This window comes from Acomys russatus, chromosome 15 (genome assembly GCF_903995435.1).
Source record: "Acomys russatus chromosome 15, mAcoRus1.1, whole genome shotgun sequence".
Taxonomy (NCBI): Eukaryota; Metazoa; Chordata; class Mammalia; order Rodentia; family Muridae; genus Acomys; species Acomys russatus.
In genome coordinates this window covers 15,627,331-15,682,901 of record NC_067151.1, presented here as the reverse complement: position 1 = coordinate 15,682,901, position 55,571 = coordinate 15,627,331, and the positions used below count along the sequence as shown (strand labels likewise).

The 55,571-nt window shown below is 45.4% G+C and overlaps 1 protein-coding gene across 1 annotated transcript; it reads left to right on the top strand.

Moving 5' to 3' along the window:
• Positions 1-13,429: 13,429 nt before the first annotated feature.
• Anxa5 (annexin A5) lies at positions 13,430-43,481 on the top strand. The gene is made up of 13 exons (XM_051157067.1): positions 13,430-13,670; positions 13,775-13,811; positions 27,074-27,159; positions 28,250-28,343; positions 30,433-30,546; positions 32,033-32,123; positions 34,950-35,029; positions 35,409-35,465; positions 38,992-39,085; positions 40,294-40,389; positions 42,053-42,111; positions 42,300-42,422; positions 43,351-43,481. Exons 1-13 carry the CDS (start codon positions 13,438-13,440, stop codon positions 43,411-43,413), a joined length of 1,227 nt encoding a protein of 408 aa, XP_051013024.1. The 5' UTR covers positions 13,430-13,437; the 3' UTR covers positions 43,414-43,481.
• Positions 43,482-55,571: the final 12,090 nt, after the last annotated feature.

The window sequence follows — 55,571 nt, the reverse complement described above, 5'->3', positions numbered from 1 at the left end:
GACAGACACTGGGTTATGATGTCAGCAAAGGATGCCAGTGGTGGTGGCGGCAGCAGTGATGGTGGTAGTGGTGGCAGGAGCAACAACAGTAACATTGGTGGCATCAGCAGCCAGGTAGGTAAACTTAAAAGGGAGATTCAAGGAAAGATCCCACTTAAGGTATGGCTTCCTGTTTCAAATGACCTAGGAAAATACCTCATGGATATGCGCAGGGGCTCCTCATGGATGACTCCACATCTTGTCAAGGTGACAGAATTAACTGTTGTAAGAAGAAACCAAACTGAAGCCATTTGATTTGAAACTTCCATTTCGAGTTAGGAGTCAAATAAAGTTTAAGTTCTCAAGACCTCGCTGGGTAACTGACAGCCTACTTAGCAGAGAGAGACACGGATGTGGGTAACTAAGATCCTGGTTGGCAGAAAGAGGCATGACTGCTAGGCAAGTCGTCCTGCCACAGTTGAATGATCCAACCAATGGGAACAGGATAAATGAACCACAAAGACATGTTCCTAAGGAAGTCTCTTTTTTGGTGGTCGGAATCTCCAGAGTGTGTGGAGTATATGAAACTAAGGCTAGAGATGATAGCACACAGAGACACTCTGTCTTGAAAAACCAAAAACCAACAAACAAGCAAAAAGAATCACCATGAATTTGAGAGTTTGTCTGAGGCTAGCCTGGTCTACATAGTAAATTCCAGGCTAGCCAGAGCTGCATACTAGGACCCTGTCTCAAAACAAAAGAATAAAGTAAAATAAAAGAACTGCTCAAAAGATTGGGGAGACATGATGTTTCTAACTAAATGCTTTAATTCTAAATTTTATTTTAATTTGGGGGGCAAAACTTAACTTCAGAAAGCGTGAGCATTTCTTCGGGTTGTGGTCTAGCAACAAGAAGCTTATGAAGCACCAAACCATCAAGGCTGGGGCCAGGGGTCATCTGCACCCCACTGTGGGTGCTCCCTCCTCTCCTCATAACCTGTGCTCCCTTCAGAGTCCCACCTTCCTCTGAACACTCATCCTTCATGAAGGCAAAGGAAGTTTGGTGCTCCTGATCCAGTGTAAAGAGAGGAAACTGCATGTGGCCTAGCAGGAATGTTATCACTGTGCACACACGGCGGCCCTGGGCCTATCTCCAGTTCATAAAATGTTTCCAACTGTCTAAACACATTAGCTATTGATGTGTTTCCCCCATGGGGCTTTGCTGTCTCTTGAGACACAAGCGTAGCCTGTCTTTCAGGCCCATCTTCTGCTTTTAGAGGAATGGAGTAACAGCGCTGTCACAATGCTGGACCCAGTATTTTCTCTGCTATGAGTGCTTTTAGTTTTACTAAACCTGTGAGCTTTTGAAACTAAACTAGGAATAGCCCTGTGTGTTCCCCAAAGGAATTAGAGAGCAGATGAAACGGGGAGATGTGAAATGCTTCAGAGACACCCAAGGCCCGGCCAGGGTTCAACAAACACCACTGAACTGGATACAGGTCCTCATACGCTTGGTGAGCTCCTCATCTGTGTTAGAGTTCACAGCCGACTGAAGTGGCGGAAGTGGCCTTACCTCAGCCTACCCCAGATTTAACCAGAAATGCAGATGAAAAAAAAAAAAAGGTGACTTTCAGGATTAAAAACGGCGTCGTGACCACGTGTTCGTTACTATCCCTCCCAAGATCACACAAAGTGGCAGTAAAGTGATTTTATATAACTAACAAGGCAGGCAGCCATAGACAGGCATGAAATGAAAGCATGAGTCAGTTTCAAAACGAACGCTATGAGGCAGACAAAGCTGAAGCGACAGTTGGAACTGGGAAGGCTGGTGGTCTGCAACAAGGAAAGGCAGGCAGACATATTCTAGAGTAAGGGTTGAACACGATAATTTTTTTGCATGTGTGTGCGGGAAATGACTTGGCAACTGAACTTGTACATTGCAGGTGGGAGTGCAGCGGAGCCCTGCAGGGGAAGGTGGCTGGGAGCAAAGCCAGAAGAATGTGACAGAGTTGAACTTCCCAGCTCTCTCTCTCTCAGGGCTGTGTCCCGACCTCTGTTTCTGTTGTTTGTCTGTTTGTTTGTTTCCTCCGAGGCAGGGCCTTCTTGCCATGAGAACTTCAGCTGTCTCTGGAGGGCTGATGTCGCAGGCAGGTATCGCCAGCACAGCTTTGGCTTTTAAATGTGAGAGACGCCAGGCATGAGCCATAAGACATTCCATCTGAATGCATATGTCGATGGGTATTAACAAGTAAGATAAACACACAAAGGCAGCAGCTGAACCCTGAGCAGAAGAAATCTTGTAAAGAAACACACAAACATGCTGTTCTTAGAAAACTGGGAACAGGGCTTCCTCAAGACCCAGCTATTCCACTCCTTGGAATATACCCAGAAGATGCTCCAGCACACAACAAGAAAATTTGCTCAACCATGTTCATAGCAGCCTAATTCATAATAGCCAGAACATGGAAACAGCCTAAGTGCCCCTCAGGAGAAGAATGGATTAAAAAAACTGTGGTACATTTACACTATGGAATACTACTCAGCTATTAAAAACAAGGAATTCCCAAAATTTGTGGACAAATGGATTGAGCTAGAAATGATCATAATGAGTGAGTTAACCCAGAAGCAGAAAGAGTCAAATGGTATATACTCACTTATATCCGCATACTAGCCCAAGGGGCATGTCCCATGAAAGTCTTCACTTACCAGGAAACTGTGACAGAGAGGAGGACATCCTATTGGGACTCTAGATGAGAGAAGCATGGGAGAATGGCAAAGTAGAAAGATCCATAGGGTCCTAGAAGCCTACAAGAAGAACATTATGATAGGCAGATTTGGGCCCAGGGGTCCCTCTCAAACTATGGCACCAGCCCAGGTCAATACAGGCCGTAAACGTCAAACCCCTACCCAGATCTAGCCAATGGTCAGAACATTCTCCACAGTTGAGTGGAGAGTCAGGTCTGACTTTCACAAGTACTCTGGTGCCTCATATTTGACCATGTCCCCTGAATAGGGAGACCTGGTGGCACTCAGAGGAAGGATAGCAGGCTACCAAGAAGAGACTTGATACCCTATGAGCATATACGGGGGAAGAGGTCCCCCTCAGTCACAGTCATAGGGGAGGGGAATAAGGGGAAAATGGGAGGGAGGGAGGAATGGGAGGATACAAGGGATGGGATAACAATTGAGATGTAATTTGAATAAATTAATTAAAAAATTTCTTAAAAAAAAAAAAAAGAAACACAGAAACAGCTAGAGTTGATATCTCCATGCAGATGAGAGGAGACATGTCAGGGAGGTGTGGTGTAAATGTTCGGAGACTCACATATTACTCTCTACAGTAAACGTAATAGGAAACGTCACAACAGTTCGGAGGAGGAAATTGAGATAATTGTCCAGAAAGTCAAGGGAAAAAAAAGGAAGAAAGAAAGGAAAAGAAAAGAAAAGAAAAGAAAGAAAGAAGAAATAGGAAAGGAAAATATTAGAATTCAAGAAGCCCAACATCACTAAGGACAGGTGTTCCCAAAGTGAATATTAAAAAGGTGGGATAAGATATTTTCAGAGGAGCCGGGCGTGGTGGCGCACGCCTTTAATCCCAGCACTCGGGAGGCAGAGGCAGACGGATCGCTGTGTAGATCGAGCCTGGTCTACAAAGCAGGAGTCCAGGACAGCCAAGGGCCAAGGCTAACACAGAGAAACCCTGTCTCGAAAAACCAAAAAAAAAAAAAAAAAAAAGATATTTTCAGAGAAATATTTAAAAAGTTGTTCCTGGATGCTGTGTGAGTATCTTGGCACTAAAGGATAGATCCTACAAAGTCCTGGAGATTAAAAAAACAAAAAACAAAAAAACAAACAAAAAAAGAAGAACCCGAGTAGCCCAGAATTCCCATCCAACTCCCGACTCCGACTCCGACTCCTACTCTGAGCCTTCTTGACTCAACTCCATGCCACGTTTCCTAGTCAGCAAGAAGGCAGGCTGCAGACATTTCAGATAGACAAGTCTTTAAAGTTTACCACCCTTCTCAAACTGGAGAATGGGCTTCCATAGAGTCAGCAAATGCGCCAGGAAAAAAGATGAAAAAGGAAGTAAGGGTTGAGGATCTCCTGGGTAGGCATCACTCCTCCTTCCAGGCTGCAGGACCCAAGGGGGCCGCTGGCCTTGGAGCGTTCGGCTGGCCAGGGAGGAGGTGGCAGGAATAGACCTCACAGGTACCTCTGGAAAGATGTCTCCAGGGCCAGGGTCCTGCTCAGATTTGTGTATGTGCACGTATGATTGATTTCCCAGGGAGTTTGAACAACCTGTAGGCACCAAGGAAGGTAGTGAGGGCGATGGGAAAACAGTGGGCAAGTAGACTGAGCATGCTCACTGGTCCCTTACGAGTTACGTTTATTTAGCCAAGGTCATGTAGGCACTGGCTGTTGTGCCAGCCGGGATTTGTAACAATTGAAATGGGTGGAAGGAACACCGGATCATTAACTTTGGTGTGTGGAGTCAGTAGCTATTATTTTTTTCTTTAAACGAAAATCTGTGTAATTATGATCTCTAATGTAGAGGTTAATGGCAGAAGAAAAAAAATATGGGAGAGTTGAAAAATATACTTCCAGAGAACAGAAGTTAGCAGGACCTAGTAAGGCAAAGGGCTCTTTAACTATAAAGACAGCAAACAATTTTGACTTTTAAAATTGAGGGCCTGGTAAGAAGGTTCAGTGGGTAAGGCGCGTGCAGTGGAAGCTGAACAGCTTGAGTTCCATCCCCAGACCCACATAAAAGAGGGGGGGAACTAGCTCCACAGAGTTCTCCCCCAACCTCTACATGACAGCCATAGTGTGTAACCCCCATCATCCATACAAACACACTTAAATAAATGAGTTAAGTATAATTGTAATTATGTGGCAAATTTATTTGGAAAGAAAATGATTTTTGCAGCTTGTATGTTATTTAATTTGAGTTATATAATATTTTGACGCTCACATTCAGACCTTATAATCTTTATGTAGTCAGGTGTATTCATTTTTTTGCCTTTATTATTTTTTATTATGTGCTTGTGTGTCCACAGTGTCTTCATTTGTATGTTGAAACACAACATAGAATGCAAAGATAGTTAAAAAGCATGTACAATAATAACTCTACCAAACTTAAATATGCCAAACAATGCCATATATTGCTTTTTATTAGATCCATAATAATGAACATATACTATATACAAATAAGCAGCTGGGCGGGAGGCAGAGGCAGGCAGATCTCTGTGAGTTGGAGGCCAGCCTTGTCTATGAAGTGAGTCCATGACAGCGAAGGGTATACAGAGAAGCCCGGTCTCAAAAACAAACAAACAAACAAACAAACACAGCAATGGATTCTGTATTTTTATTTTCTGAATATAAAATACAATGTTAAGGCATGCCGTGAAGGGTGGTTCTCAGACCTCAGGGACCATCACAAGGCCTTTAACGTGATTAGGAATGCCTCAAGGCAGGCTCGTGACTGGTGAACCAGGGGCTTGCAGCCTCCTTGAACACTTGCCTTTCCTGTTCTCACAGTAGGATGTCCCAGTAGGATGACTTTCCTCGCTCCCGGCTCCCCAGGCCTTCTTTCTTGCTAATCCTGTTGAGCTCCCTCTGTTACAGTTGCACACTTGTGTCCCTTGCAATGCTCAGACTAACACTTGGAGGGCTTTGTTAGTGTGTTTTCTCTCTTCAGTTTCCCTTCGGTGGTGCCAAAGTCCTCCTCCGGGGCCTCTTGAGATTCCTGGACGATGAGTCACTTGTGGAATGGGCTGGCTCCTGCAGCCCACTGTGCCTCTTAGCCTTGCGCTCTGCAATGCTGGGCCTTTCCTAACCTGGAGGGCCCCTTCTCACGCAGCCTGAGTTTTCTTTGCCTGGAGAAAGGTGAGGAGAAGAATGTAGGCCAGGGTTGGCCCCAGGGGCTTGTGCTTCTCAAAGTGCAAGGAAACACTGGCTGTCCTTTACTTCCGTGTTCTGAATCCTACGTTTTTCAAACGCATCTTGGTTTATGGAATTGTACACTATTGTCTACTCATCTGCACATGTTTCTTAATTAGTCAATCCTAAAAACCATTCTCTTCTGTGACTACACTAAAGTCCATAAGCCTGAGCCAGGCGTGGTGGCGCACGCCTTTAATCCCAGCACTCTGGAGGCAGAGGCAGGCGGATTGCTGTGATTTCGAGGCCAGCCTGGTCTACAAAGTGAGTCCAGGGTGGCCAAGGCTACACAGAGAAACCCTGTCTCGAAAAACAAAAACAAAAACAAAAACAAACAAACAAAAAATGTCCATAAACCTTCCATCACCTCCAAAAATGTTCTCTCTCATGCTCTAAGTCAACTAAAAAAATATCTTCCCTAAAGACACACCAAGAAGCAGCCCTCCTGACCGGCCAGGAGAACGTAGGTTTACGGTCCCTAAACTTCATCTAGATGGAAAGAATAGATCCGTCCTTCCTTTCATTTCTTTTGTTTAACTGTTTTTTTGGTCTGTCTGTTTAGCTACTGGATAAAAATCAACCACATATTATTCGCCCACTCACGCTGCCTTCCTCCCGTGCAGAGGATCAAAACCGGGGCATGACCAATTATAAAAATAGAACTTAGGGCTGGTCGTGGTGGTCCATACCTTTAATCCCAGCACTCGGGAGGCAGAGGCAGGCCGATAGCTTTGAGTTCGAGGCCAGCCTGACCTACACAGTGAGTCTAGGACAACTAAGGCTACAAAGAGAAACTCTGTCTCAGAACAAACAAACAAAATAAAAGGAGTGTGTGTGGGGACTTAGATATCTTGATTTGTTTCCAAGAGACTGGTAGGTTGCCCGGGGATAGACTAGAAATATGGGAGCTGGCATGAAGAGACTGTATATCACTTTCCATCCCAGAGTCTTGTTTGTTTGTTTGCTTTTTTTTTTTTTTTTTTTGAGACAGGATCTCTGTGTAGCCGTTGCTGTCCTGAACTCATTTGTATACCAGGCTGGCCTCAAACTCAGAGATCTGCCTGACTCCCTGACTCTGCCTCCTGAGTGCTGGGATTAAAAGTGTGTGCCGCCATGCCTGGCTCCATCCCAGAGTCTCCAAAGCCATGTAAGTGGTGATAGAAATTTGAAACTGTTTTTTGCATATCATTCTGTAAACATTGATCTGACAACTTTCTCAAGCTATCCCCAGATAACTCACTTAAGCTACCCTCAGATAGCCCCCTGAAGCTGTTCCCTAGATAACCCACTCAAGCTATGCCAAGAGAGCCCACTCAAGCTATCCCCACATAGCCCACTCAAGCTGTCCCCACATAGCCCACTCAAGCTGTCCCCACATAGCCCACTCAAGCTGTCCCCACATAGCTCACTCAAGCTATCCCCACATAGTCCACTCAAGCTGTCCCCACATAGCCCACTCAAGCTGTCCCCACATAGTCCACTCAAGCTGTCCCCACATAGTCCACTCAAGCTGTCCCCACATAGCCCACTCAAGCTGTCCCCACATAGCCTACTCAAGCTGTCCCCACATAGCCCACTCAAGCTGTCCCCACATAGTCCACTCAAGCTATCCCCACATAGCCCACTCAAGCTGTCCCCACATAGCCCACTCAAGCTGTTCCCTAGATAGCTCACTGAAGCTGTTTCCCAGATAGCCCACTCAAGCTACTCCCAGATAACCTGCTGTTCCCCAAATAACCCATTGAGGCTGTTCCCCAGATCACCCATTCAAACTGTTCTTTAGCATACTATTTTAAGCCATATTTGAAAGTGGAGAAGTGGGAGAAATAAAAGACAGGGCACAGACATTCATAATGCATGAAGACTGAGTACCATGACTTTGGAAGGTGGCCCTGGAATTTGAGTCATGTTGACCTCTTACATGTTTCAAAGGTAGTTATGACTTCATAACAGGCCACCTCCAAGGCCAGAGAAGCTCACTGTGGAGGTCAGGAATCCAGGGCAGGCTTGCTGGGCTGTGGGACATAGGGCTTCCATGACGTGCAGCTAAAGTGCTGAGATGGGCTTGCTCAGCCAGGGCGGGGGGTGGGGTGGTGCGGGGGAGGCGCGGGCAGGAGGAGTACTTCTCCCTGGGAGCCAGGTGTCCTGCTTGAGGTACCAGGAAGAGCAGCTGCAGGGCCAAGTTTAGGCTTTGACTGCCTATCCATTAGTACATTAAAGCTTACACAGTATCCAAAGAGCTGAGGAGCTGCTCATTGTGGATGGAAAGCCCCACGAAAAAAGGACCAAAGAAATGCATATGTGTGCAATACCACTGATAAGAAATTGCTCATGTGACTGAGGAAGCTAAAGGTTGTATACCGTCTGTCACCTGTATGCAGGAGACCAAGGGAGACACAAAAGAGAATTATGTGGGTAGGTCATACTCCTGAAAGCCTGACCCTGAAACACAGTGGGAGGAAGACCACCATGCCAGCTTTTGTGCAGAAATGAACCAGGTCCTCCCGGCCTTTTGTTCTATTTAGGCCCTTAACAGAGGGGGTTAGGCCTATCAGATCAGAGAGTTTGCTGTACTCAACTTACTAATTCAATGCCAATCTAGTCCAGAAATTCCCTCATCGACATAAGGAGACATAACGTCAGATGTCTGGGTATCCTGGAGCCCAGCTAAGTTGACACATAAAGCTTCTCATTACCATAAGGAGCTTTCCCTCACTGACTCCCTCACTCCCCAGTAGCTTATTTACCCTGCCAGGCTGAGTGCTAGCTAGACAGATTCTGCGTACCTTTCCCCCGATCCCTGTGTTCTCAGTGTCAACACAACAGCACACAATGCATTTAAGAATGAATGAACAACAAGTGAGTGATTTTAATATTAAGAGGACCATCGCACAGGCCCTGGAATCTGAGAAGAGCTAGGGTGTGTGGGAGCTGGTAGCTAGGCTCACAGCTGGAGAGCTGTGAATGGATTTAGAGATGTATTTTCATTTTTGAGTGGGACGGGTGGGGACAGTATTTTCTTTTTTGAGTGGGATGGGTGGAGACTGAATCATCAACATGAAAATGGAGGTTGGGTTTGGTGGCAACAGTTTTTGGAAGGAGAAAGAGGCATGAGAAATTGAAATCAATCATCCTGTTATTTTAGGAACTGAACAAGACAGCTCCTGTAATCTTAGCCACCATCCCAAACAAGGAAGAAAAAAAAAAAAAAAAAATCAAACAACTGTCCAACATCAAATATAAGGCAAATTTTTAATTGAATCAGGAATGGGTCTTCCCCAGAATTCAGACTTTGTCTGAGAATATATCTATTCTCCTAGGAAAATTCAAAGTTTATGAATTCATTTTGATACACTTCAATAATTCTAAATACTAGCAATGTGTGGTAAGGAGTAGCCTTTGTTGAAAAACAGTAAGCCAAAACCCCATTCTACACTGGACTCACACATCAGTTGAGTTTAAGTACCAATGTCTCCCCTAGGCTTCTGTGCAACCATGGACCAAACCCTGTAAGCCTGCGAGCCAAAAGAAACCCTTCTGGTAAGTCATTTTTGCCAGTCTTTGTCACAGTAACACTAGTGTAACTTCCAAGTGCCGGGCACTGTGGTAGGTGCTCAAGATGCAGCAGTGGACAAAAGAGATGGGATGTTTGTCCTTTCCCAAGTATTTTTTGTAGATCTTCCTACATATTTTTATTGCTTATTTTTATGTGTTTTTAGTTAGTTAATTGTTAATCAATTGCAAGCTTTGGATTAAATCTAGGGCTTTATATATACCAGGAAAGCACTGTGCCACTGAGCTGCATTCCCACTCCTAAGTTTAAATTTGATTTTAAGACAGATTCCCACCAAACTTTCCAGGCTGGCTTTGAACTCCCTGCAGACCAGACTTATGGATAAATACAAATGTTTTGAATAAACACAGTGGAAGGACATCTAATGTTATGATTCTCTGGTGCCTTAATTTTTAAGCTCCTGGACAACACAAGCACAAACTGCTAGCATGATGGCGCCAGACAACAGTTTGAAGACATATCTGGATTTGCTGTTGTCATTTGATGAACCACTCCCAGCTTTCAAGGTCGTAGGGTTGCCTTTAAGAAGCAATGAGATCATGAAGATTTCACTTCATGACTGAGACTCGTGCCCTTATAAAGGGCACCCCAGAGAGCCAGTGAGCATCTTGTGCCATGTGACACTTCAGTGAGATGATGTTCTCTGAGGAAGCAGAGCCTCACCAGACCCCAAATCTACAGAGCCTTTATCTTGAACTTTCCAGCTTCCAGATAGCTGAGAGATAAAATTCTGTTGCTTATAAGACAGCCACTTTACAGCATCTCATTCCTTCTTTCCTCTCCTCGGTGTGTGTGTGTGTGTGTGTGTGTGTGTGTGTGTGTGTGTGTGTAAAATGTAGAATATGACTATCTTGAGCGTGTTTCCCCAGGTGCTCAGCACACACAAATTGTATTAGTTCAGGGTTTTCCTTTAGTTAGCAAATCTTGCAGCTCTCCTTTGGGAACTAGTGCTCCTCTCCCACTCTCACCCATGAGCTCGGCCTTCCCATACAGGACTCACCACATTGAGACTCAGCCTGTTCCTCCAGAATGAGGGCGGGCCTTCAGGTGAATTGGAAGAGAAACTGCTGGCTTCAAGTGGAAGCCCAGATAACTCGCTTCCAAGAAGGAAGCTTAAACACGCAAGCTTTACTTTCTGCGTGCAGGGAGGCGGCCAGCTGGGATCTGAACCACATCCTCAAAGGGAAATTGTATGGCATTTTTAAAGGATGGAGACTCAAAGCGAGGGGGAGCAGGGTGGGCTGTTGCACTGACCAATCATGTTTTGACACAAGCAGCTAAGCAAGGAAGTTAACACTGGTGCCTGGTTATCCGGGTCACCTGGTTTCAGGGTCCTTCATTCAGCTTTTGCAGTTAGGTCCCCTCTTGGAGTTTGGCCCAAACAAAGGAGCGGGCAAACTGCACATAGTCAGTTAAGTCAGGACAGTCAACATTTTCATAGCCTGTGTGGCTTAGTTTAGGTAACCAGCGACTTCCCTCTTTACATTCTTAACTGGCTAACAGACAACTAAGCAGGCTAGGTAGGAGCTGGTCTGGGCCCTGGGAACAAGGACACAGTTTTGTCCCTGTCAGTAAGATAGAGGTTGTTCCCGAGATGGCTGGACTCAGGCAGCTGTCTCCTAAGGAAACACTTTCTGGGGAAGATCAAGATTCTGAGTCTAATAACTCATGTTGTTACTAGTTGGTGCCAAGGCAGCCCACTGCTCACCACCCACCCACCCTAAGGCAGCCCATTGCTCACCACCCACCCTAAGGCAGCCCACTGCTCACCACTCACCCATGCTAAGGCAGCCCACTGCTCACCACCCACCCTAAGGCAGCCCACTGCTCACCACACACCCTAAGGCAGCCCACTGCTCACCACCCACCCTAAGGCAGCCCACTGCTCACCACCCACCCATGCTAAGGCAGCCCACTGCTCACCACCCACCCATGCTAAGGCAGCCCACTGCTCACGACCCACCCTAAGGCAGCCCACTGCTCACCACCCACCCTAAGGCAGCCCACTGCTCATCACACACCCTAAGGCAGCCCACTGCTTACCACCCACCCATGCTAAGGCAGCCCACTGCTCACCACCCACCCTAAGGCAGCCCACTGCTCACCACCCACCCTAAGGCAGCCCACTGCTCACCACCCACCCATGCTAAGGCAGCCCACTGCTCACCACCCACCTTAAGGCAGCCCACTGCTCACCACCCACCTTAAGGCAGCCCACTGCTCACCACCCACCCACCTTAAGGCAGCCCACTGCTCACCACCCACCCATGCTAAGGCAGCCCACTGCTCACCACCCACCCACCTTAAGGCAGCCCACTGCTTACCACCCACCCATGCTAAGGCAGCCCACTGCTCACCACCCACCCTAAGGCAGCCCACTGCTCACCACCCACCCTAAGGCAGCCCACTGCTCACCACCCACCCATGCTAAGGCAGCCCACTGCTCACCACCCACCCTAAGGCAGCCCACTGCTCACCACCCACCCTAAGGCAGCCCACTGCTCACCACCCACCTTAAGGCAGCCCACTGCTCACCACCCACCCACCTTAAGGCAGCCCACTGCTCACCACCCACTTTAAGGCAGCCCACTGCTCACCACCCACCCATGCTAAGGCAGCCCACTGCTCACCACACACCCTAAGGCAGCCCACTGCTCACCACTCACCCACCTTAAGGCAGCCCACTGCTCACCACCCACCCTAAGGCAGCCCACTGCTCACTACTCACCCTAAGGCAGCCCACTGCTCACCACTCACCCTAAGGCAGCCTAGATCTCTACAATAGCGTTGTTAAACAGGCCTCTCCATTTTAATGCCAGAGTAGACCGTGAAAGGAGGAAAATGGAGCTGAGTAGTTGTGGGCGAGAAAAAGAATGCTTAGGTCAGATGGAGACGCTATTATTGGTGATCAGAAAGAAAGTAGACAGCTATGAGCAACTGAGAGAGTCATGTGGGCCTTGGGGACGGGGAGGGCAGGGAAATGGGTGTATCGAAGTCACAGCAGTCCTTGAAGGGTCAGGAGAGAAGACCCCTTCAGTCCAAGAAAACAAAACAGCAAAACAAAAACCAAAGTAGTCTATGAAAAAAAACTTCCCTGGGAGAGGTGCTGAAATGTCCTAGGCTATGTGCAGTAGCTAGGACCCTGGAGAGGGGATCCTATGGGACCTTCATGTGTGCATATGGCCCTGGAAAAGGTGGTGGGCTTCCCCGCCCCCACCCCACCCCGCTGGTTGGTTTTTGTCTCCTTTTCCAGAAACCCATCCATATACCTGAGCCAGACTGAGCATGTCAAATGACAAGCCCTGCAAAACCACATCGCCCCTCTTTCCCGCCCTCCCCCCACCCCCCCACGCCCCCCCCCGCCGCACGATTGACTTCTGCTCTGTTATAGACCTGACCCCGACCATGCCTTCTAGCATTTCCTCTGTCCTTTTGCACGGTCTGTAAGGCCCCCCGCGGGCGCCTCTCTCCCTTACCAGCGAACTAGAGGAGGGAGCTTTTCCGCCCCACCCCAGTCATGCGGCACTTGGCAAGTCTCTTTCAAGTTACAGGTTGGGTTTAGAAATGAAACTGTTTCGAGTCCGAGGCTTGGATACAGCCCCGTACACTGCACAAAAGGATAGCCCATCTGCGACACGGACATCAAGAAACAATCACTGTCATGAAACACTTGAAAACAATCTGGAAAGGGCCCTTACTGCCCCCTACGGTTGCCTCTGTGACAGGCCGCAGCTCCCTAGCCCTACCCAGGCCCTTGGGAACAGCAGCGCCTCCAGCACAGCGCAGAGAGGACCTGAAACAGCCGCGCCCCACGCAGGCGCAGGAACACTGAGGCTAGGACGTGGCAGGGCGTGGCCCTATGGCGGCGTGGCTGGGCCTGAGATTTGAATTAAGGACGTCGCCGTGGTAGGGGCGTGGTCTTTCTGAGACTTAGGCTAGGGAAGTATGGCAGCCAGGGGTGTGGCGGGTCCTGGGACAAGGCGGGGCTTACAGTACAGCGTCGCTTGGGGCGGGGCCCTGGTGGGGGTGTGTGGCCTTGGCAGGGGTGTGGCGTGGCGTGGCAGGACTAGATCAGGCTGTGCTGGGCTGGCCAGGGCGTTCCCGTTGCCAGAAGCTGCGGAGAGCCTCGGCGTGTGCATCGGTCTTGCTCTCATCCGCACTCTGCGCTCTACGGTTCGGTGAGTGTCCGTGACCCCGGGAGCTGCTCCTCCACGGAGGGCTCAGGGCCCTCTATGGGGCGGGGGACCAGAGCTTTAGTGACCCTCTCTCTTTCTTCCTGCAGCCCCGGAGTACACCTGACTAACGGCGACATGGCCCAGGTAAGCCGTGCGCCCGCCACCAGGGCGATCGGGACCCTCTCCGAAGGCAGCAGAGCGGAGATGATGCTGCCTTTAGAGTCTCTTGGTCTACGCTTTTCCCTTCTGTGGTTACGCTCTGTGCTCTCTCCTTGACCTCTTCGTGTCCCCCTCCGTGTCCTCTCTCCCGTTTCCTCCCTCACCCCGGAGTGTCCGGAACCAGCCGGTGTTTCTCCCCGATGTTTCTGAATCGGGCCGCCTCAAGTCCAGAGTTACCAAAATTAGAACCAGAGCAGGAACAGTTCTCTTGGTCATGTGAGGCGAACGCCCTTTGGCTTCCCTTATTTTTCATTTTCCCGCAGTTTCCTGCGCTTGAATACTGGGTGTGTGTGGGCGGTTTCCATGGTGCTTCAGGGGAGCTTTTTCCAGCGCACAGCTCAAGTTTATTTAAAAGGAACCAACTACTCATCAGACCTACTTTTTTTGGTTTTCGTTTTTTGGTTGTTTGTTTGTGTTTTTGTTTTCTGCTAAAAGGCACTGAACCAAAGAACTGGTTTTCCAAAGTAATAAACTCGCAAAACGAGTTCTGAAATGAATTTGCCTTGGGACTCCTTCTGAAGTTGATTACCTAATAGGTTTTATTGTAGTTGTTGTTGTTGTTTTAAATCTAATATTCGTTAAGAGTGTACCAAAAAATAGTTCATACAATTATTTTTGTTTTGTTTTTCAAGACAAGCTTTCTCTGTGTAGCCTTGTCTGTCCTAGAACTCACTCTGCTGGCCTCGAACTCACAGAGATCTGCCTGCCTCAGGCTCCCGAGTGCTGAAACTAAAGGCATGCGTCACCCTGCTGTCTCCAGCTTACATAGTAATTTTTGTAAAAAAAAAAATTGATCATGTGAGTAAGTTAACATTCCTAAAATATCCCACCCTGAAGCCAGGTGATTACCTGGAATCCCACATCTTGGGAGGTGGAGGCAGGGGATCGGGAGTTAAAGGTCGTCTTTGGTTATTAAGGATCTTGGCTTTAACAGACTATCTCAACAAACAGAACAAAAAAATTTCACCCATAAACTAATTTCACACATCTTGCCAATTTAACTGGCCTGTCGGAGTCCAGTCAGTTTTTAAAATAAGTGTTTTAGCCTACTCAAACAGTGCACCTGAATGAACACACATGCGCACGTGCACACACACACACACATACACACACACACACTCACTCACTCACTCACTCTTTCCCCCTCCTTCCTTCTCCTCCCTAACCCCCTTGCTTCTTCCCCCTCCCCCTTCCCCTCTTCCTCCCTCTTCTCCCTCCTTCCCTCCTCCCTCTTTTCTCCCCTCCTCCTCCCTCCCTCCATCCCTTTCTCCCTCCCTCCATCCCTCCTTCTCCTCCTCCCTCTCCCTCCTTCTTCCTTCCTCCCCCTCCCTCCTTCCCTCCCTCCCTCCCTCCTTCCCTCCCTCCCTCCCTCCTTCTCCCTCTCCCTCCTTCCCCCCCACCCCCCTTCCTTTTCTCAATAGTTGACTGGTCAGGTTGCTTTAGAACAGTTGGATCAGATTTCAAGGCTCTTTCCAGGAGACAATGGAGGGATTAAGATGATTTGGAAACTTTATTAAGTTTATACGGTGTTGCCATTCTTCTGCTTTTGCTTTAGTCCTCTGACCATGGACTTAGGTCCTTCAGCAATGAACTGCGTTTTCTGTGGGATTAGCTTTACTCCTCCAGGAGTTTGTCTGTCTTCATTTGCTGATGTGGTAATCAGCAAACCTCACAGAGCAGTGTCCTCCAGCCTTGCTTACTCCTCAGTGTCTTGTAAATTTCCCAGTGATGTGGCAACTATTTTGGTTTGAACAAGGTCCTCATGTGTAGCCCAGGATGGTTTGGAGCTTGCCTTGTACTCTAAGGGTGGGCTTCCTCTTTCTCTGAGATCCCTTTGCCTCAGTTTCCCAAGTGTGGCGATGACAAATAGGTGCCACCACAGCCAGCTTGAAGTTTCTCAATCAATTCTTTTACGTTTTATCCATTCTTTATCCAAGGTGGTATTAAAAACACTGTAGCATGTTCAACTTTTCTGTAACTTTGTCAGTAATCTTTGGAAACCACAAAAGTAAAACATTTTGGCACGCCTTGGGAGGCAGAGGCAGGCCTGGTCTACAAAGTGAGTTTAGGGTAGCCAAGGCTACACAGAGAAACCCTGTCTTGAAAAACCAAAAAAAAAAAAAAAAAAAAAAAAAAGTGTTTTTTTTTGTTTTTTTGTTTTTTTTCAGATTGGCCAGGCACCTTTAATCTCAGCACTTGGGAGGCAGAGGCAGGCGGAACACTGCAAGTTCAATGCTAGCCTGGTCTACCAAGCCAGTCTAGGACAGTCAAGGCTACACAGAGAAACCCTGTCTCAAAAAAAAATCTGGTTGGGATAGTGTTTTGTATGTTGCATTTGGTGGTGAGCAGAATGTCCACATTATATAACTGCCATCCCTTCCTCTCCCTAGTGGTTTTGGGGACCAGGTCTCAAAGAGCTCAGTCTGGCCTTGAACTCTCTATGTAGCCGAGGATGACTTTGAACTCTGATTCTCCTGCCTCTCCCTCCCAAGTGCTGGGACTACAGGAGTGCACTCCTCATGCCTGGCTATAACTGCACTTTGCTGTCTAAAGCTTCCTTTGGATTCTGGTGTCATTGAAGGAAAGCTGGAGCTTCATGTTAGGCTTCAAAGATTCTCTTCTGTTGGAAGGACTGTTGTTGACCCAAGGGGATAGGAACCAGAGACGTCCGTTCCATGACATCTGGAGAGTAATGGTATCAGATTTCTAGCTCAGAGGCGTGTGCTTCAGCAATTAAAAATGCATTGTTTAAATATTAATGTTTCTTATTGAAAACTTGAAATACAGTTTCTCACTACAGCAATTCTTCATATTTATGAACTTTGAATATGTATTTATATCTTCTTTCCCTCCTCCTCCTCCTCCTCCTCTTCCTCTTCTTCTTCCTCCTCCTCCTCCTCCTCCTCCTCCTCCTCCTCCTCCTCCTCTTCTTCTTCTTCTTCTTCTTCTTCTTCTTCTTCTTCTTCTTCTTCTATTCCGAGACAAGGTTTCTCTGTGTAGCCTGGCTGTCCTGGACTCACTTTGTAGACAGGCTGGCCTCGAACTCACAGTCCTGCCTCTGCCTCCCGAGTGCTGGGATTAAAGGTGTGCACCACTACACTTGGCTACATTTATCTCTTCTGTGTTAACAATTTTCTTTTACTTGTGTTGGGACTGCACCATTTATAAAAGTGCAAAAATCCAGAAGCAGGTGTTTGACCACCTTTCTAAGAATTTAACTAGAGCCAGATGTGGTGGCACACATCTTTAATCCTAGCACTCAGGAGGCAGAGGCAGGTGGATCTCTGTGAGTTCGAGGCCAGCCTAGTCTACAGAGCAAGCTCTAGGACAGCCAAGGCTATACCTGTATTGAAAAGCAAACAAACAAACAAAAAAAGGGCCTAGGTCAGTCCCATGCATGCTCTCTGGTTGGTGGTTCAGTCTTTGTGAGCCACCATGGGTTACTTGTTTCTGTTGGTTTTCTTGTGGTGTCCTTGACCCCTCTTGCTCCTATAATCCATCCTCTTCCCTTCTGAAGGATTCCCCAAGCTCCACTTAATGTTTGGTTGTGGTGTCTTTCATCTGTTTCCATCAGTTACTGGATGAGGCCTCTCTGCTGGCTGTTATACTAGGCTCCTGTCTGCAAGTATAACAGAATATCCTTAACAGTGGCCAGGGCTGGGCTCCCTCTCATGGCATGGGTCTCAAGCTGGACCAATCATTGGTTGGCTATTCCCTCAATTTCTGCTTCATCTCACCCTTGCACATCTTGTAGGCAGGACAAATTGTAGGTCAAAGGTTTTGTGGTTGGGTTGGTGTCCCAGTCCCTCCATTGGAAGTCTTGCCTGCTTACAGGAGATGGCCAGTTCAGGTTCCACATCCTCCATGCTGGGAATTTTAGCCAGGGTCACCCTCATAGATTCCTGGGAGCTCCCTTGCCCTAGGTTTTCTAGCCTGTTCCAGGGATGCAAGTTCCAAACCCTCTGCACAAATGTAACAGCTGTGTAGCTTGGTCTTCATGTGGGATTCCCAACAATGGGAACAAGGATTGTCTCTGATTCTATTGCCTGCCTTTGGGACCCTTCCCTGGGCTGCTGTGTTGTGTGTCACCTCAACAGAAGATGCACCTAGTCATACTGCAATTTGCTATGCCAAGGCTGGTTGATACCCATGGGAGGACTCCCCTTTTCTGAAGAGAAAAGGAGGAGGAGTGAGGTGGGGAGGGGAGGAGGGGGGAACATTAGAGGGGATATAAATTAATTAAGTAAGTAAATATTTAATTAAGTGAATAAATAATAATAAAGGAAAAATACCCAACAAAAGCAAAAAGAAAGAATTGGTTTATCTCTAGTATATACCTTGTGCCCTTTTTTTCTTATATATATTTACATTTTATTTTTTATTAATTAAATTTCTTAGACAATTTTATGAATGTATATGATGCAGTTTGATCATTCTTACTCCTTTTTATATCTCCCTGCCACCCCCTCCCACTCCCTTCCACCCCTTCCCCCCCACCTTATCCCTACAGGTCCTTTTCCCACATTCATGTCTTTTTTTTTTTTTTGCCATGTTTTGTGACTCAGTGAGTTAAGCTAGGGTTGTCTGAGTGAGCATAACTTTGTAACAACACATCTGAGCCTGGCGAGCTGACCAGCGTTTTTTCTTTTTTAATTAAAATTTACCTCAGTCCTGTCAGAATAGGGAATAGACTGTGGCAGAGATCATACTGAGAGCTTATGTTCATCAAACACACTCAGAACTGTAGGAATCCATAGGTCAACACCATGAGATCTGACCATCTTTCAGTCCTAGTTGTGGTGGCTCCTTCGCCTCAATAGGTTGTAGGTTTGATAAAGGAAATAGCTTAATGCTGGCTTTCTCAGTCTTCCTCAAAGAAAACACAGTGATTAATTTGTTTTCTGGGATACCTAGGAAAAGTTTAAATTAGAATAGAAACACTTATATGCCTATAAACAGTTAGGCACGTGCCTATGAACAGTAGTTATTTTTAAATGTAGGCGTAGATGTATTCATTTGACTGGGATATATGATTTTTAGACCACAGTTCCCCTGTTATCTCAGCAGGACAGTGCTGCTGTGACTATTGCTTATAGTAGTAACATTCTACTGTAGTAAATTTGAATGGAAACTAATTCAACTTATTTATCAAGACTTAACAAAACTGTTAAAGTTGCCTGAATGATCTCTATATCGTAAAATACACATGAATAATTTTATATTTTTCTTTCTCTATCCCACTTCTGATATAAATGTAACTTTCTCTTTACATCTTAGTAATGTTTCTTCAATTTGACTTACAATATTTTGGATTAAGCTTTAAAAATTGGATTCTGAAGCTTTTAAAAAAATATCTTTGTCTTAGGTAGGGTTACCATTGCTGTGATGAAACATCACGACCAAAAGCAACTTGGGGAGGATAGGGTTTATTTCACTCACAGTTCCATATCACAGTTCACCATCAAAAGCAGTGAGGGCAGGAACCTGAAGGGAAGAGCTGATGTAGAGGTCACCAGAGGGTGCTACTTACTGACCTGTTCCTCATGGCTTGCTCAGCCTGCTTTCTTATAGCGCCGAGGACCACCACCCCAGGGATGGCCCCGCCCACAATGGGCTGGGCCCTCCCCCACCAATCGATAGTTAAGAAAATGCCTTATAGACAGATGCTAGGGAGGAAGTTTTCTCAACTGAGGTTTCCTCCTTTCAGATAACTCTAGTTTCAAGTTGACATAAGACTAGCAAGTACAACTGACCCCTTGTCAGCTTGACATACAAACACATCACTGTTAAGCCACCATATTTTCTTTCTTGTTTATCTGCAAGGTCACGCATAAATATCAACATTATAATAGAAACACCTCAAATTTAAAAGTTCCACAGTCTTAAAAAAAAAAAATCAAACAAAATTCATTCTCTTTAAAAATACTTAGGCTCTTTGAGTCTGTAAAATTGTAAAATAAAGTTCAAAGTCTCTCAACTGTGGGACCCTGTAAAAATTAAAAAATAAAATAAAATAAAAATGAGTTAAACACCAGGGCACAGTCACAATCTGAACAAAGCAAAACTAAATTCCAAAAGTGTAAATAACTCAATGTCCAATGTTTGGGATCCACTTGGGGTCTGCTTGGCTCCTCCAAAGGGCTTGGGTCACTTCTCCAGCTCTGCCCTCTGCGGCACACACTGTTTGTCTTCTAGGCTCTGGCTGGCTCCACTCCACTGCTGTGGCTGTTCTTGGTGGGTGTCCCATGGTACTGGCATCTCCAAAGATGTTGGGGTCCCTTGCTGCAGCTGGGCTATACTTCTGTCAGTAGCTTTTCCTGGGCTCTCTACAGCACTCCACCACTGCCCACAGTGCCAAGCATCAGCTCTGTCCATGACCCATTCATGCCTTTGAAACCAATTATCACCTGGGGGACTCTTTCACTACCAAGTTTGGCTGCCAGCATGAGATACAACCTTGGCCACCTCTGGGACACAGCTTCTATGTGCTGACCCTGAGGAAACACTTCTCAAGAGGCTTCACCTCAATGACGCTGACCTCTTCTTAATCACAGCTGATTCTTCGGTCCCGGATGACCAGACACCACAGATTCTTCACACAAAAGGCCCAGTAGAGACTTCCCTCTGAAATATCATAAGCCAGGCAGCCATCATCTGCACTGCTCTCAAGATCGTCTTCCAAGCTTCTACAGAACAGCTCACCAAACACTGAACACCCAGTGGCCTTTCTGCACAATGTCCCAAAGTCCTTCCACAACCATCCCCCAAAACAACATGGTCAAGTCTGTCACAGTAATACCCCACTCCTGGTACCAACTTGTCTTAGTTAGGGTTACTATTGCTGTGATGACAACGTGACCACAGGCAGCTTGGGGAGGAAAGGGTTGATTTCACTTACAGTTCCGTATAACAGCACTGTTAGTTTCTCATTTCACTGTCTAGCTACAGCCAAATTAATAGGTAATTCCAATTTATTTTAAATACTTACAAGTTAATGGGCTGTTTCCTTTGGTTTGGAAAAAAGAGGTGTCTATATTTCATAAGCAAATGAGCCATTTCATACATTTTAATTCCGTTTAAGGATGTCATTTTCAGGCAGTCTAATTGTAAGAATTTAATTTTGAGCAATCTGAATTTAATTTTGTTAATTTTGCTGGAGCTTTTTGTTTGTTTAGATGGTTGAGTTTTTTTTTTTTCTTTTTGTTTTTCTTTCAAGACAGGGTTTCTTTGTGTAGCCCTGGCTGTCCTGGAACTCAGTCTGGCCTCAAACTCACAGAGATCCGCCTGCCTCTACCTCTGCAGTGCTGGGATCAAAGGTGTGCTCCTCCACTGCCACTGCCACCGCCCAGCTAGTTCTTTGCTGTTCTTAAAGAGTTAATATGTTCACTGCAGCAGGAATGGCATGAAGACAGAACTAGGCTGCACAAATGTTCAGTAGAAACTTAAAGAACATCAGTTACCTCTGTGGTCTATATTTAAACTGTGTAAGAGTTGGTTGGAAAATTTGGGGGTTGGTTTAGAATTGTGGGCTAATAATAATAATTTACAAAGGCCATTTGCAGAGCTGGCAGGGTCAGTGTAAACAAGTAACGTTTTCCTGAGTTCATCACAGAAGAAGCTCTGGATGTGGATTTCCATCTCAGGGCAGTTATCCCTGCAGCTCATCCTGGGATCTTGGGTCAAGGCTGCCCTTGGCCTCTGCTGTCCTGGCTCAGTATGTTGCAGTTCCTGATCCCTTTGATTCTGGCTTCATTTGGATTCTGAGAAAGCCACTTGGCTGCTTTGCAAGCCACTGAACCCTTCATTGGCATCAGCAAGCACTGCTTTCTTTTTCACGTATCCTCCCCCCCTCCCCCCAGTCCTTGGAAGACCTGTTTTGGTGCTTAAGTGACCTAGAGATATGCAATCTTCAGCTTTCTGCTTATAATGACTTCAGAATTTAAAAATAAAACAAATATATTTCTACACCATAGATCCATTTCTTAAATACGTTTTGGTTGTATAACTGTTTACTATTCTAAAATCGCACAAACGCATTAGTTGAGTTAGAATTTAGTGCTCCTAAGATCTTTGCTTTAAATATGCTTTGAATCCATCCTTTTGGTTTAGTAGTTTGCACAGTATGCAAACATACAATCTGTTGATTATTTGGAAGGAATGTATACTGTGGTTGACGTAATTTCTTTGGACACTTGTTTCTGTTGTTTCTACTTTCCATTTGTGTGTACATCCTGAATCTTTGTATACTTGCTTCCCAGTGTCCTGAATCTTGTGAGACATGGAAAGTAAAATGGCAGCTGTGACCAAGATTTGTTGCTACTATATATACATTCCCAACCCCTGCACATGCATTGTCTGGTGCTTGTGATACGTTTTGGAATATGAATCACTCTTATTTGAGGTGGTTTTGCTGGCATTATTTGTGCAGGTTAAAGGAGGGGAGGTATCATAAGTAGCCATAGTGACAGCAAAGGCAAATGCCTCTGGCATGGCTAAGAGTTTGGCAGGATGGAACTGTAGGTGGCACTGCCAGAGTGCATCTATCTATCTACCTATCCCCCATCTCTCTCCCATCCACCTATCCCTCCATTCCCCCATCCCTTCGTCTATCTATCTATCTATCTATCTATCTATCTATCTATCTATCTATCATCATCTATCTCCAGTAGATAGGCAGAGCCAAGTAATAGGAATTGTTTCCTTGGTGAGCCCTTCAAAGGGCTGTTAAAGGTGAGTACTCCAGGACCAGATTTGTATTTAAGGTAGAGTATCTTGGTGCTAGCATGGTGGCTGCATTTCTGGGGTTTATAGAAGAGAGATAGCCCCATTGGACTTGGAAGGGAAACTGGATCACTTGGGATCCTGTTTCAATAATCCCAGGGAGTGCTCTCCACCACCATGGAATTAAACTAGGCACTGGTTTGGACGATATCATATCATCCTCCTCCTCCTCCTCATCATCATCATTATTTTGTTGAGACAGTTCTCACACAGGCTAGCCTTGCATTCACAGCAATCCTCCTGCATCAGCCTACAGAGTCCTAAGAATATAGATATTGCTCATCATGCAGGACATGGCTGGAACTAGAGGCGAGACTTATGGGAGTAGGGGATACCTTTGATATGTCACTGATGTGGCTGACGAAATGCTAGGGGCAGATCAGGACGGTTGGCTTGTTCACTTTAGGTTTGGACAGAGTAGAAAGAAGTGGAGTTATTGAACTTAAGTTCCTATTAAATATTAAGGTTCCTAGCACCCACATTAGGCAGTTCACAGCTTCCTGTAACTCCAGTTCCAGGGGATCAAATGTCTAACTCTGTCCTCTGTGGGCCACATTGCTGTTCATCATTGAAGGAAGTCAGGACAGGAACTCAAACAGGGCAGGATCCTGGAGGCAGGAGCTGATGCAGAAGCCATGGAGGGCGCTGCTTAGTGGCTTGCTCCCATAGCTTGATCAGCCTGCTTTCTTATAGAACCCAGAACCACCAGTGCAGGGATGGCCCCACCCACCATGAGCTGGGCCCTCCCCCATTAATCACTAATAGAGAAAATGTCTTACAGCTGGATCTCATGGAGGCTCCTTTCTCTCTGATGACTCAAACTTGTGTCAAGTTAACACACAAAACCAGCCAGTACACTCATGTTTACAAATGCTTATTTTTTTCACTTGAACTTTTCTACCATTGTGCAAATAACTAAAAAAAAAAAAAAAAAAAAAACCCTTATTTTAAAATGATACTTTCGTTTCTGACCTTAAGAAAGAGGTCAAAAGTAGTTGGATAGTTTGACCAACTGAAATGAAGCAAAAGGGGAGAAAAGAGCGAGAAAGGGAACGGGAGTCTTGGCAGCTGTACTCACAGCTGAAGAAAGCTGGAAGTGGGCTTGAGATCATCCATCTGACCTGGTTGTGTTGTGCCCTTGGTCCTGTTAGAGGGGCTGACTTTCTCCTGTGCCTATTTCATTTTGCAAAACACAATTATGTCAGGCTGGCTTTCCCATTTTTCTTGATCACCCACTTTCTTTTCTTTTCTCTTCCTTCCTTCCTCCCTTCCTCCCTTCCTTCCTCCCTTCCTTCCTTCCTCCCTTCCTTCTTTCCTTTCTTCCCAAGACAGAAGTTCTAATGAAACCTTGGCTGTCCTTGAACTTCTGCATAGACCTGGCTGGCCTTGAACTCAGAGTTCTGCCTGCCTCTGCCTTGTCTTAATTCCATGAAAAAGATATCTTACTCCATCAGTAGGTTGCCTTATCATAAGGAATATTAGTGGGCTTTTTGTATGTTCATCCAGTCGGACCTTCCGACTGGGAAGGGGTACAGAACTCTTTCTGTTTTCCTGTCTCCCCATATTTCCAGGCAACAAAATTATCAAGCTAAAGACTGGATTTTTTTTAAAGTTAGAATTAAAAAGGGAATTATATGTTTTAAACCGATATTGCCTAAGCAGGCATCATTATTTGCGGCAGCGGGGGTGGGGGGGGGGGTGGGGGTGAGAGACGAAGAGAAGTGAGAAAAAGCCAAGGCTGAATGAGGCACCAGAACCTGCTATGGAGGAAGCTTATTTTGGTGGACTCTGAGGATTTCAGGAAACGGGGGGGGGGGGGGGGCACCTCCCTGATGAGTCACTCAGAATCACATTGCATTTTGTGTGGGTAGCAAGGGGGCAGGCAGAGCCCTAACCAGGGCTTTGACTTCATTACTCATATGTGTGACTCACGTCCGAGCTCCCTAGTGCTGCTCCCTGGCCTTGCTAGCCCTGATATAGAATATAGCAAACTTTGTCTCAAGTTCTAGAAATCTCTGCAGTGTGTGGCTGGAGCTAGGCTGGAGCTCTAGCTAATAGCTGAAATCTTTAAGAATGTTTTTCTTTCTTACATCTGTCAAGAAGTTTCCTTCAGTCCCTAGGGATGGATGGATATTTTATATATATATTTATATATATGTGTGTGTGTATTTCTAATTCCTTGTTCAGTCTTGTCAGTGTTTAAATCTATTTGCAATTTCTTCATAACTTACAATATCAGATCAACATTTCATTTGAAAGTGTGTTCTACAAAACTGCTTTTTACAAACTATTGCTTGTGAGATGCGATTTCCCCGAGGCAAACCATCTCACTGTCTTGCAGCCTACTTTGTCTATCACAGGGACAGATCTGCCGCCTGTCCCCTTCCTCTGGGCAGCCAGCCCTTTGTTCTAGCCCCTCCTCTCCTTTCTTCTGTGTGCTGCATAGTTTTTATGCCAAATTGCTGTAAGCTAAAGTCATCTGAGAGGAAGGAACCACAATTGAGAAAAATGCCTTTGTAAGATCGGGTTGTAGGCAAGCCTGTAGGGCATTTTCTTAATTAGTGATTTCTGGGTGAGGGCCTAGCTTGATGTGGGTTGTACCATCTCTGGACTGGTGGTCCTGGGTTCTATGAGCAGAGCAAGCCACCAGGAGCAAGCCAGTAAGCAGCACCCCTCCATGGCCTCGGCATCAGCTCCTGCCTCCCTCTGTGTTCCTGCCCTGCTTGAGTTCCGGTCCCCCATTGCTTTTGAGGAGAAACTATGGAACGTTCCTCCCCAAGTTGCTTTGATCATGGTGTTTCATCATAGCAGGAGTAGCCCCACCTAGGACACTCTGAGAGCCTCTCTCCTTTCTGTCTGTGTTCCTGCCTTGGGAGGCAGCTCAACACCTCAGGATTAAGGAGCTACAGGCCCATGGCTTGATTCAAGTCCTAACTGCACCTCTCTTGCTTGATGATCACGTGAATGATTTGCTCAACAGCTAAGCTGGCGTTACTTGTAAAGTGAGTCACACTGAGACATCCACAGGGCACTCAGCACAGCACTGGGCCCATTGTTACACTTGGCAGGTAGTTGTCGCCAGTCCTATGCGAGTCACCTTTCTTTCCTTCCTTCTGCCCACTTCTTCCCACCTTGGTAATGTGGTTTGATGTACTAGCTCCCTCAGGTAAGCATAGCCACCGCCGGTATGACCTTGTCACTCGCAGCCTGCTGCCCCTTTCCCCACGTGCCTACTGTGGACAGACGCAGAGTCAGCTGTGCAGGTTTAAATCCCAGACCAGGACCATCGGCTCCGGCTTCTGTTCTTGCTCGTTCCCTGCTCCCAATGGCATTTGCACAGCCCTTCTTAGCTTCCTTTGTGCCAGTCCTCTCATGAGCCTGTTTTCCTTCGTCCCAGCTCTGTCAGTCAGTGCTGAGCAGAGCCCACATTGTCCCTGGCCCCATTAACTGTGGTGTTCCTTGTTGGCTGCAGGATCTTGGCTTTGCTTTTCATGTGGCATTTGTAGACCTTTCCTGTGCTAGTTTTTCTACCCAACCTGATGTTTCATCCAGTCCGTTGAAACACTTTGCCTGAAGAAATAGGTCATTTTAGTCTCGTGTGCTTTTATGCATGCTGGCAGTTTACGTCTGCATTTGTCTATTTTTAATGATCTTGGCAACTTTACAGGCAACTTTTAAGTCTGCTTTAGGGTATCCACCCAAAACCCAGCTTCTTCTCTTCCCACTTCTGCACTTTCCTGCTCTCAGTCTCTCAAGTGGGCACATGCGTCCCTGGTCAATGTTAGCACCTGCCTGCTCTGCTGCACTTGGCAACTTATGTGCTGGTCGCTTTCCTGCTGGCAGCATCTCATATAAGACTATGAAACGGGAAGGCTCACAAAGAAAGGAGTATCTTTCAAGGTATTTGTCTGGAACACAAATCACCAAGTGTTTTCAGAAATCACTGACTCATCTCAAGATTCCTGGCTCTCCAGGACCTGGACCCAGTATGAAGACCATGGACACCAAGAGCTCTTTCCAACTGAGCGTGCTCAGGGTGGGGCGGCACATTTTAATGCAAGCTCAGTGTGCTTCAAGGTCGAAGACACTTAGCTGGGAAGGGAGCCCGCAGACATGTCCTCTGTGAGGCAGGAGGCCTTGGTTGGGCGTGATTGCAGCAAGGGAGATGGGCGACCACCCTCTGATGACACTGTTGTTAGTGGGTCTGGGTGTCCTCTCCCCTCCACGGGCCCTGTCACTTCTCCACTAGTTGTTACTTCTCCTTTCAAGTGGGATGTAAGTCTTCTCAGATGGTCAATTTACTTAGAGGCCAAACTCAAGGTTGAGCGAGGGCAGGTTAGATTGCCGAGGTGACTAACTTTTTGATACTGGTCATGGTGTGAATAATGCTGTTCTTCCTGTTTCAGGTTCTTAGAGGCACCGTGACTGCCTTCCCTGAATTTGATGGCAGGGCTGATGCAGAAGTTCTTCGGAAGGCCATGAAAGGCTTGGGGTAACGTAAACCTTTTAATTCTAAAAGACCAAAAAAAAAAAAGAAGAAGAAGATGTGTGTGTGTGTGTGTGTGTGTGTGTGTGTGTGTGTGTGTGTAATATCTTAGACCATCCTGAAGATTTATTTTCTAGAATTGGATGTGTAAGTAACATCGGCTCTGTGCTGTAGGGGGTCACCAGTCCAGTCTGCACACAGTGTGAGGCGAACTGGTAGCTCAGTGGCCCCGCCCATCATATGTCCACTCTTCCTTCTTAGGAAGCTCTTACAGACCCCCACACACCAGCGCCACACCAGCATCTTTCTAACCAGTTGCGATCTCTTGACTTGTCTACTCTTAGGCCTCTGCGTCTGAGCCTTGAAGGGTTGCCTCTGGCATCCTCAGGGCCCCCTTTCAGATTCATCTCCCAATACTGTTTGATATTTCTGGTCCAGCCAGGGCAGGGTGTCTGCTATACATGCAAGTCCTATATTTTTGTGTTCTGTGAGCTTTTCCCTTATTCTAAGCCTGCCCTCCTTACATGGCTGCCTTTCACAACATGGCTGGGTTTCTCCTTCCCCCAAAGTCCTTTTGGCCAGAGATCTTCCTTTGAATCCCACATAGTACTTGGACCTCCCCTATGGTACCTGCTAGTCTGTTTTAACTTCAATTATTTGTAGGTTTTGATATTTTCCATGCTAAATTATCTATAATTTGAAGCCAAGGACTATATTTTTTCTTCTCTTATCTCCTATAACACCAAGCATGTTATGCTTTGTGAATAGCCATTATTGGGGTAACTATGTTACTATATATGAGAAGCAGACACACCAAGATTTTAAAAAGCCAGGTGTGTTTGTTCATCTACTTTAAGCCCAATTGAGAATAGGTTTTATACAATCAGACGTACATACATGCATATATGTTTTTCATATACATATGAAATAGGATAGATTATGTAGTCTCAATTTTACATTTTGTTTTGAGTAAGCTGTGCTATATTCTTTATAGAGGGCATAAAGAGCACAGAGTGACTGATGAGCTAATTGGAAAGGGTGTTTAGCAAACGGGAATGTGGGAGGCAAGCTTTCACTGTTACCTATCCATTCCAGGCACCGATGAAGAGAGCATCCTGACCCTGTTGACATCGCGAAGCAATGACCAGCGCCAGGAAATTGCTGATGAGTTTAAGACTCTCTTTGGCAGGGTAAGGCCATGCACGACTCATCCAAGGTGGGAGTCAGTCCAGCAACGGGTTTTAAAAGAGTTTGAGAAATAAGACAATTCCGTAGTGTGTGTTGGGAATTTTTTTTCAAGACCCCTTCTCTCTACCTCAGGGATACTAGACACTTCAGGTGCTGATGTCCTCAAGGATGGCACATGTAACTTGCTCATCTCCTGTGACCACCTTAAACCACCTCTGGATTATTACAAGTTTAGCATTTGGCCAATAGAATGCATGCACTGTACCAAAAGTTGTCATACCACAATGTTTAGAAGATAACAAAAAACTTTGCCTCATACAATTGTGCTTCCTGACTTGATGCATTTGGGTGTCAAAGTGTCAATGGTCCATTTTGGTAACTGTCCCTCTTCTTTCCTCCCTGCTTTCCTTATTTTTTTTAGGTATATACCTATATTGTAATAATTTTAATACATTTACATTATTTGATTTATTTCTTATTTGATTAATAATTCATAGTAAAAATTAAAATCTGAGAGCATATGTGAAATACCATAATGTAGTCTTACTATTCTGACAATTTACATTTGTCATTACACTGAGAAACAAATGCAGTGCAAAACGATTAAGTGTCTTTCTGTGTTGCTGGGGACAGCCCCCAGGGCCAGGTGTTGTCCGTGGAGCTACAGTGCAGCCCCCCTATCTGTGTACCTGTGTTCCTGGGACAGCCCCCAGGGCCAGGTGCTGTCCGTGGAACTGCAGTGTAGCCCCCCATCTGTGTACCCGTGTTCCAGGGAATCCGCCAGGGCCAGGTGCTGTCTGTGGAGCTGCAGTGCAGTCCCCCGCATCAGTGTACCTGTGTTCCGGGGACATCTGCCAGGGCTAGGTGCTGTCCGTGGAGCTGCGGTGCCGATATCCGCCAGGGCCCTGCTGCCCAATATGCTGGGGAATCACTGTTCCTTTTCACAAACGATTGTACAAGTTCCCACACTAAAGGTGCCTCTTAGCGACCTTTAGAAACATAACAGTGATCATCGACTCTATAGTGGGACATTGCTATTATATATTAGGATTGTATAGTAAGAGAGAAGATATTGTTTAGATTTTATACGAGAAATCTTTCCCTTAAAAATATATTTGTGAGTTTTGAGACAATTTCTCTTTCTTTGTCTTTTTTTTTATTTTCCTGGTGCTAGGGGTCAAACCCAAAGCCCTGTAAACTGTGACAGTGTTCTGCCATTAAGATTCACCCTAGCCTTTTGGAGGAGCTTTTTATAAGGCTACTTCTGCAAGGATGCTGAGAAAAATAAATGCTGCATATATGCTTCATATGGGCCCAAGTGCTCTGATGCAGAGCAACTTCGCTAGTGAAGCTTTTTTGGGTGGGTGGGTGGGTGGGTCTTGGGATTTTCAGGAAGACTCTTACTCTATAAAGCAGCTGGACACAGTGTTGCAGGCCTGTAATTCTATCTATCTCAGAAGTTGAGGTGACACTGCAAGTTCAGATCCTACCTGGAGCTAGGTCTGGTCGCTCTTGCCAGCTTGGGAGGCAGAGGCAGGTGGATCTCTGTGAGTTTGAGGCCATCTTGATTTATGTAGTGAGTTCCAGCCAGGACAGCCAAAGCTAAGTAATACAGAGACCCTGTCTCAAAAAAAAAAAAAAAAAAAAAAAAAAGAACAAGAAGAATCCTACACCAACCTAGACAGCTGCTGCAAAATGTATAAAGGGCCGAGAATGTACACTGGCCACAGGTTGTTTTACTGACATGAGAAGACCTGGGTTTTATCCTAGTATCAAAACTAGTGTATGCTGCCAAGCTCTCATATACTCGAATTACAGGCGTATGCTACCACACTTACTAGCCTGCTCTGTAAAGGTAATCCGTTTTATTTTAACACTTGAAGTTAATGAAAACCTCTTTAAACACCTTAGTAGATAAATATTTGTGCTTGAGGTTTGGGCCAAACGTTGAAGGTATGCTCTTGAGGGCATTGTTTAGTACAGATGTCTTCTGTAACACCCAGAGAAGCAACACACAGAATTGACTAGTGCGAGCGCTGTCGTTTCTGGTTGGGAAGACCGTGGCCACCAAGTTTGTGTTTTCTGTGGTAGAACCTTGTGGATGACCTGAAGTCTGAGCTGACTGGGAAGTTTGAGAAGTTAATCGTGGCCTTGATGAAGCCCTCCCGTGCCTATGACGCCTATGAGCTGAAGCACGCTCTCAAGGTAACAGGGTGCATGCAAGGGCCATTCCGCCATGCACAGAGCCACTTTATTTCGGTGGCTATCCTGTGTTTTACTTGACTCATTTCAGCGAAGGCTGCTCAGACAAAACTGTGGGAGTCAATAAGAAGTAAAGGGTGAACAGGCTTAACAAGGGTTTAGTCTTCCTGTATAGTTAAATTCAAAAATATTGGTTATAAAAATTCTAGTGTGCTGGATTATTTTGCCTTCGTTTTATCTGTAGGCCTTGAAAATGTAACAGGTGGGCTGGAGAGATGGCTCAGTGGTTAAGAGCACCGCCTGCTCTTCCTAAAGGTCCTGAGTTCAATGCCCAGCAACCACATGGTGGTTCACAATGTGATTTGATGCTCTCTTCTGGCCTACAGGTGTACATACAGGCAGAACACTGTATACATAATATATAAATAAATAAATATTAAAAAGAGACTGTAACAGGTGAAATAGTTTAACTTTTGGAATAGAAGGATGGAAGTGGACTGCATTGAAACATTTACTGGGACAGTGGCAGGGAGAGGCTTGTCCTTCGTGGGGCAGACAGGACACGCAGCTCGGGTGCTGCTCACACAGCAGAGAACGGGATCCCCCAGTCAGGAGACTCCTTTTCGCTGAGTCCCTGTGACGTTCTGCAATTACAGTTTGTAGTAAACAGAGATCTCAGGACCCAGAGAAGAGGGCTTCTTAACAGAACGCGTCTCAAGCATTGTTAGCAGCTCGGCTCCTCCTAGAGGAATGAACTCAGGTATTTTAGTGTTTGAGTTTTTGCAAAGAGGCAGAAATAGAAGCGGTGCTATCTTGAACAGACACGCCTAAGCGTAGCCTTATTTCTGCTCATATGTTCTGATGTAGCAATGTAGACATGACTTTTATAAGCACAGAATGGAAATCAACTAAAATGATTTTTTCAGAAACACAGAAAGTGAGTTTTAGAAAGTGGTTGCATTGTTAACCATTTTTCTGTTCTGATGCTTGTGACCATCTGTTTAAGCAGAAAGGCTTATTTTGGCTCATGCCCATAACTCCCTCACCCTGAGGCTTTGGGCCTGTGGCCAGGCAGGAAGCCAGACAGAGAAGAGACAACTTTAAACACATCCACCAGTGACCTAAAAGCCTCACACCTCGGAATGATTTGGTTAGCGCCCCCCTAGTGCCACCCTGGACACCAAACTTAATGTTTTTAGGGGACAAAAATTAAAGACCTCAATTATTAGATAATAGTTAGAAAAGTAAACATTTTTTCATTAGGAAAAATAAAAAGTAAAAATAGAAATTAGATTGCTGAATTTCTTAACTCTAATAATAGAGCACATACACAAAGAAATTCATGTTGTGTTGGATACTTTTGTAATTATGTAATCTGGATAACATCCAGGGAAGTACCTTTCTTTCTTTCTTTCTTTCTTTCTTTCTTTCTTTCTCTCTTTTTATCTTATTGACATGTTTTCTCTTTTAAAAATAAATCTTTCAACAGGGAGCTGGGACAAATGAGAAAGTATTGACTGAAATTATTGCTTCAAGGACACCTGAAGAAATCGAGGGAATAAAACAAGTTTATGAAGAAGGTAAACAGTTGGAGTTTATCACCTGTCCTTTCTGACCCATGGATGTGGTCCTGTGTAGACACAGGCACCACACAGTACGTGATTATTGAGTGAAAGAGCTGTAAGTTGGGCTCTTCTTCTTCTTCAATAAAAAAATAAACAACAACAAATCAATGAAGGAGCAAGCTCCCGTCTTTTCACTCCTAACAGTTGTAGTAGTTGACAACACCCAAAGGGAGATGCGGTTTATTTTTGCTGTAAGATTTGCAGAAATTATAGGAATAGACAGGCCTTTTTTATTCCATCAATATACGTTTCTTCAAATAAATGCCATTTTATGTGAGATGTGAAGACCTATGTAGGAGACATTTTGGGGAATGGGAAGAGAGACTGAGACCCTTTCCAGATTGGAATTGCTAAAGCATGGAGAAAGGAGCATACACTGCTCAGCTGTCGGGCGTGCTTGATGAGAGCCCTGTGTTTGGGTTGTTATTTTAGTGTGCCCTGTGTGTGTGTGTGTGTGTGTGTGTGTGTGTGTGTGTGTGTGTGTGTGTGTGTGTGTGTGAAAACGAAGTCTGTGTTTCAGTCAAGTCCATATTCAGTGCTTTGAATGCAGTCAAGTCCATGAAAGGAAAGTGAAGGGAGGGACAGCGGTCTGATCTCGGCAGGTCTCTCTGTCATTGACTCAGCCCGGGGCGTCTGACGGTGGTGTGGCTCTCTTATAGGAGTGGCTTATAGGATTTAGATGCGATGCTTTCAGCCCACTGGGTCAGAACAGTATGGCTGCTCCCGCTGTGGCAGAGGTGGTATCTCAACAGGGCAGTTTATCTGATGGAGCCTTCGGAGCTGTCCGTCTAAGGGTGCTGATACCTGGGACTGAGCATCTGTGCCGCAGCAATTGAGCATGTAAATGTGCACGCTGAGTCCTGCTCAGTGCGCTACCACAGCTCTTGTCCTCAATGGAGTTATACTCAGTAGTTAAAGAGCGGTCACATTTATAAAGCATTATATGTAGAAGTATTAACTCAGAACGCAGACAGGAAGCAGAGGGCATCAGAGCTTCGGGTCTTAGGAAAGGCTTCATGATACAAAGCAGATAGTGGGATTCCAAGGGTAGGTGGCTTACTAAATATCCACTGGGAAATGCGTGGGGAAAAAGAGTGGGTTGTATGTTCAGGAACGCACAGTGCCGCATTGCTTAGCCGTAAACGTGGAACATCTGTCATTTGCAATAGCACAGGTCAATATGGAAGGCATTATGTTAAGTGAAACCAGCTGGGTGCAGGAAGACAAACACTGTGTGACGTCACTTGGGTAGACTCCAACCAAGTGATACAACAGATAAAGCTGGTAAGTAGAGAGTAACATGGTGTTTGCCAAGGCTGGACAGGAGAGTTGACCAAGGTGAGAGATGGTGGGAAGACGGTGTCCATGGGACAGTGAGGTAGGGTGGAAAAGTTCTGGGGATCTGCTTGTAGTAAGGTGACCATTCATAGCACTATACTGTACACCTGACATTTCTAAGAACTAGATCTTAAGTGTTTCGCCATTCACAGAAAGCTACACGGTGGCACCAGTTAGTCTGTGGTAACCATTTCCCCGTGTATCAAGCACGGTGTATGCCTTAAATACATACATGTTTTCTTCACTCCTTGTATCTCAACAAACTGGGGAGGGAGGGACATGATGGGTTTTCAGTAGGTAAAGGTGACTTTGGTCTTCAGTGGCACAGAGCATGGGTTGAGGAGAGTGGACTGAGAGGTCTGATGGAGCCTCGCTCTGGGGGAGGGCCAGTGCCTGACTTTTATGGAGATAAACTGTGCTAGGGAGGCAGGCAGTTAGGGAATTCGCACAGCTGGATGATGAGTCTGGCCCTGAGTCAGAGGTCTAACTGGCTGATGGAATGTAGGACGAACCATTGGAGGAGAGAAGGAGATCTGAGTCCTGAGGTGTATTAGGTAGACAGCCCTGTAGGGAGGCAACCAGGAAGTTGTACAGTAATTATGGCACCACTGAGGTGGCAGGGATGGCAAGCATGAAGAACAAATCAGAGGAGCAAATGTTTGGGGGGAATTTGATGACTAGTCCCAGGTATGGGAGCAAAGGAAGGAACCAGATGCTTCCAAAGTTCTGTATCTGGGTAACTGGTTCCAATACACATAAAATAGAAGTGTCGGCATTTTGAAACATCCCTGCTTTCAAAGAATGATTAAACACTGTAAGACTTTATAGCAAGAACATTTAAAATAGCAGTTTGAGAGTTCGCGAAAGGGGGTACGAGTCAGTAGGTCTCAGTTCTACCCTTTCCTTATGACCTCAGGTTCAGTTGGAACCTGAGGTGGGGAGTTCATACTTTAAAATCTCATTGCTGTCTGTCAGAGGTAACTTAAGTGGTTCAAAGGAAAAATACCGTATTGGGGGAAGATACCACCACACCATGCAAAGACAAGGATTCGGAGGAGGAAAAACATTGGTGGAAAAAAAAATCACATAAAACATTTGAAGGAAGCAGAGTTTCAATTTAAGATTGTCATACTTCTGAAGCTTTACACTGCCACCCCACGTCTGCATATTACTAACTATGTTGGGGGGGCATAATAAAGGGGCTGTCACAATTTAGTCTGGAGTGAATGTGTTTGGGGGAAGTTAATATAGCCTATTTTATCTGGCCACTCACTTACTGAATTTACCATCCGTCTCTAGTACACTGAGAGATGGCAAACAGAGGATTTTTGGTAATCAAATGTAATGTGTCTTCCTTCATGTCTTGTTCACTTGATTCATGGGCCAGGATTTCTTCAGGTGAGAGATGCTATTATTAACAAGTGTGAAACCACTGTTTTTCAGAATATGGTTCCAGCCTGGAGGATGACGTGGTGGGGGATACCTCAGGGTACTACCAGAGGATGCTGGTGGTCCTCCTTCAGGTACTGGTGGGGACATAACACAATTTGACTAAGGAGCTGGCTTGGGATGACCTGCCTGTATTGTTAAGGCCACTTAGAAGTCTTCCAGGATTTTCTGGTATGAGCAGGTTCCCACTGTGACGGCTGCAGGCCTCAGAATATCTGAGTCAGGGTGTAAATAGCCAACGCATTGCTTTGTTTCAGGCAGCTGCGTGCGTCATATTCTTCCACAGTACTTAGAAGCAGCAGGGCTTTGCTGGTGTGAGCTTTTGCTGTGGGGTAATGTAGCATGTTGTGGGGTCTCTGTGATCTTAGCACAAGTGTAGTTTCGCCGGGAGAGAAAGTGCCTGCGCCCAGGCAGCAGGCTCTGACGTCGGGTGTGTGATGTCATTTCTTACAGGCCAATAGAGACACGGATACGGCAATTGACGATGCTCGAGTTGAACAGGATGCTCAGGTGAGTGAGGTCTATTATATGGCAACTTTGGTGTGGCTTAGAGATGAAAAGAACTTATAGTAGTGAAAAAAATCACTATATGCATTTTAAGAACCTTCAAACAATGGGTTTTTTTTCAGTGGGGGTGGTACACTTTTCTTACTTTGAGCTGGCTAACAAAATAGTTTTATCGCAAAGCTGAGGTAAAAATAAGTAAATTATATTGTAAGTTGCATCTAGATATGTTCTTTTTTACCATTAACAAAATAGAAAAAAAAATTTTAAAAGCCTCACATTACCACTCCTTTGCCGTGATGGAATAGGTCTCTTAGTAGGATAAAATAAGGGGGAAAAAAATAAAGCATTTATGCTTTAAGTGGCTTTTATTATAAAAGAAATGACAAGTTAGTTTATTTTAGCATTAAGAAATTCTCCGTGTTTCTTTTGACAGAGTTTTAAACAGTTGGATGACTACTTTTAGTCAGCTACTTTTTTATCAACTCCCAAATGAAAATTTTTCACTTCTGGGACTTTTGAATCTCAGTGCAATTTCAGTGTGGTTTACAAAACAGCCAGACATAAGATATAAGCATTAGGAAGCAATAAACAAGAGAGTTGAAACCTGGGTATTGGGCCTACAGTGCTTGGGTTTCTAGAATCACCTGCTGTAGCCCCATCTCTGGTCATGGTTCACTTAAGGTGCCTTTGAAAAAGGAACATCTGGTCGACCGCTTTGCAGTTGCCAGCAGTATGTCATCTGGTTTTGCTCAGGAGGAGAATGTTATCTTATTAGGGTGGTTGATTTTCTAACAGCTTCAATCGCTGTAGTGCCTGCCTCGCTGGAGACAAAAGGAAACATTTACTGGGGACTCACTGTACGGTATTTCATTCTTGCTCTGCCTCATAAATGTCAGCGTACTGGGTCACCTTCCTGTCTAAGCCCTTCAACCTTAGTGTTTCGCTCTTCTCAGGATAAAGTCCAGGCCCCTGGATGTGCTTTGTAAACCTCCTCATAATCCATGTCTTAGGCCAGCCATCCCCCCAACCCCGCCTTCAGTGTTCTTCTCTTCTCTTGTTCCTACCTCGGCTCTTCAAAGGTCATCCCTACTTCACATGCTTCCTGCTTGGCCCTTTCTGACCTTCCAGGTTTGAGTCAGGGTGGCCCTCAGGCATCCCAGGCTTCCTGTTCCTGTCTCCCTGCCTCACACTGAAGCTGCCTGCCCTCCCACCTGCCCGCCTGCCCTCCCACCTGCCCGCCTGCCCGCCCGCCTGCCCGCCCGCCCGCTGCTCGCCTGCCTTTCCACAGCACAGTGTCACTTTAGTTGCGGTCTCATCTACAACGGTGCTGGCGTTCAGTCAGTAACTGATGCATGAATGGGTGCTACACTCAGGTCCAGGAGGCCTTTCCCACATATGAATAAGGGAACCAGCCCAGGCCCTGATGAGTAATCGTGGAGCTCCAATCCCCCCCCCCTTCTCTTCCATTAAACAGTGTTAGCTCCCCGCCCGATTTCCTATCATATGAAGAGTTTACCAAGTCAAAAACTCAGATCCCACTAAACTCCACCTTCTTGTAGAGAAAGGGCAAGAACAGACCCCTCAAGTCATTGTCCCTCAGCTCGGAGTTTCACTCATTTCAGAAGACAGCATTGCTTTCTAGGCATGGATTCCTCTGGGCTTTCATGCAAGACAGCGTAGGTCTCATGTTCTTACTCTCAGAACCAGGAGCTCGGGAAGCTTTTCAGTGGTTACAGCATGCAAAGCCAACTGTAGTCTCAGATAACAGGGGCGAGATCTACATTAGGGCTCTGTGGGCAGACTTCCCAGCACAGCTGATGTAATCGCACCGTGCTGTTCGAGGGCTCAGGGTCCTCACTGACTGTCCTCCTCACCATTTGTTGCCCGGAACTGGCTCTCACGTTCATGGGCCTGTAGATCCTGGGCTTCAGCTCGGATCCTACATGCCTTGGGGGCAGGGCAGGGCAGGGCTCTCCTTCCCTCCCAGAACTCATGCCGTCCTCTGGGGACTGTGTTGGTTACCCAGGCTGTGGACATGCCACTTACCTGTCACATAGCAGATGTGGCCATTTAGAAGAACACTGAAAGTGAAATTTTGTATGTGTGAATATTACCTAGGTGGAGGGGTGGGTGGGTGGGACTTTAACATATCCTGATGGAACCCAGGCTTCCCTTTGCCATGACCAGGGGCCACGGAGAGCAAGCCACGCTGTCTGAGTGCTCTTGAGTGTTCCAGCCTTTCATAGACTGCTTCTCTCGGGTCTGGGCAGGGGCACGCCCCTTTGTCCCTTGTAGCAGGGCAGGGGGACTGTCTTCATTAGGAAGGACCTGTGTCTTGGTGGAGAGTAAGCCAAGGTAGTGAAAGGGCTTTTGTATAAACCTCTGAGGTTTTCTCCACTGATACCTGGCACCGAGGCAGGCCTGTTATCCCCGGAATCTGATAAGCCACTGTGAGTCATTCACTTGGGGACTGAACACACACACTCAATGCATCTTTTTATAATGTTAAATGTGCTAAGTTAATTTTCACCTTTTTAAATATGTTAAACTGACTTAATATTTTGAGAGTGTTAAACCTGGTATTTACCATCGTTCTTGCCAAATGCTTGCTCTAGACAGAAGATTGACCTCTCAGAGGAAGGACGGAGAAGGAAAGAGGACTTTGTTTATTTAGCACAAAGATGTAGGAAAGGGTTTTATCTTTTAATTCTCTGGAGATAAAATAAAAAATAGATGGAGACTACTATAATCCATTGCTTGTGCCTACCAAGATCAAAGCTGTATGTCCACAGGCAAGCTGCTGTCGTGTCTTATTCTGTATTTAGAGTGTCCTTGGGGCCAGAAGGCCTTCTGCAGGCAAATTGCATTCCTCTTAGCCCAACAGGGATCGGCTGCTAACTCAAAATAGTAACAAAAGTTATTGCTGAAAGATTGGCTACATCTCAACTGACCTCAGATTTCATAATGCTCGTGTGTAAGTTTCATAAGCTTGTGCATGAACTTTGGCGAGCATTTATATTTTTTCGTGTCAGAAGTGAATATGGTACTCAGGCCGTGTCCAGAGTCTTTATTAAGTGACCCGTAGATGCCGACCACTGTGCTATCCTGCATCACTGCAGCATTTTACCGTGGTCCGCTTGGCTGTGTATGAAGGTAACCTGTAACTGACTTGGCTTAAGTCACAGGTGCAAAGAGGAAATGGGGATTTTTGTCTGTCATGTGCTATAAACATGACAGCAGCTATAGGATGAACAAAGTAAAACAAGACAACTTCTCACCGAGTTACTTTTCAGTCTGTAGATCAGTGTTTAATAGTGAGATGACAAGAACTTTCCCTACCCACAGCATCTCTCCTGGGAGATGAGATATTCCAGGCAACATTTTGGAAAGATGAACTCCCGTGTCATTTCTGTGCTTTGCATGTGACCCGTTAACCTGGTACACAGCCAGGCACATTCACTGTCCAGGAAGGGGCAGGGCGCGCTGGGAAACCGGAAGAGTGACTGACTCATGGGACACTTTGTTGCAGGTTCTGTTCCAGGCTGGGGAGCTGAAGTGGGGGACGGATGAAGAGAAGTTTATAACCATCCTTGGGACACGCAGTGTGTCTCACTTGAGAAGAGGTAAGTAAAGTTGTTTGAGACAAATGATTTGGGAAATACTGAACGTACCTGCACAGGTCTGACCAGATGGACGCCTTCCTCGGAGCAAAATCAGTCTTCACAATTTGTTCTGGAGACATCGCAAAAGGCTTGATGTTGCTACTGTGGCTTTTGCAAAACTAGATGTCCTTAGCGATTCCTTCACTCTCGGATGTGGTGAGGGTGTGAGGCTCCAGACTGTAATCTCAGTGAGTGTCTCACCAAGGAGTGTCTCACTGTAAGAATTCCCCTGCCCTTCTGACACTTCGTATGCATCCGTTTTGTTCATATGCCAGTGTCATTTTAGAGTAAATTCCGTAGCAAGTGATGAAAACCCTCCTCGTGGCTTTAACAGTTGTGCTTTATTTGACGTGGTTTATTTGGTAGGACCTCATGTCTTTCTGTGTTCCTGCCGCACTGCCTTCTGTGCTCCTGTGTCCTGTCTTACACTCATTCCCCCATCTCCACAAGATGGTTGCTGGGGCGCCAGACATCATTTTCACAGCAAGAAGAGAAGGACAAGTTAAATTAGTTGATCATATTTTTTTTTTTTTTTTTTTGGAAAGAAGGAAAAGGGCTTTTCAGAATCTTCTACAGCAGATTTATTTACCTGTTGGTCTCACTAATTGCGACAGGAAGGGGGCCAAGAAATCAGCATTTATGAAACAATGTCTAGAAGCCAAGCATGGTTGCCTGTGCCTGAGTGTGGTCTCCATGCTTAAGCCTACCACGATCTGCAGGCGTGCCACTGTCAAGGCTTACCCTTACTTGGAATGTCCTTGCGGCAGAAGGCCATCTCCAGGCAATTGTGTTCCCCTTGGCCTAACAGAACCATCTGGTAAGACAGTAACCGAACAGTACAACTGTGTGACATCGTAAAGATTGGCCACATCATAAGTGAGCGTTCGGAAAGCAGAGACAGGAGGACCGAAGCTGAGGCCAGTCTGTGGGACATCACAATGTCCGGTCACAACATAAACTGAATTTTAAAGTTACTAATTAACCACACTTGTTACAACACAAGCAAAGCAATGGCTTAGCACACTAAGGCTCTGAGCGCAGGGCTCTTACGGCGAGGCGGACAAGGCGGTGTCTGCTTGCACAGGCGACATCTGGTGAAACTTACAGCTTCTTTCTGAAGGAGTGTTTTCTTCAGCCAGTAAGAAAGTGTGTTCTGCTTTGTTTCCTAGTGTTTGACAAGTACATGACAATATCAGGATTTCAGATCGAGGAAACCATTGACCGAGAGACGTCAGGGAACTTGGAGCAGCTGCTCCTGGCTGTTGGTAGGTGACTTCCGCAGTGTGTAACATCTATTGGGACACGAAGTGATTTCATCCACTGGAGGCCAAATCTTAAAATAGTCCTCTTTCTTTGTGCGAAGTAGGGGAAAGGGACAGCATTAGATGAGGCTAGCTCCTGGGGTTTTTCCTGTGCAGAGTTTCTGTTGATGTTGCCAATACACGGCTTCCTTCCTTCCTTCCTTCCTTCCTTCCTTTCTTTCTTTCTTTCTTTCTTTCTTTCTTTCTTTCTTTCTTTCTTTCTTTCTTTCTTTCTTAAACCCAATTATATGGAAGAACTAAGAACATTAGCAGGGATTGTTTTTAAAGCCACATTAAAAATAGTAGGACGGTCCTCTGATGCTGTGGACATTATCACAGAGGCTGGCAGCTGCAGCTCGTCTCTGACACCTGTGGGGTTTTTAGACTTTTGAATACTGTCCTCACGGCTTTTCATGCAGACTTGAGAAATTATCATCTGGCTAGGAAAAAAAAAAATCCCTGTCTTTGATTTGACAGATTATGGGGTGGTAGTTGTTTTCAGGTTAAATAATTGTTTTAATTAAGTGCGCAGAATGCCTGGTGAAGCGAGTTTGCAGGTGGCTGTGGTTTTTTTCTACGTTCTCCAGAGCCTTAGGGCCCAGGAACTGGCTTCACACAGTCTGAAGGCAGCGTCTGTCTGTCTGTCTGTCTGTCTGTCTGTCTGTTCTGAGCATTTGACCTGGAGCTCACTCAGGCCTTTTGTTTTCTGGAGAATGAGCAAAGGTTGCACAAGAATGAACTTTAAAAAGTCGCTTTCTGTCTGAGCACACAACCAGCGAGTGAGAAGCGTGGCTCTTCGATGATGAAGACACATAAGAAATCCCCAGTTATTCTGAGCACTTAACTAAAGCTTCAAATTATTTTACTAAAAAAAAAAAAAAAACCAAAACAACAACAACAAAAAAACCAACCATCTTCTGTCATGTCAAAGATACAGATCCTTTTTTTCTAGCCAGATGATAATTTCTCAGTCTGTGTGAAAAGCTGTTTTTCTTAATCTTTGAAAAGGGACAATTAAGAAACCTCACGGCCGGAGGACTGTTGTTTTTGCATACTACTTGGTGTCCGTTGCTGAGTGCACTGGGGTCTGCACAGCCTTAGCCCACGTCAGCTGTGATGTAATGGGGTGAGATGCTTCTCTGGTAGCCTGGCCCGGTGTCTGGACTGCAACGGATACATGCAGGTTGTTGATGTGAATTCTGAGTTTTAGTTTGGAGAATTAGGAGAGAGTACAGAAAATCAATCCAGGGGTTTCCGGAGATTAGAGTGGTGTTCTTGTTGGAACGGAAACTTCCAAGCTACTTATATAACTTAGCGGTGCTGAAGGCAGTGGCATGATAACCAGCCAGGCGCCAACAAAGACCTCAGAGAACAAAGGGGCACAGAGGAAAAGCCTCCTTCCGGTGCCTCTCTGAACCTGCACAGACCTCCGTGGGGAGCCAAGATAGCATCTAAGAACATAGTTGGTGAGGGACCGCTGGCAGCCCATAGGTGAGCCTGTCTGCTGTGCATCCCACTCTTACGTCTAGGAGCAGAGCTAAGAACAGGAGACATTGTTTGCGTTTTGATTACATCGTACCTCTCACGTCAGACTAGCATTTGACAGTCGTATTGTGTGTTTTCTTAGTGAAGTCTATTCGGAGCATACCTGCCTACCTCGCAGAGACCCTGTACTATGCTATGAAGGTGAGTGGACACCATGGCCTAATAAGTGTATCCTTGTCTCTCTCTGCTCGTGCTTGGGAATGGATGTCTTCTTCAAACATGTAGCCTGTTTCTACCAAACTACGAGACTTAAGTGATTTCCCTCAAACCGGGGCCGTTTTGATGCTATTTGAGAAGTGTTAACACCTGTGAATTTTTCTCCTCTAAAGGGTGCTGGGACAGACGATCACACCCTCATCAGAGTGGTGGTGTCGAGGAGCGAGATTGACCTGTTTAACATCCGGAAGGAGTTTAGGAAGAACTTCGCCACCTCTCTGTATTCCATGATCAAGGTAGAGCTTTGTCTTGCATTGGAAACGCAGAGTCAGCTTGGCCAGCATCCGGGAAATGGGTGAAAGAGTGCAGTTTCCGTGTTGAACTGAAACTCTTAGTCTTAGGATTAGAGTGAGGGGTTCTGAGGATGGGTAACGGGAGAGCTGGGTTGCAGGCACAACCTTAGGCTCAATAGACCCAAGGCCCAGCTCATCATTAGAATGTGTGCTTTTGTGTTCATCAGTTTCCGCTGTCTTTGTTAGCTCCTCCCTCTCCTCAGCTTTTCCTTCTTTGTTGCCTGTCATCGCTTTGTCTCTGGTGTCAGGTCATATCTGCAATAAGGGACTAACTGAGGCAACACTGCCATCAGCATGAAACGGAAGTGCTCTGTGACCTTGAAATCTGGTCCATGTGTAGAGTGGGGTTTCAGTCAAGCAAAAAGCTTTGGATTTAAGGTGTGGTGTGTGGAGTCTGGGCTGATGGTTGCTAGTGAGTTTGTGCACTTACGACACTAGCATTTCACACATACGCATATATAAGGCAAACTTGAGAAAAGTGTGTGCTCTGCTTGTGTCGGAGGCAAAGCCACAGCACCCAGGTGGCCCTGCATAGCTGTGTTAGCCTGAGAGAAACTACCCAGGAGTCTGGAAAGCTTGATGATTTAACATACTTGGAAAAGTTTCTTTGTCCTCTCAGTTTCTTGATGGAAGAACACACTCCACTGCCGCTAAGAGAACAGCCCTCGAGGGGGTAAAATTAGAAAGTTAAACTAAGTGGCATTGGTAGGAATCTCCCCATGTAACATTCCTGTTATAAGAGTCATTCAGGGAAACTGCCCAGTCTGGAGAAAAGCCACAGGAACACTCTGCAGGCCCAGCTATTTCTCAATCTTTTATTTCCTGTGGCTTCTGTGAGTCATGGAGCTAACAGAGTGCGTTTGGGTTCCAGGGAGACACATCTGGGGACTATAAGAGAGCCTTGCTGCTGCTCTGTGGAGGAGAAGATGACTGAGGAGCTCCCTGGAGGGCCTGTGCCTGCTGCCCTCCATCCGCTTCCTCCGGCACATGCACCCGTGCTCATACCCCTGTGCCTGCCACACTGCCTTACTAGCACTAGTATGCTAATGACCAAAGGTGTCATAGATGAGAACTTGTCGCGGCCTTCTGTCTCCTCTCAAGGCTAACGTCTGAGTTGCTAACATTGTCTATACGTTGATCTTTGTAACCTTTTTAAGAGCTTCATTTATATTGAGTTGCTAACCATAATAACTTGATCGGAACCTCAGCCACGAAATTGTGAACTCCTGGAAATGCTGTCAGCCAAGCTTACTCCTCCATCAGACCTGCAAAATTATGATAGGTGTATCAAAACGATTGATGACAAATAAACATTCCCCTCCCTCTAAATCCTGTGTAGGTATGTGTTTAAAAAGTTTATTTAACAATGGAATCCTTTTGACACCAGGCATTTGACAGGAGTATTAGTAAAAGCTAAAATTATAGTTGGTCTTGGGGTACTAAATATGCAGGACTGCAAACCAAACTTCCTAATGCAGTGAGATGAAGGAAGGGGAAAGGGTGGGGGATGGGGAAAGGTGCCCTAGTGGGGCATAGGTGGGATGCATGTATGATGTCTCTGTGTGTGTGTGTGTGTGTGTGTGTGTGTGTGTGTGTGTGTGTGTGTGTGTGTGTGTGTAAAGTTTCCTGGAGGGATGAAAGAGGGGGAGGGTCTCCTGGGAGAGATGAGGCAAGTCCCCTGGTGGGATGAGGGAGTGTAAAGAGGTTTCTTTCCTCATCAGCTAAGGCAATGGTGCTGTGGTGCTTCTTACTAGCAGAAAAGGTAATTTTTGCACAACCCCAAGTGTCAGAGTGCTAGCTTTTGCTTATAACTTTGCTCTTCACCTTTGTTATCTGTCCCTTTGAGATAATGACACGGGATTTTTTAAGAAAGCGATTTCTTCAGCTCTTCTAATGCTTTTCTTTCAGTTTCCTGCATTCAGGGCGCCTTTTCAGCGGAGTTAGTCTGTTATTTGTACACACTATATACTCATGGTATACAATGTTAATTTCCTTTCAAAGAATTTAAATAATAACAGCAATCTTCTCACAGCCCTCAGCGCTCTACAAAATAACCAAGGACACTGTAAAATTTGTGTATGTGATAGTATGGAGTTGGATTTCCCCCAAGCTCCATAGATCAGAGCCATGGCCCATTACACAAGCTGTGAAACAAAAGCTGGCCTGTTCAAGAGCTCTGAGCTGGGTGTGGTGGCTCACACCTGTAACCCCAACACCAAGGAGGTTGAGGCAAGGACCACTTGGAGTTCTGGGCTGCCCTGGGCTACAATATGAAAGCATATCATAGAAAGAAAAAAAAAAAAACTCATTTGGCTTTGAATAAAAGACTGGACATGCTCTACCATGTGCTGTATTTATTTAGTTTATAATCCTTGCCAGGTCTTGCTGTGAACTCACAGTGAAAACAGTTTGGTTGTTTTTTTTTTTTTTTTTTTTTTTTCTTCAGAACTAGATCATGAATCTAAAGGAGAGCAGTGAGGGTATATAGTTCTCTGTAGAGACAGGCTCTAACCACACAGCCCATGTGTGTGTGTGTGTGTGTGTGGTGTGTGTGTGTGTGTGTGTGTGTGTGTGTGTGTGTGTGGTGTGTGTGTGTGTGTGGTGTGTGTGTGTGTGTGGTGTGTGGTGTGTGTGTGTGTGTGGTGTGTGTGTGTGGTGTGTGTGTGGTGTGTGGTGTGTGTGTGTGTGTGTGTGTGTGTGTGTGTAGGTGTGTGTGTGTGTGTGTGTGTGGTGTGTGTGTGGTGTGGTGTGTTGTGGTGTGTGTGTGGTGTGTGTGTGTGTGTGTGGTGGTGTGTGTGTGTGTGTGTGGTGTGGTGTGTGGTGTGTGTGGTGTGTGTGTGTGTGTGTGTGGTGTGTGTGTGTGTGGTGTGTGTGTGTGTGTGGGTGTTGTGTGTGTGTGGTGTGTGGTGTGTGTGTGTGTGGTGGTGTGTGTGTGTGTTGTGTGTGTGTGTGTTTGTGGTGTGTGTGTGGTGTGTGTGTGTGTGGTGTGTGGTGTGTGTGTGGGTGTGTTGTGTGTGGTGTGTGGTGTGTGGTGTGGGTGTGTGTGGTGTGTGTGTGTGTGGTGTGTGTGTGTGGTGTGTGTGTGTGTGAGGTGTGTGTGTGGTGTGTGTGTGTGTGTGTGTGGTGTGTGTGTGTGTGTGGTGTGTGTGTGTGGTGTGTGTGTGTGGTGTGTGTGTTTGTGTGTGTGTGTGTGTGTGTGGTGTGGAAAGACCAGGCAGGAGGCAGGTTTTCAGCAAATGTTTTATCACAGAGCTGCACCCCTGCCAGAATCATGAAAACTCCACAGAATTAGTGCGTGACTAGACTGATGAATAAAGAACCACGCCGGATTTTGAAACATATATGGACGGACACTTAGGTTCTTTCCAGTCTTTTGCTTAAAGTGCTGTCACAACTCAGAACCTTGTGCACTTGCCATTCCTAAATGACTGCTGATAGGAACAGTGCCCAGAAGAGGTAGGTCTTAACTTACTGTACATCAATGCAGCTCCTTTTAAAAGTAACTTCTGTAATGATAAACTGGGCAACCCAATCGTTGAGGGAAAAGATAAGATTAGTTCTGAACTTCCTCTATTCAGTTAAGTCTTAGTCATTACATCACCATTAAGACTGTTCCTCAGGTTGCCTATCCGAGTCTCTACAAGTAGATGCTGGGATGGATTGAGGGATGCAGAAGGCTCACGGAAGGAAGAAGGCAGGAAGCCAAATTGGTCAGGTACCAGATGGCTTTTCTGACCTCAAGAGTGCCTGCTAACAGAGTGTGTGGCTTGGGCCACAGTCCCCTGAGAGAGGTCTGTTGTAGGAGGGCCTGGCCTATATGTACCTCTTGCCTAGTTACTGGTTAGGTGTCCGCTGCTGAGGGATGACTTCAACCTGAAAGCTGAGAGGATGCTGAAGGAACCATTAGGATTTGCCAGCAGCTTCTTCAAAGTATAGGCCTGGAGCCTTCCTCAAAATGGGCTTTGTTAGGGCAGGCCCACTTCTGCTGCAACAGCCTGGAAGTGGAAAGTCAGTCTGTCCATCAACCCAAACCCAAGAGCTGTAAGAGAAAAGATGCTTAGTTTTAATCGCCTAAAACCAAAAGTTTCTGCATGATCAAAGAGGGGAGGAGGTGATCTGAATGGCCCCAGAGAGTCAAATAATTGAATGCTTATTTCCCAGTTGGTAAACTGCTTGGGAAGGATTAGGAGCTGTGGCCTCCTTGGAGGTGGTGAGTCACCAGGGGTGGGCTTTGAGGTTTCAAGAACCCAGGCCAAGCCCAGTCTCTGCCTCAGTGTTGTGGGTCAGATGTAAGCTCTCAGCTGCTCTTCCTATGCCATGCCTGGCTGCCTGCTGCCATGCTCCCAGCCACGGTGGTCACGGACACACCCTCTGACTCAGCAGGCAAGCCCCGAATTGCTTTGGTCATGGTGTCCCTTCAGAGCAACAGGAAAATAAGAGAAAGGAGGAGATGGAGAGAGGGTACAAAAGATGGAGGAAAGGTAAAGTACCATCCTGAGTCCAACAGTACGTAAAAGAGGAGAAAAATGAGAAATACTTAGTTTATATGACAAAGAGCTTAGTACACAGATAGTGCCTAGAAAGCAAAAGAGCAAAGCCAACTATGGTGGCAAACACTTGTAATCTGAGCTCTTGGGGTGCTGAGAAAGGACTGGGCCTCATAACAGGACCCTGCCTCAGAGAAAGCCGCTACTATAATGAAAAACTAAAAAGAAATGGTTTTCATAGTAAGAACTATAAATGTGCCTTTTGCACATGGAAGATGCTTAAAGCTCCTAACAAGGGACACAGATACAAGCTATATCAAAAAAAAAAAAAAGATCTCTCTCTGCCAGGAATGATCAGGATTGTGAGGAATTCAAAAGCTGGATGACACAATGCCGTCATCAGCCTGTTGAAGGAGGGGCTGTGAGCCAACATGCACTGGCAGTATTTACAAAGCCACAAAAGCATTGATCGTCTACCCTCCAACAGCACTCTGGGCACTTGTCCACTATCCATTTATCAAAGCTGCACACCCAACGTTCTTATCATGACAGTCTATTTTTAGCAAAAGTTTGGGAATAACCTATATATCCATCCACATAGTAGACTACTTAATTAACTAGTGCATGGAGCTTATAGTAGTTTTCTTTGTATGTATGTCATGGCAGGGTCTCCAAGACCCTTAGTGGGGAATTAGGTTTCAGGGTTCAGAACAGTTAAGAACAGTGTCCATAACTTTCCCTGACTCGTGTTTGAGCAGTAGGAGGTAAGGAAAAGACTAAAAACCTCGATTAGCTTCTATCTATATGAAGTGATGCTGAAAAGATACTTGAGGCATGCATTAAATTGTTTGGCCATCAGCAAGGAGAGCATCAATGTAGTTTGCCACGACAGAGCTTGTTCAAGCCCATTGCCCTAGGTAGTTGTACGCAGTGTCACCTTACACTCATCCATGCTGTTTTGATGAGCCCTGTGTGGGGTGGATCTGGATGGAGGAAATGGTGTCAGCAGCATGGTGACACAGGTCTTACTCTGCTCTGCTATTAAACTGATGTGTGGGTACAACTTACACCAGTAGGCAAGCTTAAAAGAGAACCACCTTTAATCCCAGCACTTGGGAGGCAGAAATAGGTGGATCGTTGTGAGTTCGAGGCCAGCCTGGTCTACAAAGCGAGATTAGGACAGGCAAGGCTACACAGAGAAACCCTGTCTCAAAAAAGAAAAAAAAGAAAGAAAAAAGAGAGAGAACCATTTATAAAATAGTTGTAACCCAAAGGCACGATTTCCTTTATATATTGTATATTTATTATTAGGACATATTATTGTTAAGACATTATATATGTATTATATATGCATATATCTTAACAAGGCAATTTCTTTTAAAAAATAACTTGTGTAAAGATAACTGGGCAATCATTGACTCCCCCAGCAACCATGAATTGCCTATATATAATCCCTTCATATTGAAAGCAAAATGACCATGACTCATTGGAAATGAAGGCCAGGGATGTGGAAAACTAAATTACAGAGCAGGCGACAAAAGCTGTCTTGAAACATGTGTAATGATGAATAGAATCATTCTTGGTAGTAGTGCAAAATAAAATTATGACGAGGTGTGGTTTTTTACACTTAATTTAGTGAAGATCAAAAAGGTGTTAATAAAGGCATGCCATGCCTTGTACAACTCCAGAGATGGATCTGACAGGTGGTGAGGAAGTGAAGAAAGGAAAAGCACATAGATATATGGAAAAACTGGGACCAGATGGACTGGGATCTTTAATGGAGAAACTGCAGCATCCCAGTGTCCTGGAAGCTTTGGTTTCTTTAAAAGCTCAGTTAATTTGTGTAAATATGTTTTTGTTTTAATCCCAAGTATGGGATGTGGGGCTGCCTTAGTTTATCCATAGCTGATAATTGCCTAGTGTGGTTCAGACAGGGCGTGGTCTTTGCCAGCTGAAGATAGTTTAATCCTGAGGATGCTGAGAGGGTATAAACATCAGAGCCTGGAAAGAGCCGAAAACTCTGAGAAAGAAGAAGGCTGCTGTTCCACATGCTGTTGCTGGTTCGTCCTCCTGCTGTGTTTGTTGCTGTTGGTTTGTTGCACTGCTAGATCTCCTGATGACTGAAATTCGTATTGCCCCAAAGAACCTGATGACCCTAACCAGCCAGAAGTCGCCAAAGAGCACTTCGTCCCTCTCTCCCCACTAACCTTCTTTCCCTCCAACCTAGTATTGGGAGATTGGAAGGTATTAGGATGGATAAGGGGGGCAGGGAGAAGGGAGGTGGAGACACAAAAAAGCAAATAAAATAGAATAAAAAGTAGCGCCAACACCCCAGGAGCTCAGGGTGTTTATCACATACAGTCGAATAGACAGGCGGTACACTGGGAGACAGGGTTCATGAGTTACAGCTGTATCAAAGAGACAGGTTTGGCTAATCTCCATCTCTGCAGGGGAACAGTCTTCAGGCCATAAAAATCCCCAAGGAGAAATCTGTGAAGGACATTTTCTGCACACACTGTCAACACCCACACATGGACCAGAGGAAGGCTTTGCCTTACTGTGACAGGTACCTAAGAAAACCACGTTTAAAAGATTTTATGCTTATTCAGAGCTTTCATTCCACAGTCAATTGGCGGTTGCTCTTTGGACCCAAGGAACCCAGTACATTATAGTGAGAGTGAGTGACAGAGGAAACTGTGCACCGTATTGCCACATAATGTGGAGGGGAAGGGCCAGAGTCTCACATTCTCTTTAAGAGTACACACCCCTGTGACCTAGCTAACATTAGACCCCACTTTGTGGAGGTCTACATCTACAGATAGCACCACATGCTGGTGTCCAAACATCTAGGGTATGGGCCTTTAAGGAACATTTCAGACCCAATTCTAGGAAGCAAGAAAGTTCCCCCATGCTAATGTGTAAAACAGTCTATTTAGTGTGGCATGTAGTTTCTAAATAATATTTGTTAACTAGAAATGTAAAAAGCAGGATAAGAAACTTAAATATAGTATGGTCTCTGTTATGTTAAGGTTTTTTTGTTTTTGTTTTGTCCCAAGCAGTTTTGCCTAACAGTTGAGCCTACTCTATGTATCCAGGAGAAAAGTGATCTTTGTGTAAACTCTCTGGGATAAGCAGACCACCCAGATGCCAGTAGGTGCCCAGGTCACTGTAAGTTGCTTTTTATGAAGCAGAGAGAAATTTGCTTTACTAATTCTTAAAAAAACTTTTAACTAAGGTCCTCCATTCCTGGCCCACAGCTCGGCCTGCATCCCCAGAGGCCTGCTGACACTGGAACAGACAGGTAAGACCTCCAAGGCCCAGTCTTCTACCTGCTGGGTGCCCCTGGGCAAGTCCAGCGACAGAGAGCTAGGCCCTGTCCACTGTGCACTCCATCTCCTGGGCTGCCATCAGGAGCCACCAGCATTCCCAACAGAGGTAAACTGCACCTGTTCCCTGGGGTGCCATTACCTGCCTGCATTGCCAAAGGCCTGCCGACACCAGATCAGTGTGGATTAAAACTGGACTTCAACAACAGCAGAAACAACAAAAAACCTACAAACCTATGGAAATATAATAACTCCTTATGCAATGACAACTGGGTAAGGGAAGAAATAAAGGGATGGAAGACTGCAGAATTCAATCAAAATTGAAGGCACAACATATCCAAACTTATGGGACACAATGAAAGCAGAGAAAGTATCCAAATTAAAAAAAATCAGAAATGAAAAGGGGCATATAACAATAGACACCGAAGAAATCATTAGGTTTTACTTCAAAACACATACTCTACAAAATTGGAAATTCTAAATGAAATAGATGATTTTCTTGATAGATACCACTAACCAACTTTATTTTATTTTATTTTAATTAATTTTTGTTTTGTTTTGTTTTTTGAGACAGGGTCTCTCTGTGTTAGCCTTGGCTGTCCTGGACTCCCTTTGTAAACCAAGCTGGCCTTGAACTCACAAAGATCTGCCTGCCTGTGCCTCCCAAGGGCTAGGAATAAAAGCATGTGCCACCACACCTGGCTCCACTAACCAACTTTAAATCAAGACCAGGTAAAGAATTGAAAGTCTCCCAGCCAAAAAAAAAAAAAAAAAAAAAAAAAAAAAAAAAAAAAAAAAAAAAAAAAAAAAAGTTCAAGACCAGATGTTTTAAAAGAAAACCCCAATTATTCTATTATATCAATAAAGACCAATAAAGATGGTGGAGTGAAAACATGCTAGCTCAGAGAGGTAGAGAAAGCACCCAACTGACCTTCCTACTCCGCTCACATCCTGATGGAAAAGGCCCAAAATGCTCACTAGGTCAGTTGACAGCCAGGAGGAAAAGGCAAAAACAAAACAAAACAAAAACAAAAAAACGAAACAACAACAACAAAAAAAACCCACAAAAACAACAACAAAACAAAACACAAAACCCCAAGGCTAAAGGCTTATTATCTCAAAGCTTAAAAAGCCCCCAAAGCCAAAGGCTAAGGAGCTGAAGAACTCAAGAGCTGAAGAGCCAAAGGCTAAAGAGCCCAAGAACTCCTACAACTCCTACTCCTCCACGCTGCTGCCTTCATTACCCCTCAGAGACCCTCCTACTCTTTAATCCCTGTCAGCTGGTTTCTTGTTCTAGGTGAACTTTATTAAATCCCACATCCAGAAAGCTTTTGGATTAAAGGTGTGTGTTAGGACTCAACAGCACCAAACAAAGGATAAGTTTTTACACTTTACAATTTCAGGGATCACAATGGAATCAAATATCCTGTAACAGCCAGATGGTTTCAACACAGAATTCTAACAGACTTTGAAAGAAGAGCTAACACTAATACTCCTCAAACTATTCCACAAAATAGAAACAAAAGGAACATTGCCAAAATTGTTCTATGAGGCCACAGTTACTCTGATACCTAAACCACACAAAGACTCAATAAAGAGAATTTCAGACCAATCTCCCTTATTAACACTGGTGCAAAAACCTCAAAAAATGCTTGCAAATCAAATCCAAGAACACATCAAAGATATTATCCACCATGATCAAGTAGGCTTCACCTCAGGGATGCAGGTTCAATATACAAAAGCCATCAACGTAATCCACCATATAAACAATCTGAAAGAAAAAAACAAAACAAAGCAAAACACCACATGGCCATCTCACCAGATGCATAAAAAGCCTTCGACAAAATCCAATACCCCTTCATATTTAAAGTTTTGGAGAGATCAGGGATACAAGGCACATACCTAAACACAATAAAGGCTGTATACAGCAAGCCTATAACCAACATCAAATTAGACGGAGAGAAACTTAGGACATTTCCCCTAAAATCGGTGACAAAACAAGGCTGCCTGCACTCTCCATACCTATTTAACATAGTACTTGAAACTATAGGTAGAACAATAAGACAACTAAAGGCGATCAAGGAGGTACAAATTGGAAAGGAAGAAGTCAAAGTATGGTCAAAGTCACAGATGGTATGATCGTATATATAGGTGACCCAAAAAAAAAAATCTGCCAGGAACTCCTACAGCTGACACCAGTAAAGTGGCTGGATACACAATTAACTAAAAATAAAAAAAAATAAATCAGTAGCCCTCTTATACACATACAATAAATGGTCTGAGAAAGAAGTTGAGGAAACAACACTCTTTACAATAGTCACAAATAATATAAACTATCTTGGTGTAACTCTAACCAACCAAGTGAAACACCTGTGTGACAAGAACTTCCAGACTCTGAAGAAAGAAATTGAAGAAGATATCAGAAGATGGAAAGATCTCCCGTGCTCATGGATCGGTAGGATTAACATAGTGAAAATCACCATCTTACCAAAAGCAATCTACAGATTCAATGCAATTCCCATCAAAATAATAATATAATGATTATTACTTTTTTTTTTTTTTTTGGTTTTTCGAGACAGAGTTTCTCTGTGTTAGCCTTGGCTGTCCTAGACTCGCTTTGTAGACCAGGCTGACCTAAAACTCAAGATCCAGCTGCCTCTGCCTTGCAAGTGCTGAGATTAAAGACATGCACCGCTGCAGCCGGCCCCAATACAGGCTGGTTCTCCTGTGGGACCTCTAACACAGGAGCTGAGGTGTTTTCTCACTCTGTAGCCTTCCTTTGGGTCACTTTCCCTTAACTAGTTGTACAGGCTCAATAGAAGAAGATGTGCCCACTCATACTTGATTTGTCAAGGGAGGTTGCTATCCGTGCTGGCGCTGGCTGAGTGTGTGCCTATCTAGAGCTGCTGCGGGGTTCTTTGCCCAGTTTGTCCTTTCACTCTCTGCTCCACTCTTCAACTCCCGATCTCCATCCTTTTTTCTTTTTGAAGACCCCCTCATGGTGACATTTAACCCCACTGGATAATCTATGAACAATGTGCTTCTCAAGATCACATTTGCAGAGGAATCTTTTGTTATCCGAAGTCTCCAATCCACCAGCTTCAGCAATTGAGGGGAGCGCACCTTGCCCGAGGGTAGGCAGATTCTGCTGCGACTCACCACGGAATACAAGCACCTTTATTTTGTGTTAGGAGCATGAACCTCCGTTTGTAACCATAAAAGCAATTCTGTCAACTTCTGCATCCCGGTGGAAGTGGAGCTTCCAGATCACATGGCGTTGGTTATTAATTTAGCTGACGTAACCAGAAGGATCATTTTGTTATGATTTGCAAATTATACCTAATTTTAATTTTCAAAAACCTCTTGGTCAAGTGTTCCATTTCTTTGTTCTCTCTGTGTGTCTGTATGTGTTTGTGTGGTGTGTCAGTATGTTTTGCTGTGAACGTGTGCAGTATGTCTTTGTGATGTGTGTGTGTGTGTGTGAGAGAGAGAGAGAGAGAGAGAGAGAGAGAGAGAGAGAGAGAGAAGGGGAGATGGTAAGGGAGACAGAGGGAGGGAGAGGAGGGGGGAGAGAGATGATAAAGAGAAAGAGAAGGTGGGGGAGACAGAGGGAGGACGGCAGACAGAGAGAGACAGAGACAGAGAGAAAGATGTGTGTGTGTGTGGGGGGGGGGTGTTTTCCTAACATCTGTTCATTCTACCTTGTGTCCACTAGGTGGTGCTGCTGCCATGAATTTACTTCTACCACCTCCAAACTTCTTTCCTAATGGGACCTTTTTGGAACTTGAATACAGTTGAAAGGCATTCTTACACACTCTTCATTGCCTCACAGTTATACCCTGATCTCAACTTTAATCCATGACTATCCGTTGCGGTGGTTTGGATGTGTGCTATTTTGCCAGTTGGGCTATTCAGTTTTGTTCTGGAAAGTGTTGGCTGCCTGGTTCTCCCTCTGTTCTTAGCATCAGTTGCTGCATTTGGATCCCAGAAATTGCTTGGGTTTGTTGTTGCTGTTGTTTACTTGGGCGTTGTTTGTTTGTTTGTTTGTTTGTTTGAGACAGAGTCTCTTTGTGTTCCAGGTTGGCCTTGAACTCTTGATTCTCCTGCTTCTACCTCTTGAGTGTTGGAATTATAGGCATGTGACACTATACCAAGCTATGGCTCCTTGACACACCCGTCTCTCAGTGTGTCTCTGTCTCTCCTCCTTCCTCCCCACCGTGTCCTCTGTGTGTGTGTGTGTGTGTGTGTGTGTGTGTGTGTGTGTGTGTGTGTGTACCATATACATATGCAAAGAACAACCTCAGCCAGCTGTCATTCCTCAGGGGCTGTCTCCTCGGGACATTTTTTGTTGTTTTGAGACAGGATCTGTCACTGCCCTGGAACTCACTGAGTAGATTAGGCTAGCCAGCCACTAGCATGGGGGTAGTACTGAGGGTGGAATTTTAGCAATCTGTGTCTAACTGAGCCTAGTATATAATTTCATTTCCCTTCTTGCCCACTCATTGGCACCCTCACGTCACCCGCCTTAACAGTTTCTTCAGTGTTTGTAGTAGCCAAGTCCGTGGGAAGTCTATGGCTTCTTCATGATGATGTTCATCCTGGGCCTGCTTTCCCAGAGCCTTATGCTTTGGTTGGATTGATTTATCTCTCAACATGCCACACACCTGTCATGCTGGGGCCTCTAGATGTCACTATTTGGTGGCTTCACTCCCAGGGAGAGCCCTGGGTTTTCACAGATCAGTCTTTTAGAGATGGCACCTTTCCCCACTTAGCTCGCCTCTTTTCTCCTTCCTTCCCTTTCCTCCTCTTCTCCTCTGACCAGAGCTAGGATGGACTTAGCTAAAGGGATGTTCTCAGCTCCTTGGTCAATTCTGTGTGCTCACGGTATAATATTGGGGCTTTCAATTGGCTCTTCTGTCTTGGACACCACTTATTCTCCTCACCATTATGCTGTTGGGGGTATGTGAGGGACAGCTGCCTGTCACTTGCAGTCTCTTCTCTGTGTGCTTTAGCAACAGCTTTCTCCTTCAGCTTCGGTTCCTCGGAAATGTGATGACATGCCTCTGTGCCAGTGGTTTCTCTACCACCGTCTTCGATGTAAGCATCTGTGTTCACTCTCAATTTAGTGGACTGTGCAGTTTGCTGCTTAGACTTCTTCTGTCTTAGGGCTTTACTGCTATGAGGAGACACCACGACCATGGCAACTCTTACAAAGGAAAACATTTCAATAGGGTTGGTTGGCTTAAAGTTCAGAGATTTAGTCCATTATTGTTATGGTG

Excerpts from the sequence above, each read along its gene's own strand:
- Anxa5 (XM_051157067.1), top strand. The coding sequence starts at position 13,438 with ATGGCAGCCAGGGGTGTGGCGGGTCCTGGGACAAGGCGGGGCTTACAG. Across the intron at positions 30,547-32,032 it reads AGCTGAAGCACGCTCTCAAG|GGAGCTGGGACAAATGAGAA; the intron begins GTAACAGGGTGC and ends ATCTTTCAACAG. Across the intron at positions 32,124-34,949 it reads AAAACAAGTTTATGAAGAAG|AATATGGTTCCAGCCTGGAG; the intron begins GTAAACAGTTGG and ends ACTGTTTTTCAG.